This window comes from Salmo salar, chromosome ssa18 (genome assembly GCF_905237065.1).
Source record: "Salmo salar chromosome ssa18, Ssal_v3.1, whole genome shotgun sequence".
NCBI classification, from domain to species: domain Eukaryota; kingdom Metazoa; phylum Chordata; class Actinopteri; order Salmoniformes; family Salmonidae; genus Salmo; species Salmo salar.
The window spans coordinates 50,958,728-51,030,816 of record NC_059459.1 but is presented as its reverse complement, the minus strand read 5'-3'; the positions used below and the strand labels follow the sequence as shown (position 1 = coordinate 51,030,816).

General features: G+C 42.9%; 2 pseudogenes; both read left to right on the top strand.

The window, feature by feature from the left end:
* The first annotated feature begins 19,599 nt into the window (after positions 1-19,599).
* Positions 19,600-24,655, top strand: LOC106577466 (period circadian protein homolog 2-like; annotated as a pseudogene).
* Positions 23,497-55,139, top strand: LOC106577467 (procollagen C-endopeptidase enhancer 2-like; annotated as a pseudogene).
* Positions 55,140-72,089: the final 16,950 nt, after the last annotated feature.

Sequence of the window (72,089 nt, the reverse complement as noted above, 5' to 3'; positions counted from 1 at the left end):
GCAATTTCCTTGTTGCTAAAATTTGAATAGTTCGCTTAATTTCAGTTTATGTAACAAAACAAGCAAGTATAGTGTAGTCTTGAGACTCATTATACTATCTAAACTGTTATGGGATATATTTTCCATAACCAAAAATATTGTATTTTTATCTGTTTGAAACTGGTGAACAAAACCAAAAGTAAAAGATGCAAAAACTACACTTTAGAACAGGAGTCATAGAAGTAGCGCACATAGAAAAGATCTACCACTTCTTAGACTTGCTTTCAATGCGAATGACAGATCTAAAACACACATTTCGGTGAATTTGGTCGGGTCCCCGAAAAAGTTACATATTGCAGTTTTAATTATGGGTCATAATTCATAGACATCTGGAAACACTGGACAGTTACTTTAACGCAGGACACGTGCACTCTCACACACTCCACATTGTACACACACACACACACACACACACACACACACACACACACACACACACACACACACACACACACACACACACACACAAACAAACATAATACCTACAGTAAGCATGCTGTTAGACTCTTTCTTTCAATAATTGATTTATTGTGTCCCTTTTGGAAAATGTGTCTTGCATCTCTTCTCAAACTCAACAGCACAGTATCACCACATATAGTACACTCTTGCACACTCCTCCACTTTTAGGTCTCCCCAGGACAAACCTGAATAATAATTGAATCAAGAGAGTGTAGCCGGCTTGAAATAGTACCGCAGAGATACTCAGTCCAATTACTAGAGCAGGGATTGTTATCTCCGGTCCTGGAGAGAGCCACAGCGTGTGCAGGGTTTTTGTTCCAGTCCAGCACTGAATCCCATAATTCCCACAAATAAACTGATTTGGATTAGTGGAATCTGGTGTGTTAGTGATGGGCTGGAACAAAAGCCTGCATTTCATGTAACTCTCCAGTACCAAGGTTCATGATCATGAATACTAGAGTGTCACCACAAAATGTGACCCTTGATGAGGGCCGTGTCCCGCAAGAGGATAGCAGACAGGAGGAGCCAAGTAGAGGTCACAGTGCTGGCTGTGGGGCGGTAGGAGAGCCAGAGGGGGAAGGAGAGCGAGAGGGGGAGTGAGAGCGAGAGTGTCTGAGAGACAGGAAAGGTGGTGGTGATGATTGTGTCAGTATATAGATATGTGTGTGGATGTGCGTGATTTTTTTTCTCATTGAGATAGACTGCCCAGTTCAAGTGAATGAGTGTGTATCAACCCATCCTCCACTTCTCCCTTCCTGTAGAGTAGCTCATTTGAATGCAGAGTGGCCTCTGTTTTTAATTTGCTCATTCAGATGAATGGAACCGTACATCTGGGGTCGCGCTGACCTGGGAGGGAATATTCATTACGTGATTTAATTGAATCTATCCAGCGCCAGGGAGTGTGAAGTTATATTATGGGACCCTCAGTGAGAATAATAACATAGCCCCCGGGCCAGGCAGGAATACATATTAATTAAGGACAGACGTTCCGCTAGCGGAACGCCTCACCAATATCCAATGGTAGAGCGTGGCGCGAAATACAAATACCTCAAAAATGCTATAACTTCAATTTCTCAAACATATGACTCTCGTTAATCTAACCACATTGTCCGATTTCAAAAAGGCTTTACAGCGAAAGCAAAACATTAGATTTTGTCAGGAGAGTACCCTGCCATAAATAATCACACAGCCATTTTCAAAGCAAACATATATGTCACAAAAACCAAAACCACAGCTAAATGCAGCACTAACCTTTGATGATCTTCATCAGATGACACTCCTAGGACATTATGTTATACAATACATGCATGTTTTGTTCAATCAAGTTCATATTTATATCAAAAACCAGCTTTTTACATTAGCATGTGATGTTCAGAACTAGCATACCCACCGCAAACTTCCGGGGAATTTACTAAATTACTCATGATAAACGTTCACAAAATACATATCAATTATTTTAAGAATTATAGATACAGAACTCCTTTATGCAATCGCGGTGTCCGATTTTAAAATAGCTTTTCGGCGAAAGCACATTTTGCAATATTCTGAGTACATAGCCCGGCCATTGATTTGTTTAACATTTTTTGGTTTCTACATGTTTCCGTATGTGTTATTTCATAGTTTTGATGTCTTCACTATTATTCTACAATGCAGAAAATAGTAAAAATAAAGAAAACCCCTTGAATAAGTAGGTGTATCCAAACTTTTGACTGGCCCTGTAAATAAATAAATAAATAACACAGACCATACCGGCCCCCTTCCCACTACCTTGACCGTGGGGCAGTTTGATGTCAGCCAAGGGGCTAAGAGAGGGGCCTCCAGTTTATCTTCAATTGTCTGACCTTTGAAGGGGTGGGGCAAGGAAAGGATAGATCTCTCTCTCTCTAAAAAGTGTTGCAAATGATATTTCCTCTTCGGGAAGTGTTTTATCAAATGAGAGTTTGAAACATGATACTTGAAGAAGCTGAGTTACACAGATTTAAAAAAAAATAGAGCCCAATAAAAAGTCACCTTGGTGTCTGTCACTTTGCATTGTCTGCCTCATCTTTCTGCTTCTAAAATGAAAAGGGGAGAAATCACACTTGAGTAAAATGAAATTAGAGTTACAATAAATGCCCTAAATAGAGACAACAGACCCTATACGAATACAGACACATGCCTGGGAGTTTGGACTATGACACTATGAGACCCTATTGAATCAAAACCTTTACATGAACTCAGGTGATAGAGTTTAATTGAATAGAACAAGAAGACCCACACACTGTTAAAGCTCCCAATAAACTGCTTTATAGGCAACGTTTCGATCCGAAACGGATCTTCGTCAGGTCAAACACACTGAGTGTTCACATTCCAAAATATACACATTCTAATTCAAATGACCATTGCGGACATGACGCATGGTTTGTGCAAAAAACATGTGTATATCTCTAATAATTAAATAACAATGAGATGGGTACATGTAATGGTTCCAGAAAATTTTATTGTGGAGAGGCAGAGATGCAGTGAGAATCATGACAACATAAATACACCGAAAAATCAACCCATGTTGAAAATATTCGACCTATAAAATCCCAATCCAACCCCTCTTGACAATTCACATCAACACTCCCCTCCATATGTATTTGGATAGGGAAGTGACATTTTTTTAATTGTCTCTATGCTCCAGCATTTTAGATTTGTGAATGTTTCATATTAGGCAACAGACATAATCTGTTTTTTTTGGGGGTATTTTTAAACATATATTTTAGAAATGAAAGTGCTTATGCATCTAGTCCCCCCATTTGGAGAAGTCATACATATTTGGACAAATTCACTTATTGTGTATTGAAGTAGTCAAAAGTTTAGTATATTCCTAGCACGCAATGACTACATCAAGCTTATGACTCTACAAACTTGTTGGATGCTTTTGCGGTTTGTTTTGGTTGTGTTTTGGATTATGTTTTGCCCAATAGGACTTGAAATGGTGAATAATGCCTTGTGCCATTTTGGAGTCACTTTTGTTTTACGTAAGAACATGAGATGTGGCTGAACACTTCTACATTCATTTGGATGCTACCATTATTATGGATAATCATGAATGAATCGTGAATAATGAAAGATTACAGAGGCACAAAATTCTTCCCTCCCCTGTTATCGGTAATGGTGAGAGGTTAGCATTGGGGTTGGGTGGTATCCAGATTATCATATCTTCACACAGTCCTTTATTTACTGAATTACCAGTTTAGTACACAAGCGGGCGCCAAAAAAAGGCCCATTGTGCGTCTATTACCAGAATGCTGACAGAATTTGCACAAGTAATAGCGAATTTCCATGGTAGCGAGCGTAAATGACAGGCAATCTTGCTCAAAAATTACACATAGTGGTTCCTAAGAGATTAAACTTCTTCGGGATCGATGTCCCTTCCACGGGACAGTTGAGCTAACATAGGCTAATGCGATTAGCATGAGGTTTTAAGTAACAAGAACATTTCCCAGGACATAGACATATCTGATTTTGGCAGAAAGATTAAATTATTGTTAATCTAACTGCACTGTCCAATTTACAATAGCTATTACAGTTAAAGAATACCATGCTATTGTTTGAGGAGAGTGAACAATTTTGAACATAAAAAGTTATTAATAAACAAATTAGGCACATTGGGCAGTCGATATAACATTTTTAACCTGTTAGGGCTAGGGGTCAGTATTGACACAGCCGGATAAAAAACGTACCCGATTTAATCTGGTTACTTCTCCTGCCCAGTAACTAGAATATGCATATAATTATTGGCTTTGGATAGAAAACACCCTAAAGTTTCTAAAACTGTTTGAATGGTGTCTGTGAGTATAACAGAACTCATATGGCAGGCCAAAACCTGAGAAGATTCCATGCAGGAAGTGGCCTGTCTGAGAAGTAGTGTTTCATCTTGGCTCTTTTTATTGAAGACTGAGGATCTTTGCAATAACGTGACACTTCCTACGGCTCCCATAGGCTCTCAGAGCCCGGGAAAAAGCTGAACGATATCGAGGCAGGCTCTGGCTGAAACACTTTATCGCTTTTGGCAAGTGGCCGCTCAGAGTACTATGGGCTTAGGCGCGTGCCCGAGTCGACCGAATGCTTTCTTTTCTTTTGTCTGTTTACCTAAACGCAGATTCCCGGTCGGAATATTATCGCTTTTTTATGAGAAAAATGGCATAAAAATTGATTTTAAACAGCGGTTGACATGCTTCGAAGTACGGTAATGGAATATTTAGAATTTTTTTTGTCACGAATTGCGTCATGCTCGCCACCCTTATTTACCCTTTCGGATAGTGTCTTGAACGCACGAACAAAACGCCGCTGTTTGGATATAACGATGGATTATTTTGGACCAAACCAACATTTGTTATTGAAGTAGAAGTCCAGGGAGTGCATTCTGACGAAGACAGCAAAGGTAATAACATTTTTCTTATAGTAAATCTGACTTTGATGAGTGCTAAACTTGGTGGGTGTCTAAATAGCTGGCCCTGTGATGCCGGGCTATCTACTGAGAATATTGCAAAATGTGCTTTCACCGAAAAGCTATTTTAAAATCGGACATATCGAGTGCATAGAGGAGTTCTGTATCTATAATTCTTAAAATAATTGTTATGCTTTTTATGAACGTTTATCGTGAGTAATTTAGTAAATTCACCGGCAGTGTTCGGTGGGAATGCTAGTCACATGCTAGTCACATGCTAATGTAAAAAGGACTGCTACTTCAATAACAAATGTTGGTTTGGTCCAAAATAATCCATCGTTATATCCGAATAGCGGCGTTTTGTTCGTGCGTTCCAGAAACTATCCGAAATGGTAAATCAGGGTCGTGCGCATGGCGCATTTCGTGACAGAAAAATTCTAAATATTCCATTACCGTACTTCGAAGCATGTCAACCGCTGTTTAAAATAAATTTTTATGCAATTTATCTCGTAAAAAAGCGATAATATTCCAACCGGGAATCTCCTTTTCGGCAAACAGAGGAAAAAACACAAAGACGGGGGCGGCCAGTGCACGCGCCTAAGCCCACAGTCCCTTGATCGGCCACTTGAGAAAGGCGATAATGTGTTTCAGCCTGGGGCTGAAATGACGACATTCAGGTTTTTCCCGGGCTCTGAGCGCCCATGGAAGACGTAGGAAGTGTCACGTTAGAGCAGAGATCCTTTGTAAAAGATGGAGATGGCAAAGAAGTTCAAGAAATGGTCAGACAGGCCACTTCCTGTAAAGGAATCTCTCAGGTTTTGACCTGCCATTTGAGTTCTGTTATACTCACAGACACCATTCAAACAGTTTTAGAAACTTTGGAGTGTTTTCTATCCAAAGGCAATAATTATATGCATATTCTAGTTACTGGGCAGGAGTAGTAACCAGATTAAATCGGGTACGTTTTTTATCCAGCCGTGAAAATACTGCCCCCTAGCCATAACAGGTTAACGAGAGTCTTATCTTTAAAATGGTGTAAAATAGTCATATGTTTGAGAAATTGAAGTTATTGCATTTTTGAGGTATTTGTATTTCGCGCCACGGGATTCCACTGGCTGTTGACTAGGGTGGGATGCAAACGTCCCACCTAGCCCAGAGAGGTTAATAAAAACTCCATTTTTTTAACCACTTTGGTTTCTCCTGCGCCTGACTTCCCTGCCACCTACATACATGGATTATGACAGTTAGAATAGTAACCGAAAGGTTGCAAGATCGAATCCCTGAGCTGACAAGGTAAAAATGTGTTGTTTTGCCCCTGAACAAGGCAGTTAACCCACTGTTCCTAGGCCATCATTGAAAATAGGAATTTGTTCTTAACCAACTTGCCTAGTTAAATAAAGGTTAAATAAAAATAGGAGACTGTGTGAATCAGGCCTTCATGGTTGAGTTGCTGCAACCACTACTAAAGGACACCAATAAGAAGAAGAGACATGCTTGGGCCAAGAAACACAAGTAATGGACATTATACTGGTGAAAAGCTGTCCTTTGGTATGATGAGTCCAATTTTGAGACACTGTCAGTGATTTATTTAGAATTCAAGGCACACGTAACCAGTATTGCTACCATAGCATTCTGCAGTGATACACCATCCCATCTGGTTTGTGCTTAGTGGGACTGTCATTTGTTTTTCAACAGGACAATGACCCAACACACCTCCAGGCTGTGTAAGGGCTATATGACCAAGAAGGAGAGTGATGGAGTGCTGCATCAGATGACCTCGCCTCCACAATTACCTGACCTCAACCCATTGAGATGGTTTGGGATGAGTTGGACTGCAGAGTTAATTTGTACATTTTTATTAGGATCCCCATTAGCTAATGCCGTAACGTTAGCCAATGTTGCTGGGGTCCAAAAAGCATGAAGGAAGCAGCCAACAAGTGCTCAGCATATGTGGGAACTCCTTCAAGACGGTTGGAAAAGCATTCCAGGTGAAAATATATTTTGATTTGTTTAACACTTTTTTGGTTACTACATGATTCCATGTGTGTGTTTTTCATATTTTGAATGCCTTCACTATTATTCTACAATGTAGAAAATAGTAAAAATTAAGAAAAACCCTTGAATGAGTATGTGTGTCCAAACTTCTGACTGGTACTGTATTTATGTATATATATGTACAATCTGTGTGTGAGAGAAAGAGCCCTTGTGCAGCGCCCCACACCCTCTCAAACTAGCGCTTGTCACTAATGATGTGGAATCGACCACCAACGTTAATGGTTCATTTCCCACACACTCACCTGACGAGGAAGTTGAGACTACTTTGCGGTGTGTGTGTGAGAGAGAGCCAGGAGCCAATAACCAAATACACATCAGATGCTAAAGTTACAATCTCTATCAAGCCTTCATGTCCACTTCTGAGCTACTGCACTTGACTCAGTGCTTCTCTCATTTAACATTTTACAGTTTAGTAATTTAGCAGACGCTCTTATTCAGAACAACTTACAGTTAGTGCATTAATCTTAAAATAGTTAGGTGGGACAACCACATATCTCAGTCATAGTAAGTACATTTGTCCTCAAAGTACAGTAGCTATCAGAACAGTTGGAGCTAGTAAGGGGAAAAAAAGTAAAGTGCCAGTGTTATTTTTTTTTTACGGTGCTAAACCTGTTCTTTAAACAAGATAACCCCCCCCCGACTCATTCACGCACGTTCTGAACATTTGTCTATCTCAGTTCCTCTGAACTCTGCCTGTTGCTTTCCCCTTGACTCTGTATCTACAGTGTGACCTTTTGGTTGTGATGACATATGGATCCGTGTCTGATTCCACCCTGATGAAACAACCTATTTTAATTCGCCATTGACTCATCTCTTTCAAAATAATACATATGGTTTCTATTATTTTTATTCATCACTGTGCAAAGATACATGTTAATTTCTAAGATTTCTACAGAGGTGGAAAAGGGATTTGTTCCCTTTTCCACCTCTGTAGAAATCTTAGAAATTAACATGTATTTATTTCTGGATCCATGCACTATACAGGACTGTAGATGGATGTAACCCATTTTAGTCCGGGAATTGCCATTGAGATCTTCCACCATTTTAAAGTGGTCAACTGGGTGAGGATTCTTATTGGTTGGGAGTGATCAGCCAATGATCAGAGCATTGTTTTCTTTAAATTGGGTTGCCTATGGTTGGTAAATTGCTTTCAGTGATGTATCCGCCATGTAGTGGCCACAATCATTGAATGCCACAAAATTACGTTTAGGTCTCCAGCACTGCAGAGGGCAGTAAATAACCAGTATTAGCTTTACGTTTTTTTCAAACACAAAATAAGAAAATTGACTACTTTAAAATGGAGATGGGACTGCCCATGATGTCACAGATGCCATAATGGTACATATACGAAGTTCATTCCGCTATCTAACTGTATGACAGAATGTACACTTTTGTGTGTGTGTGGGAGTGTGAGAGAGACATTTTGTATTTACAACAGTTTGTTAGGGCTATTGACTGCCATATCACCAAATGCTTTGTTTTGTATGTTGAATAATGGTTTTAGTCCAAGACTTTGTTACATAACATTACCTCAGAAAAAACGGTGGCCTTTAAAGTGTGTGTGTGTGAGTGCTCGATTTGTTTCTGGCTGAACCCAAATTATTTAAAAAAAATTATCAGTGAGGAAAGTAATGTATTAGGCGTTAGGCGTTAAAATGTAATTTATATAGTAACAATTCATCGTTTGTCTCGGAATTGTCATGAATAATAAACTAATTCAAAGTATGTTGAAACAGACACTGTTTTAAATGCTTACCCATACCAAAGCCAAAACTATACTGCTCAAAAAAAATAAAGGGAACACTTAAACAACACAATGTAACTCCAAGTCAATCACACTTCTGTGAAATCAAACTGTCCACTTAGGAAGCAACACTGATTGACAATAAATTACACATGCTGTTGTGCAAATGGAATAGACAACAGGTGGAAATTATTGGCAATTAGCAAGACACCCCCAATAAAGGAGTGGTTCTGCAGGTGGTGACCACAGACCACTTCTCAGTTCCTATGCTTCCTGGCTGATGTTTTGGTCACTTTTGAATGCTGGCGGTGCTTTCACTCTAGTGGTAGCATGAGACGGCGTCTACAACCCACACAAGTGGCTCAGGTAGTGCAGCTCATCCAGGATGGCACATCAATGCGAGATGTGGCAAGAAGGTTTGCTGTGTCTGTCAGCGTAGTGTCCAGAGCATGGAGGCGCTACCAGGAGACAGGCCAGTACATCAGGAGATGTGGAGGAGGCCATAGGAGGGCAACAACCCAGCAGCAGGACCGTTACCTCCGCCTTTGTGCAAGGAGGAGCAGGAGGAGCACTGCCAGAGCCCTGCAAAATGACCTCCAGCAGGCCACAAATGTGCATGTGTCTGCTCAAACGGTCAGAAACAGACTCCATGAGGGTGGTATGAGGGCCCGACGTCCAGAGGTGGGGGTTGTGCTTGCAGCCCAACACCGTGCAGGACGTTTGGCATTTGCCAGAGAACACCAAGATTGGCAAATTCGCCACTGGCGCCCTGTGCTCTTCACAGATGAAAGCAGGTTCACACTGAGCACGTGACAGACGTGACAGAGTCTGGAGACACCGTGGAGAACGTTCTGCTGCCTGCAAAATCCTCCAGCATGACCGGTTTGGCGGTGGGTCAGTCATGGTGTGGGGTGACATTTCTTTGGGGGGCCGCACAGCCCTCCATGTGCTTGCCAGAGGTAGCCTGACTGCCATTAGGTACCGAGATGAGATCCTCAGACCCCTTGTGAGACCAAATGCTGGTGCGGTTGGCCCTGGGTTCCTCCTAATGCAAGACAATGCTAGACCTCATGTGGCTGGAGTGTGTCAGCAGTTCCTGCAAGAGGAAGGCATTGATGCTATGGACTAGCCCGCCCGTTCCCCAGACATGAATCCAATTGAGCACATCTCGGACATCATATCTCGCTCCATCCACCAACGCCACGTTGCACCACAGACTGTCCAGGAGTTGGCGGATGCTTTAGTCCAGGTCTGTGAGGAGATCCCTCAGGAGACCATCCGCCATCTCATCAGGAGCATGCCCAGGCGTTGTAGGGAGGTCATACAGGCACGTGGAGGCCACACACACTACTGAGCTTCATTTTGACTTGTTTTAAGGACATTACATCAAAGTTGGATCAGCCTGTAGTGTGGTTTTCCACTTTAATTTTGAATGTGACTCCAAATCCAGACCTCCATACGTTGATAAATTGGATTTCCATGATTATTTTTGTGTGATTTTGTTGTCAGCACATTCAACTATGTAAATAAAAAAGTATTTAATAAGATTATTTCATTCATTCAGATCTAGGATGTGTTATTTTAGTGTTCCCTTTATTTTTTTGAGCAGTGTATTTTCTTTTTTGGTGTTACTTTTTAAAAGGATTCCTTTTTACTCTGCCAAAACTAAAGTATAGCTTTACAATCTTCAACGAGTAGGCCTACATTGACCAAACCTGAACAACACATAATGCAGCTCCAGAAGAAATGTAAATCCAAATCTAGCCTCAGACATTTAAAAATGTCTGAACAGTCTAAAATCAATCCCTTTGAACGTCTCCTCTCCTTGCAGATGAAGGAAAGGCGACTGGGAGTGGAAGACTATTGAAAAGTATGTCTGACCTTTTTGTTAAAACTGTAATGCCTTTCATTTACTGTAATAGCTTTAGTATCAATGTTTATAAGAATGTATTTGTATGACCTTTTAATATAATTTCATGTTGAATTTTTATTGCATGGAAAGGGCCTTTTGCCTTAGCTCTTACTTTCAGTCCATTTTGTCAATGTTTGCTTTGGAGACTGTAAAGTATCAAAAAATTTCTTTAATTTAACTAAAATGTTGAAAGTTAGCTTTTTTTCTCACAATTTGTTCACACCAATAAAAAAGACTATATAATTTAATGAGCAGAGCAATGTTTATAAGTAAAGTACTATTTTATGTTTTTTTTTAAAGATATGTTTGTACAATACATTAAATTGATTATACCAACAACTTTGTATCTTTCAATTCTCCTCTTCAATAACATTTATTTTCTCTCCCTCTTTCCTTACCTTTCTCCCTCCATCCCCTCTCTCCCTCATTATTTTCAGTATTCAATAACCTCTGATTTCCCTCACCATATCCTGCCACCCCCCTCCTCTTCCTCACTTTTCTCATAAAGTAATAGTGATTTTTGAATATATATTCTATCCACCTTCGCTGCCAAGGCTCTTGTCTTAATTTCATATTACTGCCAGAGTGATGAGAGGGGAAGGGAAGAGATGTTTTGTTCCAACATGTAATACCTGGAATTATCAACTGCTCTTGACCTTACCAGACGTTATCAAATTCACCACCTACACACACGCACACACACATACAGCCTGCACTGTTTCCATTGAGTTATGTGTGTGTCACACCTGTCATTTTATTTTGCCTTTTGAGAAAGAGATGAGAATCAGATTTAGTTAAATCATTCGAAAGTATAATATGACCATAACAAATATGGCTGACACTCAGTGCTCTGTCTTTTAGGATACTTTTAGGACCTTAGCTAGCAAGCTAGACAAGTAGTCATCATGAATCAAGTCGACAATCTACTGGCAAATCCTTTTCTATCCTTGTCATATGAAGAGAAATTATAGATTAAACATATCGGCCATTGGACATAAACATTACACAACAAGTTGGAAATCGCAAATTCAACAATGAGTTGGTTTGGAAGGAATCAGATGCTAACTGCAAGCGTTGTAAAGCAATCACTAGCCTGCAATTCAGTGGAGTTGGTGTGTGGTCCAAGTCAGGGTTTAAGGGTCTCTTTTCCAAGTTTAAAATTATAAAAATTCACATGCAACACCATGGGCCAGAAAAGTTTGATAACATTGGCCATGATGTCAATCCAGCATGACTTCTGCCGCGTTCAAAACAACTGGAAACTCGAAACTGGGAAATCTCAGACTTCAGTGAATTGGGAAAATGGGAACTGGGAACTGAAAAAACGAGCTCCGACTGGGAAAATATGTTTTCAACAGTCATCCAACTCGGAATTCCAAATCGAGAACTCTTGCTTCTTTCTAGAGCTCCGACCTGAGAATCACTGATGTCATGATTCAACCTTGTTTTTTTCCCATAGTTCCCAGTTGTCTTGAAAGCACCATAAATCCAGAGAATGCCAGACTTTGTTGACAAAGTTTGATGACTAAATTTGCCCACAAGAAGGACCACAGCACAACAAGGTGAGTCCAAAAATGTATTGTATGCTGCTGTGTAAATTATGTAATATGCCAGGGAGATATGTATACTGTAGCTAAGAAAGTAATACTAAGTGTATGTTGTGTAGTAAGCTATTGGTAGACCATGTGTCTCACCCTAAACATTTGGTCTCTTTCTCCCTCATAACTTAGCCTACGGTTCTGACTTGGTGGTGGCCATGTAGCCTTGAATCTGTTTTAGAGAAATGTAATCATCAAATGTTGTAAGAGTTTTCATTGTCTGATTATATGCCCCCTTTATTTATCCTACGGTTCTGACTTGTTGTACAGGGATAATACTGTAAGAAAAGCCCATGTTCTGAATTCTGCCACTGTTCATTTAAAAAGTGCTGAACAAATAGTTATATTGACTACGTCCATCCTAGCTCGATCATTGTCTTAATCTAAATTACAGATTGCCTCTTATCCACTCATCGTTCCCTTATGCCATAGTTTGTACATCTCAATTGTCAGTAGAAATCACATTTGTGATCGGTGTCCCTTCAACGGGATGGTTGAGCAAATGTAGGCTAATCCGATTAGCATGAGTATGTAAGTAACAAGAACATTTCCCAGGACATAGACATATCTGATATTGGCAGAAAGCTTAAATTCTTGTTAATCCAACTGCACTGTCCAATTTACAGTAGCTATTATAGTGAAATAATACCATGCTATTGTTTGAGGAGAGTGCATCATTTTGAACATGAAAAGTTATTAATAAACATATTAGGCACATTTGGGCAGTCTTGGCACAACATTTTTAACAGAAATACAATGGTTCATTGGATCAGTCTAAAACTTTGCACATACACTGCTGCCATCTAGTGGACAAAATCTAAATTTCCCCTGTGCTGGAATAATACATTATGGCCTTTCTCTTGCATTTCAAAGATGATGGTACAAAACAAATACAAAATAACTTTGTTTTTTTTGTATTATCTTTTACCAGATCTATTCTGTTATATTCTCCTACATTCCTTTCATATTTCCACAAAGGTCAAAGTGTTTCCTTTCAAATGGTACGAGGAATATGCATATCTTTGCTTCAGGGCCTGAGCTACAGGCAGTTAGATTTGGGTATGTCATTTTTGGCGAAAGTTTATTAACAGTCGCATGAAAAATTTGGGAATAGACATAAACTTGTGGAATACGCTCCAAAATGCAGTGTGGTTCAATGATAACTGACATTTTGCCAAGGCAGAGATTAGTGGCTGAGACAGAGATGCACTCACGCGGACAGCAGTGTAGCCTATACATCACTTCAGGTTACATGACTTGTGTAGGCCTAATGAATGATAATGTAACGGTTGTCGTCGGATTGAGGCCAAAACGCAGCGAGTATATGTGTACTCATCTTCTTTTATTATGGAAAGATGGAAAAAACTAAACAAACACATACACCAAATAAAACACAACGACGAATAAACAGTCCTGTAAGGCCATAAGCTAAACATGGAACTATCTCCCCCAAACACTAAACCGAACACATACCCATATATAGGACTCTCAATCAGAGGCAACGAGAAAACACCTGCCTCCAATTGAGAGTCCAACCCCAATAAACTAGACATAGAAATACAAAAGACTAGAGACCACATAGAAATACAAACATAGAACATTACCCAAATACCCAGAAATAATAAATCAAACACCCTACTAATTAACCTCTTGGCGTTCCCCTAGGATAGGGGGGGCTAAAGCGATTTTTGAAAAAAATTCGTGCCCATTTTAAACGGCCTCCTACTCAAACTCAGAAGCTAGGATATGCATACAATTAATACTTGTGGATAGAAAACACCCTAAAGTTTCTAAAACTGTTTGAATGGTGTCTGTGAGTATAACAGAACTCATATGGCAGTCAAAACCCCGAGACAGATGGAAACAGGAAGTGGAATTCTGAATTGCGAACTCAACTTCATCACGTTGCCTATTAATCACACCGTGAGCTATGGTTCATTGAGCACTTCCTATTGCTTTCACTAGATGTCCCCAGTCTTCACAAATTGGTTTGAGCCTTCTACTGTTAAAATTGAATGAATGAGACGCTGTGGAACGTGGTCACACGGAGAGGGCCATCACCATTATGACGCCGGCGCCCCTGGTTACCCTCCCCTTTCGAAACGTTTTGAAACACAATGCAATCGTCCCCCTCAAATCTTATTGGCTCTCTTGTTGAAAAACGCCCTGAAGATTTATGTTATACAACGTTTGACATGTTTGAACGAACTTAAATGGGAAAAAATGCATTTTCTCGAATTGGCTGTCCCGTGGCCGACGAAGCATTTGGATCAGCCTTCAGACGCGCTAACAAGAACAAGCTCTTGGAACATAAAGGAGTCATTTTTTCGGACAAAAATACATTTGTTGTGGACCTGGGATTCCTGGAAGTGCTTTCTGATGAAGACAACCAAAGGTAAGGGATTATTGACAATAGTATACAAGACTAGATGTGATATGCGATTGTTCCAAGATGGCTAGCCTATTGCTATTGCTAGCCTATTGTTCTGAGTATCGCATCCCCTTTTATCGCAAAGTGTGATTACCCAGTAAAGTTATTTTTAAATCTGGCATTACAGGTGCTTTCAAGAGATATTCATCTATAAATCTTAGAATGACAATATTACATTTTAAAAATGTTTTCGAATAGTAATTTAGTAAATTGTAGCTCTGTTTCATCAGATGCATTTGAGGGAAAATAGTTAGTCAACGTTACGCACCAATGCTGTTTTATATATAAATATGAACTTTATCGAACAAAATAATGCATGTATTGTGTAACATGATGTCCTAGGTGTGTCATCTGATGAAGATTGTCAAAGGTTAGTGCTGCATTTAGCTGTTTTTTGGTTATTTGTGATGCATGTGGTTGGTCGGAAAATGGCTATGTGGCTACTTTTACGATATACTCCTCTAACATAATCTAATGCTTTGCTTTTGCTGTAAAGCCTTTTTGAAATCGGACAACGTGGTTCGATTCAGGAGAGGTGTATCTATAAAACGATATAATTTGAAGAAAATAAAAAAATAATAAATTATTACATTTTTTATGCTAATGGCGATATGATTTTTCGCTGGATGTCCGTCCCGCATACGGGACGGAGGCCGCACAGGGGATAAACCACCACCCCGAACCACATAAAACAAATACCCTCTGCCACATCCTGACCAAACAACAATAACAAATAACCCTTATACTGGTCAGGACGTGACAGATAAATCTCCACTTTTTGGTGTTTTGTAAGTGATGTCTCTTTGCATTTATCAAATGGCACTGTTAGGATGCCGAAATTATTTTAGAGTGGAGTAGCATAATAGCTGGAATAGTAACTGAAGGCTGGACACATGTAGCCTGTTATAATATTATCTCCTGCAGAATGAAGTGTTCCTCACAATGAAATGATAGAACAAATGTTAATCATCTCGGGGTAAGTAATGAATAAATATTATTTATTTATTTCAGAATCTGGAGAGAATGTGAACCTGTTGTGTAGCCTGACGTGCAATTTCTTTCATTGACAAAAGCTGACAGTATTTCAATGTCAACCACAAATTATGCATCCAAGATGAATTGAAATACTATCAGAAACATTTTGGATCGTTTTAACAGCTTTCCATTTCCTTAAATCCATTCAAAAGTCATTTGGAAATATCCCTGGTCCCTAAACGTCCTCGCTCCATGAGAGAAGCAGAAATTAATCAGAAAACTTTACCGATGTCAACTAGATTGTTGATGATGCATTGATCATTCTATCGATTTATGACATTCTGGTGAGCAAGGCATTATTTAGTATTCTAGAAATAACAGAAGAGAAGCTGTCCTCCGGCCCAGCCCGAGTGGCCCGCCTGTCCTCCGGCCCAGCCCGAGTGACCCGCCTGTCCTCCGGCCCAGCCCGAGTGGCCCGCCTGTCCTCCGGCCCAGCCCGAGTGGCACGCCTGTCCTCCGGCCCAGCCCGAGTGGCCCGCCTGTCCTCCGGCCCAGCCCGAGTGGCCCGCCTGTCCTCCGGCCCAGCCCGAGTGGCCCGCCTGTCCTCCGGCCCAGCCCGAGTGGCCCGCCTGTCCTCCGTCCCAGCCTGAGTGGCCCGCCTGTCCTCCGGCCCAGCCCGAGTGGCCCGCCTGTCCTCCGGCCCAGCCCGAGTGGCCCGCCTGTCCTCCGGCCCAGCCAGAGTGGTACGTCTGCCAGGGTCAGCCCGAGTGGCCCGTCTGCCCGGCGCAGCTATCGGCGCCACCGAAGTGGGTGATGCCGAAGGTGGAGCGAGGTCCACGTCCCGCACCTGAGCCACCTCCAGGATAGGTGGGTTGGGGAGGGAGGGTGTAGCACAGTGCCGTCGTTGACAGCAGCCACCCTCCCTTCCCTCCCTTATTGTTTAGGGGGTATTGTTTATTGGTTTTGTTGGGGTATTGGGGATTTTTTTTGTAATTTTTTTTTAGGTGCATTCTGAGTTCTGCACCTTTGGGGGGGGGGTACTGTCACGTCCTGACCAGCAGAGGGAGTAATTGTATTCGTTTTGGTCAGGGCGTGGCAGAGGTTTTTGTGTTTTGGTATGTGTGTCTACGTTCTGTCTAGCTTTGGTTTTCTATGTATAGTTAATTGAGGTGGGACTCCCAATTGAAGGCAGGTGTGTTGAGTTGCCTTTGATTGGGAGTCCTATATTAGTAGGGTGTGTTTGTCTGTGTGTTTGTGGGTAATTGTTTGTGAGCACTGCGTTTGTTAGCCTGCTACACTGTTGCCGTCGTGAGTAATGTTTATTGTTTTTTTCCCTGTGGATGCTTTTCTCGTGTTTTGATTAAAAAGATGAGTATCCACATTCCCGCTGCGCCTTGGTCTTCTCTCCACTACGACACATGTGACAATAATTCATTGTATCACAATTCCACTGGGTCAGAAGTTTACATACACTGAGTTCACTGTGCCTTTAAACAACTTGCAAAATTCCAGAAAATTATGTCATGGCGTTAGAAGCTTCTGATTATCTAATTGACATCATTTGAGTCAATTGGAGGTGCACCTGTGGATGTATTTCAAGGCCTACCTTCAAACTCAGTGTCTCTTTGCTTGACATCATGGGAGAATCAAAAGAAATCAGCCAAGACCTCAGAAAAAAAATTGTAGACCTCCACAAGTCTGGTTCATTCTTGGGAGCTATTTCCAAATATCTGAAGGTACCATGTTCATCTGTACAAACAATAGTACGCAAGTATAAACACCATGGGACCACGCAGCCATCACACTGCTCAGGAAAGAGACACGTTCTGTCTCCTAGAGACAAACATACTTTGGTGCGAAAAGTTCAAATCAATCCCAGAACAACAGCAAAGGATCCTTTGAAGATGCTGGAGGAAATAGGTACAAAAGTATCTATATCCACAGTAAAACGAGTCCCATATCGACATAACCTGAAAGGCCGCTCAGCAAGGAAGAAGCCACTGCTCCTAAATCGCCATAAAAAAGCCAGACTACGGTTTGCAACTGCACATGGGGACAAAGATCATACTATTTGGAGAAATGTCCTCTGGTCTGATGAAACATAAATAGAACTGTTTGGCCATAATGACCATCGTTATGTTCGGAGGAAGAAAAGGAAGGCTTGCAAGCCGAAAAACACCATCCCAACAGTGAAGCACGGGAGTGCCAGCATTAAAGTGTTGGGGGTGATTTGCTGCAGGGGGGACTGGGTGCACTTCACAAAATAGTCGGCATCATGAGGCAGGAAAATTATGTGGATATATTGAAGCAACATCTCAAGACGTCAGTCAGGAAGTTAAAGCTTGGTCGCAAATTGGTCTTCCAAATGGACAATCACCCCAAGCATACTTCCAAAGTTGTGGCAAAATGGCTTAAGGACAACAAAGTCAAGGTATTGGAGTGGCCGTCACAAAGCCCTGACCTCAATCCTATAGAAAATGTGTGGGCAGAACTGAAAAAGCATGTGCGAGCAAGTAGGCCTACAAACCTAACTCAGTTACACCAGCTCTGTCAGGAGGAATGGGCCAAAATTCACCCAACTTATTGTGGGAAGCTTGTGGAAGGCTACCCGAAACATTTGACCCAAGTTAAAAAATGTAAAGGCAATGCTACCAAAGTGTATGTAAACTTTCGACTCACTGGGAATGTGATGAAAGAAATAAAAGCTGAAATAAATCATTCTATCTACTATTATTCTGACATTTCACATTCTTAAAATAAAGTGGTGATCCTAACTGACGTAAGACAGGGAATATTTACTAGGATTAAATGTCAGGAATTGTGAAAAACTGATTTTAAATCTATTTGGCTAAGGTGTATGTAAACTTCCGACTTCAACTGTATTTAAAACCAAATACTTTTACTCAACTAGTATTTTACTGGGTGACTTTTACTTCATTTTCTATTACTCAAGTATGACAATTGGGTACATTTTTCACCACTGATAGGAGCCTTACACCTGTGAGTAAGCTTGAAAGTGAGTAAATTTACATAATTTAAATGCGCGCCTTTTGATTTGTCGTGAATGATTGCCAAACAATTAAGATCACACTTTTGAACATTCTGTCCAGGTGAGAGATGTTCATCTTGTCTGGATGCTCAAAACCAGTGCTTGGCTTGGGCCTGAACACACTGGTACTGAGTACCTACCGGCACCTGAAATACTAATTCTACTGCTTGAATACTGGTACCTCTTATAGAATATTGGCGTAATTGCGAAGTTCCAGCACCTAAATATAAACAGTATCGGCACTCAAAATGAGTACTGGCACCTATTTCAGTCCACTTCAAGCACTAATCATAGCCTCATAGTTGTATGGTCTTTTGGCTCATGTTAGTCAGTGAAGTGAAGAACATCAAGTTGTTGTCACCATCACATTTATATTTTTAGATTACTCCTATAAACAGAATTACCTCTGCAAGTTGTTTGTTGGCAGTTCCTTTCAATCAGTATACCATGATTCCCTGTTTGGGACTTGGTCACATATGTATCAACCTGGGTTGCCTGCACATTTTGTTCCAAAGTAAATTGGCGACAATTGTCCGAAAATCTAGCCTCAGGTTTGGGGGCCACAGTTGACTTTCCAGTCAAAGGCAAGGTCACTCATCATCACACGAGGCTACGGCTCTGTTATACATGAATAGATGTGTATTCACACAGGCTCACTGCCTATGAACATGAACCACTTGAATGAATATTTTATCTACACATTTTACTTAAAACCCACAGATATAATACATTATGATGCTGTTATAATGCATTGGTGAGCCATTTACACAAACCTCTACAGTTAATCATGTTGAATTGACTGACTGAGATCATTAATAGTGCACAAGCTCTGCCTATTACTGTAAATAGGCGTGTCAGAACAGAGAGACCCTCTGGCTCTGGGCATCACCTTAACTCTCAGGGACCCCAACGTCGGTCCTATGGATTCAACCCCCATATCTACCTACCCCCTCCCCATGCCCATGGGGCCCCCCACCACCTCCTCCTCCTGGCCAGCCTCTGTGGGATCCCAGGCCAGCCTGGCCTCTTTGCTCTACCCCCCAGGGATGCTCCCCATCTACCCTCCTCTCTCCCAGCCCATTGGCATCTCCTCCATGCAGAACCAGATGGTACCTCCCATGATGGCCCTGGTGCTGGCCAACTACATGTTCCCCCAGCTTAACCCTAACATGACCCAGATAGCCACAGCCATGGGCACACCTATGGGCACAGCGATGAACATGATGGGAAGCCCCATGTCCCAGCCAGGAGCCAATGTGGTTACCCCCAGCCCACAGCACTACTTAAACCCCAATGCAGTATTCCCCTTCCCCGGTACCAACGGAATACTGCATGCAGTATTTTGGGCTGGGGGTAACCACATTGGCTCCTGGCTGGGACATGGGGCGTCCCATCATGTTCATCACTTTGCCCATGGCTGTGGCTATCTGGGTCATGTTAGGGTTAACCATGCCTCATGCCTACTATGCCCTCGCTCATGCAAACCGCCATGCCCATCCAGGCCCAACGGCCAGCCTCTGGCTCTAGCACCCCCCAGTCATGTAGTCAAGTACCGGCCGAACGTGAGGGCGCAGAGTCGCCCCTATTCCACTCTCGCTACTCCTCCCCCCTCAACCTGCTGCAGCTGGTGGAGGAGCTGCCCAACAACCAGCTGGAGGTCGCCACGGCGCTGGCTGCTGCCGCGCAACGGGCCACGCCACCCGCACAAGCGAGTCAGGAGAGATCGGCAGATAACTCCAACGAGAATGTGAGTTGAAAATATTTCACTTATAGTACATCTTGCTCCATTATAGTAGCAACTCAATACTTACAGCTAAGGCATTACTCAATTTGAACCTTTCTCTCCCTCCTTCCTCTTTTCAGGTCAACGATTCCAACCAGTATGCTGAGTCCACCTCCAGTGACCTACTGGACTTGCTCCTGCAGGAGGACTCTCGCTCAGGCACCAGCTCAGCCGCTTCTGGCTCCGGGTCCTCTGGATCAGGGTCTTCAGGATCCTTGGGCTCCAACGGCTGCAGCTCCTCAGTGCGTGGAACTAGTAAGTACTCCCTCAATACTGCCTATCTAAAATGGCAAGGGCAATTATAATATACTGTGGTGACGTTGAGGCATTAAAATGTCAACAATCTAATATCACCCAAATCCTTTACATTTTAATCAGATATCGCCTAGGGTGTCAAATATACGGGCATTTGGTTTGAGTTAATCCCCCCCAACATTTTTTGGGGGGGGACTAAACCAAATCGAAACTGTGTAGAAATGATAATGTACCTATATTCATACAGTTTCCTGACTGTGTCCAGCTCACTAATAATCACAGAAATGAAAGCTAGACAGTCAGCAAGCATCGAAAATTCAAGAAACGAAAATGACAATTTTTTATTAAAATTGACAGCTTGGAAATGTAACACATTTTCAGTGCATTGAAGACTGAATGCGTGCCCCAAGGGCAAAATGATACCCCTGACCTAGAGCCAGGTTTTCACTCCAAAGTCAAACAGAATACCTCAATCACATACTGTTGACACTTAACTAGCTAGCATTGAATTAAGGTCTCACCTCATCATCTTCAACGTCTTTCCCCAGGTCGCAGTCAGAGCAGCCGTACCAGCTAGCACTTTGGCAGCATTGACTCGTCAGAGAACGACCACTCCGGCAAGCAGCCAGCAGGTGGCAGTGGAGCAGGGGAAGATGGAGAGGAGCAGTTCATCAAGTGTGTCCTGCAGGACCCCATCTGGCTCCTCATGGCCAACACGGATGACAAGGTGATGATGACCTACCAGCTACCCTCCAAGGACAGGGAGACGGTGCTGCGGGAGGACCACAAGGCCCTGAGGGCCATGCACAAACACCAGCCACGCTTCACTGAGGAACAGAGGAGAGACCTGAGCCAGGTCCACCCCTGGATACGCACTGGTTGCCTGCCCCACGCCTTAAACATCTTAGTGAGTAAACCCTACACAAAACGACCTTATTAAAATAAAATATGTCCTCGTATAACAAAGAATGGAATATACATTTTGAAGGAATATTAATACATCTAGACGTTCCGCTAGCGGAACACCTGCTCCAATATCCAATGATGGGCGTGGCGCGAAATACAAACTCCTCTAAAATACAAAAACTTCAATTTTTCAAACATATGACTATTTCACAGCATTTTAAAGATAAGACTCTCCTTTATCTAACCACACTGTCCGATTTCAAAAAGGCTTTACAACGAAAGCAAAACATTAGATTATGTCAGCAGAGTACCAAGCCAGAAATAATCAGACACCCATTTTTCAAGCTAGCATATAATGTCACAAAAACCCAGAAGACAGCTAAATGCAACACTAACCTTTGATGATCTTCATCAGATGACAACCCTAGGACATTATGTTATACAATACATGCATGTTTTGTTCAATCAAGTTCATATTTATATCAAAAACCAGCTTTTACATTAGCATGTGACGTTCAGAACTAGCATACCCCCCGCAAACTTCCGGGGAATTCGCTAACATTTTACTAAATTACTTACGATAAACGTTCACAAAAAGCATAACAATTATTTTAAGAATTATAGATACAGACCTCCTCTATGCACTTGATATGTCCGATTTTAAAATAGCTTTTTGGTGAAAGCACATTTTGCAATATTCTAAGTACATAGCCCAGGCATCACGGGCTAGCTATTTAGACACCCGGCAAGTTTAGCACTCACCAATATCAGCTTTACTATTATAAAAGTTTGATTACCTTTTGTTGTCTTCGTCAGAATGCACTCCCAGGAATGCTACTTCAATAACAAATGTTGGTTTGGTCCAAAATAATCCATCGTTATATCCGAATAGCGGCGTTTTGTTCGTGCGTCCCAGACACTATCTGAAATGGTAAATCAGGGTCGTGCGCATGGCGCAATTCGTGACAAAAAAAATCTAAATATTCCATTACCGTACTTCGAAGCATGTCACCCGCTGTTTAAAATCCATTTTTATGCCATTTTTCTCATAAAAAAAGCGATAATATTCCGACCGGGAATCTCCTTTTAGCTAAACTGTCGACGCGGGCACGAGCCTGAGTCTCACAGTACTGTAACCAGCCACTACCCAAACGCGCTACTTTTTTTCAGCCAGAGCCTGCAAAGCCACGATTCAGCTTTTGGCCGCCTTCTGAGACCCTATGGCAGCCGTAGGAAGTGTCACGGGACAGCTAAGATCCTCACTCTTCAATAAACAGAGACAAGAAGAACGACACCTTGTCAGACAGGCCACTTCCTGCCTGAAACCTTGTCAGGTTTTTGCCTGCCAAATGAGTTCTATTATACTCACAGACACCATTCAAACAGTTTTAGAAACTTTGGAGTGTTTTCTATCCATATGTAATAAGTATATGCATATTCTAGTTACTGGGTAGGAGTGGTAACCAGATTCAATCGGGTATGTTTTTTATCCAGCCGTGTCAATACTGCCCCCTAGCCATAACAGGTTAACAGTAGGAATATTAACTTTATTATTAGCAAACTTACTTTCAACCACAACATGATTGTGATACTGTAAGTGTTTTGGATGTCGCCTAACTCTCCTTTACCCCCCTTTCTCTCAGGCATGTATGGGGTGCAAGTTTTCCCCCACTATCGTGCTCGCTGCTCCGTTTGACTTGGAGATCCACGACATGGAGCTGTGCAGCATGCTGGAGACTACAGAAAAGGCCTCCACTGATACTCAGGAGAAAGCCACTTTACTCAAGACCGCCATGGACCAGGAGGTGAGGCTCACAGAGAGGAGCAGCAGGAGGATGTGACGAACACCAAAACATAAGGCAACGGCCAGGAAATGACAACAGAGGAGCAGGAAGTGACCTCGCTGACGGAGGAGAAGGCGAGCGCCGCTGCAGAAACTGACACGACCCACTGAAGGGTTGAGATGGATCAAGAATACTAAGTCATTGTGAGTTTTCCTTCCACCTGACAGACAGCATTTTAATAGATGCATATTCCAGGCCCAAATGTCAAATACTAAGCTGAGAGACTCAAGACTTTTGCGGGTAATCGAAGTGCATACTTTTCGTATTAGCTGGAACTACTGCCATTTCCCAATTGGCTGGGTCCAATCAGTCACTTCGCTTTGTGTATTCCTTCACCAGTATGAAGAAGTTGTTGTGACCGAGGCAGTCATGGCAGAAAAGCCATGGCTGCTAGGAGACCCCTGGGTATTTTTCTCTGTTGGAATGTTTTCCCTGATAACCTGGGATTGCTGTACATTTTTAGTTTTCTGCATTGTTTTCCAATAATTATTTTCACAAAAAACAAATGCCTGTTAAATGAGTAGATCAGTGAGACCAAATTTACACGAGCAGGTTTACATTATTTTGTAAGCAGTATGTATATTTTTATATTTTATATCACAAAATTCTGTCCGACATGAAATTTAAATTGTCTGTGTTTGTGACGTGTGTTTGGTAAAAAGCAAACATTTTGAAAATCAAAGTACCATCTCATCTCAAGGGAGTAGACATGGGTGTTTCTGTGGTAACACAATCCAATTCAGTCTCATTCTGGACAACGGGGTGATGGTTGACCTTCTGGGACAGCAAGTGGCAATCGTCCGGGGTGACCGCTGCCGCCGTTCCTGATTGGCTGGGCATTAATGGTCACCCTGCAGCGAAACGGTCCATGAAACTTTGCTGCAGACAACTTTTTTTTCTGGAAAACAGGTCAGGATACTGAACTAGGTCAACTTTCAGCTTCCATAGCAACAAAGATAACATACTTTTGATTTGAGGCATCCATCATAAGGGCCTGAATACTAAAAAACAGATTATCTAGTTATGGATGGTACGGGCCGATGGCAATGCTCTGATTGGTAAAAAGGAGTTTGAACAACATTGGAGGCATTTCAGAACATTAAGTGCAGAGTTTTTAGAGAATCTCTTTCTCTCTCCCTCCCTCTTCTGTATGGAACTATACTAGTAATGTGATATTCAGCTTCATTGTGTCAGTGGTCTACAACAGTTTCCTAATTATTTTTGTGAATTTGTATAAAAAATTATTTAAAAGAAATTATATCCCATGTTTAATGACTTGTCTTTTTCAGTATTGACACATGGAATGTAGCCTTTTAAACACGTCCTGTACACACTGTAACTTTTTAGGTGCAGTATAATAAACTCCCACACAGTTTATACATCTCTGACCGCAAACAAGCTCGTAATGCTGCTCTGACAAGGTAGGGTGTGCGACCATGGAAAGTCAGTCAAAGGGGAACATGAAAGAGAAAGGAGATGATGTCTATTTTCCTCTGAAACATATATATATATATATATATATACTGCTAAAAAAAATAAAGGGAACACTTAAACAACACATCCTAGATCTGAATGAAAGAAATTATCTTATTAAATACTTTTTTCTTTACATAGTTGAATGTGCTGACAACAAAATCACACAAAAATAATCAATGGAAATCCAATTTATCAACCCATGGAGGTCTGGATTTGGAGTCACACTCAAAATTAAAGTGGAAAACCACACTACAGGCTGATCCAACTTTGATGTAATGTCCTTAAAACAAGTCAAAATGAGGCTCAGTAGTGTGTGTGGCCTCCACGTGCCTGTATGACCTCCCTACAACGCCTGGGCATGCTCCTGATGAGGTGGCGGATGGTCTCCTGAGGGATCTCCTCACAGACCTGGACTAAAGCATCCGCCAACTCCTGGACAGTCTGTGGTGCAACGTGGCGTTGGTGGATGGAGCGAGACATGTTGTCCCAGATGTGCTCAATTGGATTCAGGTCTGGGGAACGGGCGGGCCAGTCCATAGCATCAATGCCTTCCTCTTCCAAGAACTGCTGACACACTCCAGCCACATGAGGTCTAGCATTGTCTTGCATTAGGAGGAACCCAGGGCCAACCGCACCAGCATATGGTCTCACAAGGGGTCTGAGGATCTCATCTCGGTACCTAATGGCAGTCAGGCTACCTAATGGCAGTCTGGCGAGCACATGGAGGGCTGTGCGGCCCCCCAAAGAAATGTCACCCCACACCATGACTGACCCACCACCAAACCGGTCATGCTGGAGGATGTTGCAGGCAGCAGAACGTTCTCCACGGCGTCTCCAGACTCTGTCACGTCTGTCACGTGCTCAGTGTGAACTTGCTTTCATCTGTGAAGAGTACAGGGCGCCAGTGGCGAATTTGCCAATCTTGGTGTTCTCTGGCAAATGCCAAACGTCCTGCACGGTGTTGGGCTGTAAGCACAACCCCCACCTGTGGACGTCGGGCCCTCATACCACCCTCATGGAGTCTGTTTCTGACCGTTTGAGCAGACACATGCACATTTGTGGCCTGCTGGAGGTCATTTTGCAGGGCTCTGGCAGTGCTTCTCCTGCTCCTCCTTGCACAAAGGCGGAGGTAACGGTCCTGCTGCTGGGTTGTTGCCCTCCTACGGCCTCCTCCATGTCTCCTGATGTACTGGCCTGTCTCCTGGTAGCGCCTCCATGCTCTGGACACTACGCTGACAGACACAGCAAACCTTCTTGCCACAGCTCGCATTGATGTGTCATCCTGGATGAGCTGCACTACCTGAGCCACTTGTGTGGGTTGTAGACTCCGTCTCATGCTACCACTAGAGTGAAAGCACCGCCAGCATTCAAAAGTGACCAAAACATCAGCCAGGAGGCATAGGAACTGAGAAGTGGTCTGTGGTCCCCACCTGCAGAACCACTTCTTTATTGGGGGTGTCTTGCTAATTGCCTATAATTTCCACCTGTTGTCTATTCCATTTGCACAACAGCATGTGAAATTTATTGTCAATCAGTGTTGCTTCTTAAGTGGACAGTTTGATTTCACAGAAGGGTGATTGACTTGGAGTTACATTGTGTTGTTTAAGTGTTCCCTTTATTTTTTTGAGCAGTGTATATATATATATATATATATATATATATATTTTAAAAAAAATATATACAAATGAAATGAAGTTTAAAGAAAATACAAATGATAGCCAAAATATATATAGTAAAACTTTTGTGGTTAAATTCCCATGTACGGATGTTTTTTTGCATTATATAGCGAATGTGCCCACTCTTCTTGCACGTGCGCCTTAGTCAACCGCTCGCCGATTGCCTACATCAGGGGTTCCCAAACTTTTTCACTTGGGGTGGGCCCTTCTAGCATTGGGGAACATCCTGCGCACAGCCCATTAAGTTTTCTCAATATTCTAAGAACATTAATTTAAATAGAACCATGAGGAAACCTGCTGGAAACTTTATGCTGAAGCATTGGAATTCCCACAGGAGAACGTTGTTTCTTAATATTCTCTGAACTATTTGAGAACATTCTCAATGTCAAACCAGTTGGAGAACGTTCCTAGAACATTACCAAAAATGTAATTTAAATGTAACCACCAGGAAACGTTCTGTTAAAGTAATGAAATACCAATGCGCTGAGAATGTTACAAAGCCAAGTAACTATCCTGCACCATTCCCAGAAAGTTGTGGGAAGATTGTATGCAAAATAACCATAGGACAACCACACTCTCACCAAGCTCTAAGAAACATATGGTTCTCAGAATGTTATGTGCTAGCTGGGCTCCAGAGTCAAAATGTCCTGATTGATTCAAACTGAAGCTGATCTCAGCTGGGCTGGAGAAGCCACACTGAATGATGCTAATCACACTTTTGTGTATTTATCAGTTGCCTGTCGGCTGAATCACTCCTCACAACTGAGAACTGTACCTCTGTGACAATGACCTGCAAGATTCAGGAGTGAAGTTTATCTGTGGTGTGTTGTTGGGTCCACACTGTAAACTGGAAATATTGTGGTGAGTACCTATATTTGCCTAAGACTTATGTTATCGCATGTTACTGTTATCACTGGTCAGAGATGTGAATCAGTCACCGAAAGGTTGGTTCAAATCTAGGGCCTTCAGCTAGGTCACTAGCATCCCCTTTGTCTTTTGATGTTTGTCCATTATATTTGTTTTAATCTTGTGAGACCAAGTTGGAGCCTGTGTGTGTAGAAGAGGACAAGCAGTAGACTGTTCATCAGGATTCCATGTAGATTTTTAGGCCATGATTCAATCCTATCGCGCTTAGTCAGCTTTGCACCATTTAAAGGCCATGTTCCCACATTCCCACATTCACAGTAAATGTCAAGCGCTCTATAATGCAGATCTACCGCTGATCAGTTTGAATCCTGGCCTAAAATATTGTTGTGAGTGAATAGCATGAGTGACCCTGGATGAATTTATTCAAATGTGGTTTGTTTTAGAATAATGCATATTTTCATTTGTGAAGGTTGAGTCAGTGCTGTTTCCATGAGGAAGGATGTAAAGCCTTAGCTCTCAGCTCAGAGGGTTTACTCTGCCCAAAATCTGTCCACATTAAGCAGATCATTCATTATTAAGCAAGTGAGGAATTTTTGTATGAGGGGCAATGAGTCTCAAATTTAGTCAACATAAAAATGTATAGCTTTTGATGAGGCTTATTTAATCTTATAGAAGTTTTGTAATGCTTAGGTTGTTAAGAGTTTACTGATATATGTGTGATACATGTGACATCGTGGCAACTTTGAGAAAAAAACACTTTATATCGGAGTTGACCCTGTTGAAATTCGAGACTGTCTATGCGCATTCATGAGGCTAGCATAGTATCTCACTCTCCATTGAATACACGCAGTTGACATCAACCACCCTCATCAAATATTCAAAAAAGTATTAAAATAATGAGAGTATCCACCAATCCAAAGAAAGGAATAGGCGGGAGATTGACAGCCCCTGTTCCGCTCTGGACAATGAATCCCACTGCTAGGGCGAGGCACAGGCATCAAGTCATTATATCCAGTATCTCTGGTATAGTATATTTAAGTATTCATATTAAATCAAAATCTCTCATCAGGTTGTTAGGCTGTGCTGTCACAGGGAAAGGCTTTGGGTCTCTAGCTTTAGCCCTGTGTTCAAACCCTTTCCACCTGAGAGAACTAGACCTAAGCTGCAATTACCCTGGAGACTCAGCAATGAGACAGATTTCTGCTAGTTTGGAGGATCCACATTGTAAATTGGAGAAACTGAAGTAAGTAGCATTTTGTTCTGTGTGCATATGTGTTTGTGGGTGTGTGTGCAGCGTGCGTATGAAGCCTACAACACACAGTCTTACAACTCTGTCTAACTCTCTGTCTACAGTATGGACAATGCAGGCTCAAATCAGGGCTAAAGAAACATATATTTGTAGGGATTGGGAAGGGATTACAAAATGGCTTGTGATATTTGGCTCACAACTAATACTAAAGTAATACATTACATCTTAAATCAATTTAAGCCTACTAGAAAGAGTGCCCTCAGGCTTGGAGGGAAGCAAAAATCATTCCGCTACCTAAGAATAGTAAAGCCCCCTTAACTGGCTCAAATAGCCGACCAATCAGCCTGTTAACAACCCTGAGTAAACTTTTGGAGAAAATTGTGTTTGACCATATAAAATGCTATTTTACAGTAAACAAATTGACAACAAACTTTCAGCACGCTTATAGGGAAGGACATTCAACAAGCACAGCACTTACACAAATGACTGATGATTGGCTGAGAGAAATTGATGATAAAAAGATTGGGGGGGATGTTTTGTTAGACTTCAGATTTAACTGTCTAACAGAACACAGAGGGTGTTATTTAATGGAAGCCTCCAAAATAATAGTAGATAGTAGTAGAATCAGGAATTCCCCAAGGCAGCTGTCTAGGCCCATTTACATTTTCAGTCTTTACTAATGAATTGCCACTGGCTTTGAGGAAAGCGGATGACTCAACACTATACATGTCAGCTACTACAGCGACTGAAATGATAGCAAAACTTAACAAAGAGTTGCATTTAGTTTCAGAGTGTGTGGCAAGGAATAAGTTAGTCCTAAATATTTCTAAAACTAAAAGCATTGTATTTGGGACAAATCATTCACTAAAACCTCAACTAAATCTTGTAATAAATCATGTGGAAATTGAGCAAGTTGAGGTGACTATACTACTTGGGAGTTACTCTGGATTGTAAACTGTCATGGTCAAAACATATTGATACATCAGTAGCTAAGAAGTATGTTTGTGATAAGGCGCTGCTCTACCTTCTTGGCAGCACTGTCAATAAGGCAGGTCCTACAGGCCCTAGTTTTGTCGCACCTGGACTACTGTTCAGTCGTGTGGTCAGGTGCCACAAAAAAGGACTTAGGAAAATTGCAATCGGTTCAGAACAGGGCTGCACGGCTTGCCCATGGATGTACATAGAGAGCTAATATTAATAATATGCATGTCAATCTCTCCTGGCTCAAAGTGGAGGAGAGATTGACTTCATCACTACTTGTATTTTTGAGAGGTATTGACATGTTGAATTCACTGAGCTGTCTGTTTGACCTACTGGCACACAGCTTGGACACACATGCATACCCCACTAGACATGCCACAAGAGGTCTCTTCACAGTCCCCAAGTCCAGAACAGATTATGGAAGGCGCACAGTACTAAATACAATTTATTTCAAGCCAATCTATTTTCATATCAACAGATCCATTTTTTTTTTTTACTGGAAACAGGTTTTCTACCAGCATATCCCATAATAATCCTCAATGACATTGACTCTCACTCTGTAGAAGGAAATATTGTGTGTGGTTCAAGCAGGTTTGAGTTTGCTTTTCAGGATAGTGTGCTGTGCCTGTAGCCAACAGTGTAGTGAAGCAGCCATTCATCATATGCTATGTATACACACACACACACACACACACACACACACACACACACACACACACACACACACACACACACACACACACACACACACACACACACACACACACACACACACACACACACACACACATTGACATATATTCCATTACTGTAACAGTTTTCCAAAAACACGGAGCAAACACAATGCAAAACACATACACAGGGCTCCTTATTCAAACAGGAGTGCAGCTAATTGGATGTCGTTTTGGCTGATGTATGGTATTTGTTTACTTGTCACATGGCACACACCACAGCCACACCTCCAAATCAAACATGAAATCCCATCTGGGACACTCTCCTTCTCTCTTTCTCCTTCTTCCTGTCCTCATACCCCTTCCTCCAGAATCCCTCTCTCCCCTCTCACTCCCCTTTCTCCATCTCTCCTCTCTCAACCCTCTATTTCTCCACGTCTCTGGTTCCTCCCTCCTTCCTCTCTTCCTCTACTCTCCCTCTCCATGGTCCGTTCCCTCTCTTGGTCTTAGTGGACATCAGAGCAGGATGCAGGGCAGGGTGTGTGTGTGTGGAGTGTGCGTGTCCTCCTGTCGCTGACACTGGGATGGACCCAGGCTGAAAGCCAGACGACCAACTTCACCAGGTGAGTTAGAAAAGGTGTGTGTGCTCACGTGCCTGTTTGTGTTTAAATAATGTGTTTGTTAGTGTCACGTTCTGACCAGTAAAGGGGTCATTTGTTATTGTAGTTTGGTCAGGACGTGGCAGGGGGGTATTTGTTTTATGTGGTTCGGTTGTGTGTTTATGTAGAGGGGTGTTTGTTTAGCGTTTCCGTGGTTTTGGCCTATGTTCTATGTTAGTGTATTTCTATGTCTGATCTAGGGTGTTTAGTTCTGTTTAGCTAATTGGGATTGGGCCTTCAATTGGAGGCAGCTGTTTCTCGTTGCCTCTGATTGAAGGTCCTATATATAGGGGTGTGTTTGTTACTGTTCGTTTGTACGTTTTCTTGTTTTGTTTTGTTTGTTCCACTGGATATCATAAGGTGAATGCACCAATTTGTAAGTCGCTCTGGATAAGAGCGTCTGCTAAATGACGTAAATGTAAATGTACAGTCATGGCCAAAAGTTTTGAGAATGACACAAATATTAATTTTCACAAAGTCTGCTGCCTCAGTTAGTATGATGGCAATTTGCACATACTCCAAAATGTTATGAAGTGATCAGATGAATTGCAATTAATTGCAAAGTCCCTCTTTGCCATGCAAATTAAATGAATCCCCCAAAAAATATTTCCACTGCATTTCAGCCCTGGCACAAAAGGATCAGTTGACATCATGTCAGTAATTCTCTCATTAACACAGGTGTGAGTGTTGACGAGGACAAGGCTGGAGATCACTCTGTCATATTGATTGTGTTCGAATAACAGACTGGAAGCTTCAAAAGGAGGGTGGTGCTTGGAATCATTGTTAATCCTCTGTCAGCCATGGTTACCTGCAAGGAAACACGTGCCATCATCATTGCTATGCACAAGAAGGGCTACACAGGCAAGGATATTGCTGCCAGTAAGATTGCACCTAAATCAACCATTTATCGGATCATCAAGAACTTCAAGGAGAGCAGTTCAATTGTTGTGAAGAAGGCTTCAGGCCGCCCAAGAAAGTCCAGCAAGCGCCAGGACCGTCTCCTAAAGTTGATTCAGCTGTGGGATCGGGGCACCACCAGTACAGAGCTTGCTCAGAAATGGCAGCAGGCAGGTGTGAGTGCATCTGCACGCACAGTGAGGCGAAGACCTTTGGAGGATGGCCTGGTGTCAAGAAGGGCCGCAAAGAAGCCACTTCTCTCCAGGAAAAACATCAGGGACAGACTGATATTCTGCAAAAGGTACAGGGATTGGACTGCTGAGGACTGGGGTAAAGTCATTTTCTCTGATGAATTCCCATTCCAATTGTTCGGGGCATCTGGAAAAAATCTTGTCTGGAGAAGACAAGGTGAGCGCTACCATCAGTCCTGTGTCATGCCAACAGTAAAGCATCCTGAGACCATTCTTCTGTGGGGTTGCTTCTCAGCCAAGGGAGTGGGCCCACTCACAATTTTGCCTAAGAACACAGCCATGAATAAAGAATGGTACCAACACATCCTCCGAGAGCTACTTCTCCCAACCATCCAGGAAAAGTTTGGTGATGAACAATGCCTTTTCCAGCATGACGGAGCACCTTGCCATAAGGCAAAAGTGATAACTAAGTGGCTCGGGGAACAAAACATCGATATTTTGGGTCCATGGCCAGGAAACTCCCCAAACCTTAATCCCATTCAGAACCTGTGGTCAATCCTCTAGAGGCAGGTGGACAAACAAAAACCCACAAATTCTGACAAACCAAGCATTGATTATGCAAGAATGGGCTGCCATCAGTCAGGACGTGACCCCAAAATGAATTGACAGCATGCCAGGGTGGATTGCAGAGGTCTTGAAAAAGAAGGGTCAACACTGCAAATATTGACTCTTTGCATCAACTTCATGTAATTGTCAATAAAAGCCTTTGACACTTATGAAATCCTTGTAATTATACATCAGTATTCCATAGCAACATCTGACAAAAATATCTAAAGACACTGAAGCAGCAAACTTTGTGGAAATTAATATTTGTCATTCTCAAAACTTTTGGCCACGACTCTACAGTGGACCGTTAGTGCGTGTTTGACAAGCAGATACTTGTGAACTGTTTTATTTAGCTTGGCAGGTTAGAAGGGTGGGACCAAACCACTTGAGATGTTTAGGACTTTGGACCATGCAGTGTGATTTTCAGTACCACTTTGAACACAAGCAACCCTATCGGGGCCTGTGTGTGGACTGTGGAACATGGTTGGTGAAGGAAGCAGGTCAGGGAGAGAAACATTTAGTACACTTTATTTGGATAGTCCCACATAGATAATCTACAGATGGTTATACTATCAACAAACTATGTGTTGATAAGCAACTTCCTGCTAAGGGTGGAGGCCACAGAAAAACGTAACTCATCATGAGGGGCCACAGTGGCTCGTGTGTCTGCATACCCACATCCATACACCAAATATGGATAACTGATGATCAATGGGCCCCACTTCGGTCAGTAATTCCACCATGCTTAATTCGACCAAGTTTAGATAGCTGGCCGCTAGACTAATTTACTAATCTAAAATATTTTGCTATTTTAACCTTTGTTTAACTAGGCAAGACAGTTAAGAGCAAATTCTTATTTACAATGACGGCCTACACCAGTTGACGCTCGGCCAATTGCGTGCATCCCTATGGGACTCCCAATCACAGCCGGTTGTGATACAGCCTGGATTCAAACAAGGGTGTCTGTAGTGATGCCTATGGCACTGAAATGCAGTGCCTTAGACCGCTGCGCCACTCGGGAGCCCTGATGCTGCTGATGAACAACCACATTGGTCCGCAGGCCTACAAAAGGGGGCCAGTTGCCCATCCCTGATTTAGAATAAGCGTTCGGGTAAAGGTTTAGTTTAGGGTTAGGATAAGGGTTAAGGTTAGGGTTAGTAGATAGTTTAAATGTTGTTGACATCTACAAACCAAACATTCTACGACAGGACACCGGTGAACTATGAGTTTAGCTATGGGTGTTGTGATAAAAAGTGTTGACTGGAATATTGTGCTGTGTGTATATACAGTACAGTATATTCCAACCCCCTGACACCTTTTCCAACTTTATGTTCCTACAGTTCAAAACCATTAAATGTTTTTTTATATGATTTTTATACAGCCAGAAGCTGAATTAATGAGCCTGTGGGCTGCTGTAAAGTTGTAGAAAGCGTGACACCGCTTTGATCAGTGTGTGTGTGTGTGTGTGTGTGTGTGTGTGTGTGTGTGTGTGTGTGTGTGTGTGTGTGTGTGTGTGTGTGTGTGTGTGTGTGTGTGCGTGTGTGCACATGCACACACATGTTAAAACATGTTAAATAACAGGCTATGTGTAGTACTCACTGTTTTCAGGTTTTCAAAGTGCCAGTGTCTGCCTGTGCCCCCATTCCAAAGTAAAGTGTGTGCCTGGTGACAATTCTCTGGTGTGACATCGCTTGAACACGAGTGTATGCGTGTTTGTATGCTTGAATATGCCACAACGTACATATTATCAGTGCTACTGCCCCAGATTGGGCCTACCATTACAAAAACATGAGAGTTCACTGATGAGAGTTCACTGGTCCTTCCCAGGATCGGAGAACAGAGTCGGACTGTGCGCCTGTGGTTTTGGTATGTTGGTGGAGAGGGGTTCTGCCCCCACTAGTAGTGGTAGCAAAATTCCTGCGACTTCTGAAACAGCTTTCTAAATGTATAAAATATGCCATGATTAGTTAAAATAATTTGAACTCATGTCAATGATTGCAAAAAGAGGCAATACAGTTCATCTCTCTCTCCATCTCTTTCTCTCTCTCATGCACTCTCTAACTCTCTCAGGCTCTCTCAGACTCAGGCTTTGTGGGCAGTGAGGGTTTCCCCAGCCACTACAAACCCAACCGCAAATGCACTTGGTATATCGCTGTGAGTAACCAACAGTGCAGAATATACACTGAGAATACTAAACATTAGGAACACTTTCCTAATATTGAGTTGCACCCCCCGTTACATACGGAAACTGTTGAGTGTGAAAATCTCAGCAGTGTTGCAGTTCTCCAACACGCCTGGCACCTACTACCATACACCGTTCTAAGGCTCTTAAATATTTTTCTCTGAATGGCACACACACAATCCATGTCTCAATTGTCTCAAGGCTTAGAAATCATTCTTTAACCAGTGTCCTCCCATTTATCTACAATGATTGAAGTGGATTTAAGGTGACATCAATAGGGGATCATAGCTCTCACCTGGATTCACCTGGTCAGTCTATGTCATGGAAATAGCAAGTGTTCTTACTGTTTTATATACTCAGTGTACATCGCAACACTCTATGACACTACAACTACAGCTCACTCAATATTATAAATCCAGTTATGATGCAGCTATAATGCCTCTATATGACCTGGTCAGACAATAGTAAGATAATGAGTGATCAAATCATGAGTGTGACTCACTGTAACATCAAGGTGTCCTTTGATATGGTCCTGTCAGAAGGTGAGTGTAGCTAGTGCATGAAGTCAGGCGCAGGAGAGCAAAATGAGTGAGCAACGTACTTTACTCAAAAATAAAGGCACAAGGTAACAAATACACTTGACCAAATACAAACGGTAAATATATTACGCATGGGTGAAAACAGCACCCGTCGAAGTACCAGCCATCATGAACCAAAATGAATTTTGAAACAATCACGCACAAAAAACATGGGTGAAACAGAGGGTTAAATACATGAACATGTAATTGGGGAATAAAAAACAGATGTGTAGAAAACAAAGACAAAACCAATGGAAAATGAAAGGTGGATCAGCGATGGCTAGAACACCGATGACATCGACCGCCGAACGTCGCCTGAACAAGGAGAGGGACCGACCTTTAGTGGAAGGTCCTGATAGGGTCATGATACTGTATGGTACTGTATGGTCATTTAGCAGACAATTTTAGCCAAAGCGACTTACAATCAGCATATTCAACTCTCAACCATATCCACAGGAATACCGGCCAAACACAGAAATACCTCCAACACCAATTTCCAATTGGCTATAACCAAACACTTGACACTCTAAGGCTTAACGTCTGACCTTTTACCCCCCTCATCTACATCCCATAATACCCAGGTCCCCGAAGGCCATGTCGTCATGCTCTCCTTCCGTATGTTTGACCTGGAGGCCGACCCCACCTGTCACTATGACTACCTGGATGTGTACAACGGCCACTCGCACACGGTGCAGAAGCTGGGGAGGTTCTGTGGGACGTTCCGCCCCGGGGCTCTCATCTCTACCTCCAACACCATGATGCTGGAGATGGTCTCTGATAGTAGTACAGGAGGACGGGGGTTTGTGGCTCACTATCAAGGAGGGAAACCACACATGGATGGTGAGGTTACCCTTTATTCCTTTATATTTGTCTTTTCATTTCTTTCTCTTCTCTTTTACTGTGGCTCTACTGTGTATTCAGCCACAATTTACACAAACAGCTGCTCATACACTCACTCTCACACACTCTCAACTCCTCAACCCTCATTCACAACTGTGTACTGTGTCTTTTTTTAGCTTTCATTAGAATTTAATTTGCATGGTCTTTCTCTTTCTCACTACCTCTCTTCAGAGAACCAGTTTTGTGGGGGGAGGCTGACGAAGGCTCAGGGTTCTGTCAAGACCCCCAACTGGCCCAACTCAGATTACCCAGCAGGCATCAGCTGCTCCTGGCACATCTCTGTGGAGCCCAGCAACGTCAAGCTATACCAATCACAACACAGCATCAGCACACACCTGTTTTATCTTTATTTTTTCATTGGATAACTTTATTTGACATTCTGAGACTGTCCTGGAAGCTTGATGCAAGTCCTCAAGTTATGGGTTAAAATTTGCGTGTGTGTGTATACCACCTGACTGCGGTGTTGTGACTGTGTTAATGAAAGGCTTCTTTGAAGGAGTAGGGCATGTACATGTGCAAAGTATTCAGACCCCTTGACTTTTACCACATTTTTTACATTGCAGCATTATTCTAATATAGATTTTTTTTTTTAATCCCTCATCAGTCTACACACAATACCCCATAATGACAAAGCAAAAATGAAATATCACATTTGCATAAGTATTCTGACCTATTACTCAGTACTTTGTTAAAGCACCTTTGGCAGCGATTACAGCCTCAAATATTTTTCGGTATGACGCTACAACTTGGCACACCTGTATCTGGGGAGTTTCCCCCATTCTTCTCTGCAGATCCTGTCAAGGTCTGTCAGGTTGGATGGGAAGTGTCGCTGCACAGCTATTTTCAGGTCTCTCTAGAGATGTTCAATCGGTTTCAAGTCCGGGCTCTGGCTGGGCCATTCAAGGACATTCAAAGACTTGTCCAAAGCCACTCCTGCGTTGTCTTGGCTGTGTGCTTAGTGTCGTTGTCCTGTTGGAAGGTGAACCTTCACCCAAGTCTGAGGTCCTGAGCGCTCTGGAGCAGGTTTTCATCAATGATCTCTAGGTACTTTGCTTTGTTCATCTTTCCCTTGAACCTGACTAGTCTCCCTGCCATTGAAAAACATTTACATTTACATAACATTTTAGTCATTTAGCAGACGCTCTTATCCAGAGCGACTTACAGTAGTGAGTGCATACATTTCATACATTTTTTTCTCCGTAATGGTCCCCCTTGGGAATCGAACCCACAACCCTGGCATTGCAAACACCATGCTCTACCAACTGAGCCACCACGGGACCGTAGTCCCCAACTGAGCGACCGTGTGGCCGTGGTCCCCGGCGTCGTCGCTGTCCTTCCTGATCTTTCTGTGATTCTCTCCAAGGAAGGGACTCGCATCCTCCCCGGATTTCCTCCCAGGTCCAACTCACTTTATCCTCCCGAGCACGCTGCTTGGTCCTTGAATGGTGGGATATTCTGTCACGGTCGTGATAATGGACGGACCAAGGCGCAGCGTGATGAGAGTTCCACATCTTTATTTGCAGTGAAACTTCCAAAAAAAACAATAAACCAAGAAGGAAACGTGACATCAGTGGTGCAACATGCACATGCACAAAACAATATCCCACAAAGTAGGTGGGAACAAATGACAACTTAAGTATGATCCCCAATTAGAGACAACGATAAACAGCTGCCTCTAATTGGGAACCATACTCACCAACAAACATAGAAATACAAAATACTAGATAACCCCCCTTGTCACGCCCTGACCTAAAACACCATAGAGAACCCTGACGGCTCTCTATGGTCAGGGCGTGACAGTATCATCCCTCTAAGGCCCTCAAACCGACCACTTCTGCCACTTCATAAAGGGCTTAGTGTCCTAGTTCAGGCTAAATATCCAAGAACACAAAACAGCAAAACAACAAGATGGGGAAAACCTACAGGAGAGTATCTTAATTCCTTTGTACTGACTCACTTGTCTGTTCAGGGAAATGGGCTGACTTTTAAAAGGACTGCAGCTCAGTCAGAACTCTGCCTTCCTACTCTCTCTTTAAATGGTTGACTTTGCTGCTGGTATGGAGTGGTGGAATTACGCAACACAGCCCCTCCCACCCACCCCTCCCTCTCTCTCTCTCTCCCCTGATATTAATGACACAACTATCTCAGGCAGGAGGCAGTCTCCTGCGCTCACTCTCCTGCAGGCTGCTCTCTCACGCTGCTCTCACTCTCTCTGACTGCGTAGCTGAGAAACACACACTCACTCACACACACACACACACACACACACTCAGTCAAACACACACCATGAGGTTGGTCGTGCTGTGTGTTGTGGCCTTCACCACTCTTCTGCTGGCAGTCCCATGGAGCTCCGCAGCAGACCCAGGAGACGGAGCCCAGAGATGGGATAAGGTCCAGGATAAGCCTGCTACAGGAGGGGTTTCAGGGGGCTGCCCTGTGAGGATGAAGCCTTCTGGCCAGTGTGGAGAAGAGGACGACTGCCCCTACCAGATCACCCTGCCTCCACTGACCATCCAGCTGCCCAAGCAGTTCAGGATGCTGGAGAAGACCATGAAGGAGCTGCAGAGCCTGAAGGAGACGGTGAACCGGCTGAAGAGGGACTGTCTGGAGTGCCGGCAGCAGGCTGACCAGAGCCTGCAGAGGGACAGCGGGGAGGCAGCAGGGGGTCCCGGTACGGGGATGGGACCAGGGTTTCTGGAAATACAGTCTAGCACCAGTAAGGAGGAACGAGGAGACGGGGGAACCAACACAGGACCTGATGGGGATGGCATTGGCACTAGCACCGGTTCTGGCAAAGGCAAAGGCACTGGCTCAAACGGCGGTTCTGTGTTTGAGATGCAGGTGAAGATGAACAAGATGTCCAGCAGCCTGCGTAACGCACGGGGCCAGATCACGGCTCTGCAGGGCCGTCTAGAGGAACTAAGCCTCATCAACATGAGGAACGTGGAGGCCATCGTGGACAGCAAGGTGGAGAACATCACTGGAGTGATCAACAAGCTCAGCAACAACTGTAACCACCAGTGTGCCGTCCAGCCCTCCCCTCAGTGTAAGTGTTATTGAAAATAGCCCCTCTGTTCTCTTATAGAAGCTCCTCTAGTCTCTTGTTATTGCTAACCTATTGTTCTCCTCTAAGCTTCAGTCAGACAGACTTATTATAAAACCAGGCTTTCATGCACTGCATGCAGTATTGTACAGTATGCCAGCCCTCTGTACTGAGCGTGAGTACTCTGCCGTATCAAAAGGAGAATCGCAGGTTTAACTCCAGATCATCACCCTTTATTTATGCATGGTCCTAAACTAACACTGCTACTGTACAAGGGAATTACATTATTTCCTCACACTATATCTTTCAAAACTCATTGGGATAGTCTGATATTTTGAGTGTGAGATATTCTGATATTTTGAGTGTGAGATATTCTGATATTTTCAGTGGTCCTTCTGATGGAAAGAGATATGCATATTTTCATATGGGCTTAATAGGAACCAATTTCAAACGAATCATTTTCCTGTCAGTTTCAATACTGTAGACCACTGTAAGGTACTTCATTCTGGAGATCTGAACTGAAAACCCCATGTCCAATGATCAATGGAATGCAAACTAGTCTTATCAAAGTTCCATTTCCATCTAGAGGTAACTCCAGGGGACATATTTCAGTAGTAACCATAAAACATATTACTATCCATCCAAATGGATATGGAACCATTCCTAAAGCATGTCACAACCATCTCCTCCATTGGCTATTATCTGAAAAACACATGTGAGGTCCTTTTGAAATGGATCGACTCCCGACAGCAGTGTGATTTCTCCAGCCAGTGTACTTGGGACAGTGTTAACGTGCGGTCATTTCAGTGTGAACATTGGGACAGTGTTAACGTGCGGTCATTTCAGTGTGAACATTGGGACAGTGTTAACGTGCGGTCATTTCAGTGTGAACATTGGGACAGTGTTAACGTGCGGTCATTTCAGTGTGAACATTGGGACAGTGTTAACGTGCGGTCATTGCAGTGTGAACATTGGGACAGTGTTAACGTGCGGTCATTTCAGTGTGAACATTGGGACAGTGTTAACGTGCGATCATTTCAGTCTAATAACTCCTTTATTACACTTGCCAACTGGATGATGCAATGTGTTGCCTTCCGACAGTTGGTCATGGTGAGATCAGAACACTATGTAGAAGTACTTGTCTTAGATTAATCTGTCATGTTTTGTATAAGAGCTCTGCAAATTACTCTGGATAGCTTGACAAGATAATGTCAAAAGTGATTAATGTAAAGATTATGGAGAAACAGGCAATATAAAGTGTTTCCAGTAAGAGTCGGGAGCATCAAGTATCAAAGTGCAATAGTACTTGTGTGTTCTGTTGTTGACACAGCCTTCTTTCTACTGGCCATGTTTCTATCTTGATATGGGAAACTCTACTGTCGGCTCAACGACAACAGAACGTCAGCAGTCAGACATCTCCCAATCTCAGCTCTGTAACGGATCATTAAGCCCCAATTCACAGTTAAACTAAACAGTGTGCTTTCTATCTCTGATTGGATTTGAAGGTGTTTGCGGACATACATCGAGGGAGTCTACCTTTGGATCATTTAACTGAATCATGTTCTCTATTCATTTATAAACACTTTTAAGCTTCCTTTAATGTCCCAAGCCTTTTTCTGTAGGAATTAAAGGAACTGTTTGCCTGTAATGTGAGAATGCACAAGCTTTTCATTGGGAGGATGTTACTTCCAGATGAGGGTTTTATGTCTCTGCATACTTCCTTGATAATACAGCTGCTCTTCTGTTGCTGTCAATCCCCTTTATCAGTCTGCATGGCTGTCTGTCCATCTGTCTGACGGACTGTTATATTTGGGTCAGTCACAGCCTGGCCCCCAGATTCTGAGAACCACTATTACTATCACATTTGGGCAGACTTTGAAAGGAGTACTGCCCACAGGGGGGAGATACAGAGACACACACACACTCACATACACGCGTACACACACACACGCACAAACAGCCTGCTCTTCTGTGCTCTGCTCTGCCCTCTTCTGGCTCTGTTCTGTCCTCTTCTGTGCTCTGCTCTGTCCTCTTTTGGCTCTGCTCTGTCCTCTTTTGGCTCTGCTCTGTCCTCTTTTGGCTCTGCTCTGCTCTCTTCTGGCTCTGCTCTGCCCTCTTCTGGCTCTGCTCTGTCCTCTTTTGGCTCTGTTCAGTCCTCTTCTGGCTCTGCTCTGCCCTCTTTTGGCTCTGCTCTGTCCTCTTTTGGCTTTGCTCTGTCCTCTTTTGGCTCTGCTCTGTCCTCTTTTGGCTCTGCTCTGTGCTCTGTCCTCTTTTGGCTCTGCTCTGTCCTCTTTTGGCTCTGCTCTGTCCTCTTCTGGCTCTGCCCTGTCCTCTTCTGGCTCTGCTCGGTCCTCTTCTGTGCTCTGCTCGGTCCTCTTCTGCGCTCCGCTCTGTCCTCTTCTGGCTCCGCTCTGTCCTCTTCTGGCTCTGCTCTGTCCTCTTCTGTGCCCTGCTCGGTCCTCTTCTGCGCTCCGCTCTGTCCTCTTCTGGCTCCGCTCTGTCCTCTTCTGGCTCAGCTCTGTCCTCTTCTGTGCTCCGCTCTGTCCTCTTCTGGCTCTGCTCTGTCCTCTTCTGGCTCTGCTCTGTCCTCTTCTGGCTCTGCTCGGTCCTCTTCTGTGCTCTGCTCGGTCCTCTTTTGGCTCTGCTCTGTGCTCTGTCCTCTTTTGGCTCTGCTCTGTCCTCTTTTGGCTCTGCTCTGTCCTCTTCTGGCTCTGCCCTGTCCTCTTCTGGCTCTGCTCGGTCCTCTTCTGTGCTCTGCTCGGTCCTCTTCTGCGCTCCGCTCTGTCCTCTTCTGGCTCCGCTCTGTCCTCTTCTGGCTCTGCTCTGTCCTCTTCTGTGCCCTGCTCGGTCCTCTTCTGCGCTCCGCTCTGTCCTCTTCTGGCTCCGCTCTGTCCTCTTCTGGCTCAGCTCTGTCCTCTTCTGTGCTCCGCTCTGTCCTCTTCTGGCTCTGCTCTGTCCTCTTCTGGCTCTGCTCTGTCCTCTTCTGGCTCTGCTCGGTCCTCTTCTGTGCTCTGCTCGGTCCTCTTCTGCGCTCCGCTCTGTCCTCTTCTGGCTCTGCTCTGTCCTCTTCTGGCTCTGCTCTGTCCTCTTCTGGCTCTGCTCGGTCCTCTTCTGTGCTCTGCTCGGTCCTCTTCTGCGCTCCGCTCTGTCCTCTTCTGGCTCTGCTCTTTTGGCCGGACCTTCAGCTAGCAAGGTGCCCGAGAGCTGTGACTGCACCGAGGGCTAACATATTGTGTGTTGTCTTTTCGTGTGCAGGACCAATAAACATGATTCAACCATCATAATTCCAGTTGTGGCAGTGTCCTGATTAAAAGTACACAACGCAGAACGAACCACGCTACAAACATCCCCACAGCATGATGCTGCCACCACCATGCTTCACTGTAGGCATGGTGCCAGGTTTCCTCCAGACGTGATGCTTTGCATTCAGGCCAAAGAGTTCAATCTTTATTTCATCAGACCAGAGAATCTTGTTTCTCATGGTCTGAGTCTTTTAGGTGCCTTTTGGAAAACTCCAAGCGGGCTGTTGTGTGCCTTTTACTGAGGAGTGGCTTCCGTCTGGCCACTCTACCATAAAGGCCTGATTGGTGGAGTGCTGCAGAGATGCTTGTCCTTCTGGAAGGTTCTCCCATTGGGTCTTTGTCACCTCCCTGACCAAGTCCCTTCTCCCCCAATTGCTCAGTTTGGCCGGACGGCCAGCTCTAGGAAGAGTCTTGGTGGGTCCAAACTTCTTCCATTTAAGAATGATGGAGGCCACTGTGTTCTTTGGGACCTTCAATGCTGCAGAAATACTGAATACTTTCCGAATGTTCTGTATATTGTATAACTAGAACATATTGTGACCTTTGAATTATAAGGTTCTATCTCCCAAAATATGATTTTGAAATAATTGGCTTCCAAGTTCCGAACCCTCATTGGTTTGAATGGTGTGAGCAACTTGTATCTTGTGTAACTTAACAACATGTAGCAACAGTTAATGTAAAAACAATGGTTAATGTAATAACACTAACAATTGTTACAGGGTATTTATAATACTATTAAGGTAGAGAACATTGTACTCTACTGTATGTTTGGTGCTGTGTTTCTGTCATCTTATGAATGACATGACATTATGAGTTATGTCTTCCTAGGTGATCAAGGTCAAGTTTGAGAAGTTGGATATTGAGGCTGACAGTTACTGTCGCTATGACTACGTGGCATTCTTCAATGGAGGCGAGAGGGACGACTCGCGTCGCATTGGGAAGTACTGTGGTGACAGGGTACCAGGGTCAGAAAATGTTCCTACTATGTTATTGAAATGTTTATCGAAAGTTGTTAACTTATATTTTGAAAACTGAGATGGCTGCCAAATTTCCACTACCTGAGCATATATTTTTTAAATCCAAAATTACCCCTTCCCTTTCACTCTCTCGCCCCTCTCCTTCCCTTCGCTATTCACGCTTCCCTCTTCCTCTCCTCTCTCTTCCCCCTCATTTCTCTTTCCCGCCATCTGCTCCATCTCCTCCCTCCTCCTCTTCCCTCTCTCCCTCCTCTCCCTCCTCTCCTCCATTCCCTTCTCTCCTACAGGACCATAGTGACTAATGGAAATTAGCTCCTGGTTCAGTTTGTGTCGGACCTCAGTGTGACATCTAATGGCTTCATGGCCCACTACTCTAGCATTCCCCGAGGGTCCCGGGCACCCTCCGCGGAGGGAGACACCATCCACGGGCCTCGGGTCGCCTCCACAACCCAGAACTCTATTTTCAAGCTGGCCAAACCAGCCCGGCCTACCCCTAAACCCAAGTCAGCCATCCGGGCCAAGCCCAGCCTAAAACCAGTCACCAGACCTAGTGTAAGAATACCAGTGAAACCTACACCACGTAAGCCCACATCCAAGCCTGGAGTCAGACCCATACTTAAATCTAAACCTGCTAAGCCTATTCCTAAATCTGGGGCTAGGCCTACACCTAAACATGGTACCAAGGCTAAGCCAACCCCTAAACCTAGCATCAAAGCGAAATCCAAGCCCACACCAAAACCAAGGGCCAAACCAGTGAAACCAACAAAGAAACTCTTCTCTAAAAGCCTGGAGCCAAGCCTACACCTAAATCAGGGACTAAGCCTAAAGCGACAGCTAAGTCTGGACAAGGCCGGACCAAGACGGTGACTAAGAAACCTGCAGTGAGCAAGAAACGTGAGTGTGTTACCGACATTGTGCTGCTGGCCACTGTGATTGTTGCTGCTACTTTTCATACGTTTTGTTTTGAAATAACAGTGTATGTGTGTGTGTGCGCGCATGTGTGTGTATTTTGCAGCCCTACCGATGAACCCGCTGTGTAACCAGGCTTGTAAGAGGACAGGAACACTACAATCCAACTTATGCCCTAATGATTTCGGTGAGTCACACTCATATACCCTCTTCTTGCTCCTTAAATTTTCTTCTCCTCTCAGTCTTCCCTACTGATCTCTCTCTCTCTCTCTCTCTCTCTCTCTCTCTCTCTCTCTCTCTCTCTCTCTCTCTCTCTCTCTCTCTCTCTCTCTCTCTCTCGTTCGTTCGTTCGTTCATTGGCATGGGAGACAGTTAGGAAGAAGCCACAGCACTAAGAACAATTATTATAAATAGCTTAAAACAATGTGCTGTGGGAAAATGACCATCTCTCTCATATATATTGATATACAGTACCAGTCATGTAGTAACCAAAAACATATATTTTACATTTGGATTCCTCAAAGTTCCTCAAACCCTTTGCCTTGATGACAGCTTTGCACAATCTTGGCATTCTCTCAACAAGCTTCATGAGGTAGTCACCTGGAATGCATTTCAATTAACAGGTGTGCCTTGTTCAAAGTTCATTTGTGAAATATTTTTCCTTCTTAATGCTTTTGAGCCAATCAGTTGTGCTGTAATAAGGTGGGGTGGCATAGAGAAGATAGCCCTATTTGGTAAAAAACCAAGTCCATATTATGGCAAGAACAGCTCAAATAAGCAAAGAGAAATGACAGTCTATCATCACTTTAAGACATGAAGGTCAGTCAATGCAGAACATTTCAAAAACTTTGAAATGATAAGTGCAGTCGTAAAAACCATCAAGTGCTATGATGACACTGGCTCTCATGAGGACCGCCACAGGAAAGGAAGACCCAGAGTTACCTCTGCTGAAGAGGAAAAGTTCATTAGAGATAACTGCACCTCAGATTGCAGCCCAAATAAATGCTTCACATAGTTCAGGTAACAGACAGATCTGAACATCAACTGCTCAGAAGAGATTGCATGAATTAGGCCTTCATGGTCGAAGAGGCCTTCATGGCCTTCATGGCAAAGAAACCACTACTAAAGGATACCAATAAGAAGAAGAGACTTGCTTGGGCCAAGAAACACGAACAATGGACATTAGACCAGTGGAAATCTGTCCTTGTGTCAGAGGAGTCCAAATTTGAGATTTTCTAGTATTGCCATATCTTTGTGAGACGCAGAGTAGGTGAAACTGATTATCTCTGCATGTGTGGTTCCCAGCTGGGAGGAGGTGTGATGGTGTGGGGGTGCTTTGCTGGTGACACTGTCAGTGATTTATTTCAATTTCAAGGCACACTTAACCAGCATGGCGACCACAGCATTCTGCAGTGATACGCCATCCCATCTGGTTTGCGCTTAGTGGGACTATCATTTGTTTTTAAACAGGACAATGACCCAAAGCACACCTCCAGGCTGCGTAAGGGCTAATTGACCAAGAAGGAGAGTGATGGAGTGTTGCATCAGATGACCTGGCCTCCACAATCACCCGACCTCAACCCAATTGAGATGGTTTGGGATGAGTTGGACCTCAGAGTGAAGGAAAAGCAGCCAACAAGTGCTCCGCATATGTGGGAACTCCTTCAAGACTATAGGAAAAGCATCCCTCATGATTCTGTTTGAGAGAATGCCAAGAGTGTGCAAATCTGTCATCAAGGCAAAGGGTTGCTACTTTAAAGAATCTAGAATACAACATTTATTTTGATTTGTTTAACACTTTTTTGGTTACTACATAATTCTATATGTGTTATTTCATAGTTTTGATGTCTTCACTATTATTCTACAATGTAGAAAATAGTAAAATATAAAGAAAAACACTTGAATGAATAGGTGTGTCCAAACTTTTGACTGGTACTGTATCTATAAATAAATCACTACACTGAGTGTACAACACATTAGGAACACCTTCCTAATATTGAGTTGCAACCCTTTTTGCCCTCAGAACAGCCTCAATTCTTCAGGGCATGGACTTTTCAAAGTGTTGAAAGCGTTCCACAGGGATGCTGGCCCATGCTGGCCCATGTTGACTCCAATGCTTCCATATTTGTGTGAAGTTGTCTGGATGTCCTTTGGTTGGTGTACCATTCTTGATACACATGGGAAACTGTTGAGCATGAAAAACCTAGCAGCGTTGGAGTTTTTGACACACTCAACCGGTGCACCTGGCACCTACTACCATAATCCGTTCAAAGGCACTTAAATATTTTGTCTTGCCATTCACCCTCTGAATGGCACGCATAAACAATCCATGTCTCAATTGTCTCAAGGCTTAAAACTCCTTCTTTCACCTGTCTCCTACCCTTCATCCACACTAATTGAAGTGGATTTAAGGTGACATCAACAAGGGATCATAGCTTTCACCTGGATTCCCCTGGTCAGTCTGTGTCATGGAAAGAGCAGGTGTTCTGTATACTCAGTGTATTTACGCCATTCTCAGACTGTCACTCAATATTGCGACTCACACTAGCCATGGGAAAATGTTTGTCATAAGCCTTTATTTGACAATTATATATTATCTCTGCCTACACAAATGGACATCCCCACATCACTTAATTCCAGAGAAGGGAGTGGGATAATTGAGTCAGAATGTACAAACCATAGAACTAGAATCATGGTACAAACCCTTCCACTCATTATTTTTTCCACCCCTCCCTGTCGCCTTTTTCCCTCATCCTCAACCTACATCTCACTATTTCACCCTCTCTCCCCCTACCAGTGATCACGGGGAAGGTGACATCCTTGGTCCCAGGCCCCAGGGGCAGTGTGACTGTGGACGTGTCTCTCATCAAGGCCGAAAGGAGTGGCCGCCTGGTCATCACCCAATCAGGACCAGCCACGTCCATCAAACTCACCTCCACCTGCAAGAAGTGCCCTGGCCTACGCAAAGGTATGCAAAATCTCACATACACACTGGACACCTAAACACACATACACAAAGGAGCATTTTTTTATTTTTTATTTTTTATTTCACCTTTATTTAACCAGGTAGGCAAGTTGAGAACAAGTTCTCATTTACAACTGCGACCTGGCCAAGATAAAGCAAAGCAGTGTGACACAGACAACAACACAGAGTTACACATGGAGTAAATAACAAACAAGCCAATAACACAATAAACAAGTCAATGATACAGTAGAAAAAATAAAGTCTATATACAGTGTGTGCAAAAGGCATGAGGAGGTAGGCAATAGACAGGCCATAGGAGCAAATAATAACAATTTAGCAGATTAACACTGGAGTGATAAATGAGCATATGATGGTATGCATGTAGAGATACAGGTGTGCAAAAGAGCAGAAAAGTAAATAAAATAAAAACAGTAAGGGGATGAGGTTGGTAGATAGGGTGGGCAATATACAGATGGACTATGTGCAGCTGCAGCGATCGGTTAGCTGCTCAGATAGCTGATGTTTAAAGTTGGTGAGGGAAATAAAAGTCTCCAACTTCAGCGATTTTTGCAATTTGTTCCAGTCACTGGCAGCAGTGAACTGGAATGAAAGGCGGCCAAAGGAGGTGTTGGCTTTGGGGATGATCAGTGAGATATACCAGCTGGAACGTGTGCTACGGGTGAGTGTTGTTATCGTGACCAGTGAACTGAGATAAGGTGGAGCTTTACCAAGCATAGACTTATAGATGACCTGGAGCCAGTGGGTCTGGCGACGAATATGTAGCGAGGGCCAGCCGACTAGAGCATACAGGTCGCAGTGGTGGGTGGTATAAGGTGATTTGGTAACAAAACGGATGGCACTGTGATAGACTGCATCCAGTTTGCTGAGTAGAGTATTGGAAGCTATTTTGTAGATGACATCGCCAAAGTCGAGGATCGGTAGGATAGTCAGTTTTACGAGGGTAAGTTTGGCGGCGTGAGTGAAGGAGGCTTTGTTGCGAAATAGAAAGCCGATTCTAGATTTGATTTCGGATTGGAGATGTTTAATATGAGTCTGGAAGGAGAGTTTACAATCTAACCAGACACCTTGGTATTTGTAGTGGTCCACATATTCTAGGTCAGAACCGTCCAGGGTGGTGATGCTAGTCGGGCGGGTGGGTGCGGGCAGCGAACGGTTGAAAAGCATGCATTTGGTTTTACTAGTGTTTAAGAGCAGTTGGAGGCCATGGAAGGTGTGTTGTATGGCATTCAAGCTCGTTTGGAGGTTAGTTAACACAGTCTCCAAGGAAGGGCCAGAAGTACACAGAATGGTGTCGTCTGCGTAGAGGTGCATCAGGGAATCGCCCGCAGCAAGAGCGATATCATTGATATATACAGAGAAAAGAGTCGGCCTGAGAATTGAACCCTGTGGTACCCCCATAGAGACTGCCAGAGTTCTGGACAACAGGCCCTCCGATTTGACACACTGAACTCTGTCTGCAAAGTAGTTGGGGAACCAGGCGAGGCAGTCGTTAGAAAAACCAAGGCTATTGAGTCTGCTGATAAGAATACGGTGATTGACAGAGTTGAAAGCCTTGGCCAGGTCGATGAAGATGGCTGCACAGTACTGTCTTTTATCGATGGCGGTTATGATATCATTTAGTACCTTGAGCGTGGCTGAGGTGCACCCGTGACCGGTTCGGAAACCGGATTGCACAGCGGAGAAGGTACGGTGGGATTCGAAATGGTCAGTGATCTGTTTATTAACTTGGCTTTCGAAATACTTTGGATAGGCAGGGCAGGATGGAAATAGGTCTGTAACAGTTTGGGTCTAGGGTGTCACCCCCTTTGAAGAGGGGGATGACCGCGGCAGCTTTCCAATCTTTAGGGATCTCGGGCGATATGAAAGAGAGGTTGAACAGACTGGTAATAGGGGTTGCAACAATGGCAGCGGATAGTTTTAGAAAGAGAGGGTCCAGATTGTCTAACCCAGCTGATTTGTACGGGTCCAGGTTTTGCAGCTCTTTCAGAACGTCTGCTATCTGGATTTGGGTGAAGGAGAAGCTGGGGAGGCTTGGGCGAGTAGCTGCGGGGGGGGGGGTCAGAGCTGTTGGCCGGGGTTGGAGTAGCCAGGAGGAAGGCATGGCCAGCCGTTGAGAAATGCTTATTGAAATTTTTGATTATCATGGATTTATTGGTGGTGACCGTGTTACCTAGCCTCAGTGCAGTGGGCAGCTGGGAGGAGGTGCTCTTGTTCTCCATGGATTTTACAGTGTCCCAAAACTTTAGGAGTTAGAGCTGCAGGATGCAAATTTCTGCTTGAAAAAGCTAGCCTTTGCTTTCCTGACTGACTGCGTGTATTGGTTCCTGACTTCCATGAACAGTTGCATATCACGAGGACTATTCGATGCTAATGCAGTCCACCACAGGATGTTTTTGTGCTGGTCAAGGGCAGTCAGGTCTGGAGTGAACCAAGTGCTATATCTGTTCTTAGTTCTGCATTTTTTGAATGGGGCATGCTTATCTAAGATGGTGAGGAAATTACTTTTAAAGAATGACCAGGCATCCTCGACTGATGGGATGAGGTCAATATCCTTCCAGGATACCCGGGCCAGGTCGATTAGAAAGGCTTGCTCACAGAAGTGTTTTAGGGAGCATTTGACAGTGATGAGGGGTGGTCGTTTGACCGCGGACCCATAGCGGATACAGGCAATGAGGCAGTGATCACTGAGATCCTGATTGAAAACAGCGGAGGTATATTTGGAGGGCAGGTTGGTCAGGATAATGTCTATGAGGGTGGCCATGTTTACGGATTTGGGGTTGTACCTGGTGGGTTCCTTTGTGATTTGTGTGAGATTGAGGGCATCTAGCTTAAATTGTAGGACAGCCGGGGTGTTAAGCATATCCCAGTTTAGGTCACCTAACAGAACGAACTCTGAGGCTAGATGGGGGGCGATCAATTCACAAATGGTGTCCAGGGCACAGCTGGGAGCGGAGGGGGGTCGATAGCAGGTGGCAACAGTGAGAGACTTATTTCTGGAGAGATTAATTTTTAAAATTAGAAGTTCGAACTGTTTGGATACAGACCTGGAAAGTGTGACAGAACTTTGCAGGCTATCTCTGAAGTAGATTGCAAATCCTCCCCCTTTGGCAGTTCTATCTTGACGAAAAATGTTGTAGTTGAGTATGGAAATCTCCGAATTTTTGGTGGCCTTCCTAAGCTAGGATTCAGACACGGCAAGGACATCAGGGTTGGCGGAGTGTGCTAAAGCAGTGAGTAAAACAGACTTAAGGAGGAGGCTTCTGATGTTGACATGAATGAAACCAAGGCTTTTTCGATCACAGAAGTCAACGAATGAGGGTGCCTGGGGACATGCAGGGCCTGGGTTTACCTCCACATCACCCGAGGAACAGAGGAGGAGTAGGATGAGGGTACGGCTAAAGGCTATCAAAACTGGTCGCCTAGAGCGTTGGGGACAAAGAATAAAAGGAGCAGATTTCTGGGCGTGGTAGAATAGATTCAGGGTATAATGTGCAGACAGGGGTATGGTGGGGTGCGGGTACAGCGAAGGTAAGCCCAGGCACTGAGTGATGATAAGAGAGGTTGTATCTCTGGACATGCTGGTTATAATGGGTGAGGTCATCGCATGTGTGGGAGGTGCGACAAAGGAGGTAACAGAGGTATGATGAGTAGAACTCGGGGCTCCATTGTAAACTAAAACAATGATAACTAACCTAAGCAACAGTATACAAGGCATATTGACATTTGAGAGAGACATACAGCGAGGCATAAAGTAATCACAGTGTTGATTGGGAGAGCTAGCTAGACAACAACAGGTGAGACAACAGCTGATCAGCTAAAACATCAACAACAGGTAAAATGGCGATGACTGGGCAGAGAGGGTCGGTTGACTACACACACAGCCTGAGCTCGTGGCTGGGGCCGACAGATAAACAAATAATAAACAGAATGGAGTACCGTGATAAATGGCCAGTTCTGCAGGCATCAGCTATGTAGCCAAGTGATCATAGGGTCCAGGGGGCAGCGGTAGATGGAACAGGAAGGCCGCGTAGTAGCGACTACTCCGCGGGCGGCGGGCGACACGGTGCTTAAAGTTAGTAGCCCGGGGCTAGTAGAAGCGTCTGCTCCGACGTCTGACGGAGGCCGGTTGGAGGCACAGCGGATGGAGTATTCGTCGGCAGACCAGTTGTGGTGGTGCGGTGGGGCACCATGTCGACAAAGGATCCAAGCCAGATGGCGAAAGAGGTATTGTAGATGTAGTAATTTAGTTTGCTAGCCGGGGATGCGCCTGGCTCACGGCTAACTGGTGCTAGCTTCAGGGCATGGGGCGTTAGCCACTATAGCCACTCGGTAGCAGCGGTGATCCGGTGCCAAGGTCCAGAGCTTACGGCAAGGATCCGGTGGAGTAGTGGGTTCTAGCCGTGTTTGGGTGGAGTTGGGGTGAACAACTGAGTAGGCCGGGAGGTGGGCCTCAGGGATAGCTTCGGTACTGGGTAACTCGGTGGGTGCTAGCTGGCTGTGAAGATCAGGAGTAATGGTCCAGGGATTACGGCAGGAATCCGGCGTTGTAGTGGAGAGACAGTCCGATACTGGTAGGCTGGCGAGTATTATCCAAGCTAAAAAAAGGGCTGGTATCTATGAAGGTAAAGGCCGCTAACAGTGGCTAACAATGACTGAATAGCTTGTAGTTAAATTAGCTGGTTAGCGTCTGATGGCTAGGTGGCTCTTCCTATAAGGTCTAAAAATTTAAAATAATAGCGGTTCTGTATCACATTGGGTGAGGCAGGTTACCGGAAGGTATAATTGAGTTAAAATGGAAAAGAGATTGAAAATAAAAATTTAAATATATACAAAAAAGGACAAAAAATACAAAAGTACATGAGAGGACGAACAAAACACGTCTTGGTTTGCCATCTTGGTTTGCACAAGCACACACACCAATTCACACAACTGATTATTTTAATCCACTGCACAAGATACTTATATAACCTCTCTAGGGCCAGTGGGACAAAATCGTCCCACCTACTCAACAGCCAGTGGAATCCCGTGGCTCGATATTCAAATACCTTAGAAATGCTATTACTTCAATTTCTCAAACATATGACTATTTTACACCATTTTACAGACAAGACTCTCGTTAATCTAACCACACTGTCCGATTTCAAAAAGGCTTTACCACGAAAGAAAAACATTAGATTATGTCAGCAGAGTACCCAGCCAGAAATAATCAGACACCCATTTTTCAAGCTAGCATATAATGTCACATAAACCCAAACCACAGCTAAATGCAGCACTAACCTTTGATGATCTTCATCAGATGACACTCCTAGGACATTATGTTATACAATACATGCATGTTTTGTTCAATCAAGTTCATATTTATATCAAAAACCAGCTTTTTACATTAGCATGTGACGTTCAGAACTAGCATACCCCCCGCAAACTTCCGGTGAATTTACTAAATTACTCACGATAAACGTTCACAAAAAACATAACAATTATTTTAAGAATTATAGATACAGAACTCCTTTATGCAATCGCTATGTCCGATTTTAAAATAGCTTTTCGGCAAAAGCACATTTTGCAATATTCTGAGTAGATAGTCCAGCCATCACGGGCTAGCTATTTTGACACCCACCAAGTTTGGCCCTCACCAAACTCAGATTTACTATAAGAAAAATTGGATTACCTTTGCTGTTCTTCGTCAGAATGCACTCCCAGGACTTCTACTTCAATAACAAATGTTGGTTTGGTTCAAAATAATCCATAGTTATATCCAAATAGCGGCGTTTTGTTCGTGCGTTCAAGACACTATCCGAAGGGTGACGAAGGGTGACGCGTTTCGTGACAAAAAAATTCTAAATATTTCATTATCGTACTTCAAGGCATGTCAACCGCTGTATAAAATCAAGTTTTATGCGATTTTTCTCGTAAAAAAGCGATAATATTCTGACCGGGAAACCTTGTTTTTGTTCAAAGACGAAAAAATAAAAACATGGTGTCGGCTCGTGCACGCGCCCCCAGTCTCATTGTTCTCTGATCGACCACTATCCAAATGCGCTACTGTTTTTCAGCCATGGCCTGCAAAGTCATCATTCAACGTTTTGCCGCCTTCTGAGAGCCTATGGGAGCCGTAGGAAGTGTCACGTTACAGCAGAGATCCTCAGTTTTCAATAAAGAGAGTGTAGAAGGCCAAGAAAGGGTCAGACAGGGCACTTCCTGTAAGGAATCTTCTCAGGTTTTTGCCTGCCATATGAGTTCTGTTATACTCACAGACACCATTCAAACAGTTTTAGAAACTTTAGGGTGTTTTCTATCCAAATCAAACAATTGTATGCATATTCTAGTTTCTGGGCAGTAGTAATAACCAGATTAAATCGGGTACGTTTTTTATCCGGTCGTGCAAATACTGCCCCCTACCCTAGAGAGGAAAACCGTCTGGCCTATGTGGTTGATGGACTAATTGACTGACAAATAGGTTCATTCATCCATTCATGTATTAATTCATTCTTTCAGGAGCGAACTACGTGTTGATGGGCAAGGTGGACACGGAGGGACATGGCCTTCTCTAACCCTCTAGCTTCGCTCTCCTGTACAAGGCAGTCCACACCAAAGCACTGGCCACTCTCACACTCCAACCATGCTGATCTCACAGCCCAGTCCACCAATCCCTGAGAAGGAAATATGCCATTCCTCCAACTTAACAACAACTGCACAACAGCAGCCAAATATGCTAAATATGAAACGTAAACTCATTCTAAAAAAGCAAATAAAAAGGAGTCGTTACAAAATACTTTTGTGAAAACTACCAAAGATGGCTGCCAAAAAGGCAGGGGCACAGGGCTAACCATTAGATACAGTTTTAAACATGTTTTTATATTGTTGTATTATTTTATATTTTTTATACACTCAAATATACTTCTTTGTATTTGTATGTAAATTATGATATTTCTGTGATTAAAAATAATATATATCACTAAGGTTCATGTCTTTTGTGTGTCACATGAAATGTAGTTTTCTAAAGACACGACTAAAACGTGGCCCATGTTTCAGCAACGGTACTTCCTCAATCAATTTGATAGATGGACCTTCTCTGCCAAATATTGCGTCTCACGCTAGAACAGCCATGGGAAAATGTTTGTCAAAAGCCTTTATTTGACATTTATATATTATGGTGCCGAAGGAGATGGCCGCCGATTTGCGATCCCGTAATCAATTGTGCTATTGGGTATGTTGTTTTTGCGTTATTTGTAACTTATTTTGTACATAATGTTTCTGCCACCGTGTCTTATGACCGAAAAGAGCTTCTTGATATCAGGGCAGCGATTACTCACCCCATACAGGAGGAATTCTTCTTCTTTAACAAGTCGGACGGGAAGGATTTACTCCAGACACCCGACAAGGTCCTCATCCCTGTCATTCGCAGGAGGAAAAGACTGAGGTATCGTGGATGATGTTTCGGGTGCCTTGTAAGGATCCGTCGCCGAGAGGGTAATCTACCTTTACCATCGGTCATATTAGCCAATGTACAATCAATCGATAATAAAATAGACGAACTACGAGCACATACCAATGGGACATTAAAAACTGTAATATCTAATGTTTCACCGAGTTGTGACTGAACGACGACATGATTAACATACAGTTGGCGGGTTTTAACCTCTCTAGGGTAGGGGGCAGTATTTGCACGGCCGGATAAAAAACGTACCCGATTTAATCTGGTTATTACTACTGCCCAGAAACTAGACTATGCATATAATTGTTTGATTTGGATAGAAAACACCCTAACGTTTCTAAAACTGTTTGAAAGGTGTCTGTGAGTATAACAGAACTCATATGGCAGGCAAAAACCTGGGAAGATTCCTTACAGGAAGTGCCCTCTCTGACCATTTCTTGGCCTTCTACACTCTCTTTATTGAAAACTGAGGATCTCTGCTGTAACGTGACACTTCCTATGGCTCCCATAGGCTCTCAGAAGGCGGCAGAACGTTGAATGATGACTTTGCAGGCCATGGCTGAAAAACAGTAGCGCATTTGGATAGTGGTCGATCTGAGAACAATGAGACTGGGGGCGCGTGCACGAGACGACTCCATGTTTTTATTTTTTCGTCTTTGAACGAAAACAGGGTTTCCCGGTCGGAATATTATCGCTTTTTTACGAGAAAATTCACATAAAAATTGATTTCAAACAGCGGTTGACATGCTTCGAAGTACGGTAATGGAATATTTAAAAAAATTTGGTCACGAAACGCGTCGGGCGCGTCACCCTTCGGATAGTGTCTTGAACGCACGAACAAAACAGAGGATATTTGAACATAACTATGGATTATTTTGAACCAAACCAACATTTGTTATTGAAGTAGAAGTCCTGGGAGTGCATTCTGACAAAGAACAGCAAAGGTAATCCAATTTTTCTTATAGTAAATCTGAGTTGTGAGTGCCAAACTTGGTGGGTGTCAAAATAGGTAGCCCGTGATGGCGAGCTATCTACTCAGAATATTGCAAAATGTGCTTTTGCCGAAAAGCTATTTTAAAATCGGACATAGCGATTGCATAAAGGAGTTCTGTATCTATAATTCTTAAAATAATTGTTATGTTTTTTGTGAACGTTTATCATGAGTAATTTAGTAAATTCACCGGAAGTTTGCGGTGGGTATGCTAGTTCTGAACGTCACATGCTAATGTAAAAAGCTGTTTTTTGATATAAAAATGAACTTGATTGAACAAAACATGCATGTATTGTATAACATAATGTCCTAGGAGTGTCATCTGATGAAGATCATCAAAGGTTAGTGCTGCATTTAGCTGTGGTTTGGGTTTATGTGACATTATATGCTAGCTTGAAAAATGGGTGTCTGATTATTTCTGGCTGGGTACTCTGCTGACATAATCTAATGTTTTGCTTTCGTTTTAAAGCCTTTTTGAAATCGGACAGTGTGGTAAGATTAACGAGAGTCTTGTCTTTAAAATGGTGTAAAATAGTCATATGTTTGAGAAATTGAAGTAATAGCATTTCTAAGGTATTTGAATATCGCGCCACGGGATTCCACTGGCTGTTGAGTAGGTGGGACGATTTCGTCCCACATACCCTAGAGAGGTTAAGCTTTTTCAGCAGGATAGAACAGCGGCCTCTGGTAAGACAAGGGGGGCGGCCTATGCATATTTGTAAACAACCGCTGGTGCATGAAATCTAAGGAAGTCTCGAGGTTTTGCTTGTCTGAGGTAAAGTATCTCATGATAAGCTGTAGACCACACTATTTACTAAGAGAGTTTACATCTATATTTTTCATAGATGTCTATATACCACCACAGATCGATGCTGGCACTAAGACCACACTCAATGAGCTGTATACGGCCATAAGCAAACAGGAAAACGCTCATCCAGAAGCGGCTCTCCTAGTGGCCTCGGACTTCAATGCAGGGAAACAAATCAGTTTTACCTGATTTCTATTAGCAGGTTAAATGTGCAACCAGAGGGAAAAGAAAATCTAGACAACATTTACTCCACACACAGAGAAGGCGTACAAAGCTCTCCCTTACCCTCCATTTTGCAAATCTGACCATAATTATGTCCTACTGATTCCTGCTTACAAGCAAAAACTAAAGCAGGAAGCACCAGTGACAAGGTCATTAAGAAAGTGGTCAGCTGAAGCTGATGCTAAGCTACAGGACTGTTTTGCTAGCACAGACTGGAATATGTTCTGGGATTCTTCCAATGGCGTTCTTCCAATGGACACCACATCAGTCACTGGCTTCATCAATAAGTGCATCGATGACGTCGTCCCCACAGTGACCGTATGTAACAGTATAGTTTCCGTCCTTCTCCTTGCCCCTACTTGGGCTCGAACCAGGGACCCTCTGCACACATCAACAACTGCCTCTCACGAAGCATCGTTACCCATCGTTTCACAAAAGCCATGGCCCATGCAGAGCAAGGGAAACAACTACTTCAAGGTCTCAGAGCGAGTGGCGTCACCGAATGAAATGCTATTAGCGCACACCCCGCTAACTAGCTAGCCGTTTCACATCGGTTACACGTACGTACATACCCCAACCAGAAGCCATGGATTACAGGCAACATCCGCACTGAGCTAAAGGGTAGAGCTGCCGCTTTCAAGGAGCGGGACTCTAACCTGAAAGCTTATAAGAAATCCTGCTATACCCTCCAACGAACCATCAAACAGGCAAGCATCAATACAGGACTAAGATTGAATCGCACTACACTGGCTCCGATTCTTGTCGGATGTGGCAGGGCTTGCAAACTATTACAGACTAAGGACAGCCATGTGCTGCCCAGTGACACAAACCTACCAGATGAGCTAAATAACTTCTATGCTCGCTTCGAGGCAAGCAACACTGAAACATGCATGAGAGCACCAGCTGTTCCAGAAGACTGTGTCATCACGCTCTCTGTAACCGATGTGATTAAGACCTTTAAACAGGTCAACATTCCTAAGGCCGCAGGGCCAGATGGATTACCACGACGTGTACTCTGAGCATGCGCTGACCAACTGGCAAGTGTCTTCACTGACATTTTCAACCTGTCCCTGACTGAGTCTGTAATACCAACATGTTTCAAGCAGACCACCATAGTCCCTGTGCCCAAGAACATTAAGGTAACCTCCCTAAATGACTACCAACATGTAGCACTCACGTCTGTAGCCATTAAGTGGTTTGAAAGGCTGGTCATGGCTCACATAAACACCATTATCCAAGAAACCCTAGACCCACTCCAATTTGCATACCGCCCAAACAGATCCACAGATGATGCAATCTCTATTACACTCAACACTGCCCTTTCCCACCTGGGCGAAAGGAACACCTATGTGAGAATGCTATTCATTGACTACAGCTCAGCGTTCAACACCATAATGCCCTCAAAGCTCATCACTAAGCTAAGGACCCTGGGACTAAACACTTCCCTTTGCAACTGGATCCTGGTCTTCCTGATGGGCCGCCCCAAGGTGGTAAGGGTAAGGAACAACACATGCGCCACGCTGCTCCTCAACACTGGGGGCCCTCAGGGGCGCGTGCTCAGTCCCCTCCTGTACTCCCTGTTCACTCATGACTGCATGGCCAGGCACAACTCCATCACCATCATCAAGTTTGCTGATGACACAACAGTGGGGAGGAAGTCAGAGACCTGGTCGTGTGGTGCCAGGACAACAATCTCTCCCTCAATGTGATCAAGACAAAGGAGATGATTGTGGACTACAGGAAAAGGAGGACCGAGCATGCCCCTATTCTCATCAACAGGGCTGTACTGGAACAGGTTGAGAGCTTCAAGTTCCTTGGTGTCCACATCACCAACAAATTATCATTGTCCAAACACACTAAGACAGTCGTGAAAAGGGCACGACAAAACCTATTCCCACTCAGGAGGCTGAAATGATTTGGCATGGGTCCTCAGATCCTCAAAAAGTTATACAGCTGCACCATCGAGAGCATCCTGACTGGTTGCATCACTGCCTGGTATGGCAACTGCTCGGCCTCCGACCACAAGGCACTACAGAGGGTAATGCGTACGGCCCAGTACATCACTGGGGCCAAGCTTCCTGCCATCCAGGACCTCTACACCAGGCGGTGTCAGAGGAAGGCCCTAAAAATTGTCAAAGACTCCAGCTACCCTAGTCATAGACTGTTCTCTCTGCTACCGCACGGCAAGCGGTACCGGAGCGCCAAGTCGAGGTCCAAAAGACTTCTTAACAGCTTCTACCCCCAAGCCATAAGACTCCTAAACAGTTGATCAAGGGGCTACCCAGACCTCTCTTTTACGCTGCTGCTACTCTTAGTTTATAATCTATGCATGGTCACTTTAACTCCAGCTACATGTCCATATTACCTTAAATAACCACTGCCCTCGCATATTGACTCTGTACCGATACCCCGTATATAGCCTCGCTTGTTATTTTGCTGCTGCTGTTTAATTATTTGTTACTTTCATTTTCTATTTTTCCTTATCTATTGTTTACTTAACAATTTTTTTTTCTTAATGCATTGTTGGTTAAGGGCTTGTAAGTAAGCATTTCACTGTAAGGTCTACACCTGTTGTATTCTGCTCATGTGACAAATACAATTTGATTTGATTTGATTTGAAATACAAGTCAATGGCTACACCCGGTCGTTGTTTGTGGTTCGGCATGGCATGATATCACATCAAAAACTCAATGGACACACTATGACAATGATTTATCAGAACAATCATATACGTACAATGAAGGGTTACATAATGGCCTTGACACAATTAACCTGTGGTCACAATCAAGACAAGTTCTGTAATATTGGGGACACATGGCTCAGAGACTATTCAGGTTGTGTCGCCATCGGGTAGTTTATTGGAAAATGTACTCTCTCTCCTCCCTATCTATTTCTCTCTCTCCTGCTTTCAGACACCCTTTTTATCTCTTCCTCTCTCTCTCTCCTTCCAAACTACCATTCTCACTCTGTCACGGTGACACACTGGATAAATAAGAGAAGGTGACAGTGTTGGGGGGGAGGTGGAATGAACACAGAGAGTTTGGGCTGCTGCCAAAATGAAAAGAAAGATGGGATGGATGGATGGGCAATAGGACACCTTTCTCTTTTTCCCTCTCATTCATTTTTAATCACTCTCTCCTCAGTTGCACCTGTCTCTATTTCTGTATCTCCTCCTCCTCACTTTTGTCTGTCCATCTCATATTTCAGTGATCTGTTGAAGGCTGGCAGGGAGTTAAAGAGGGCAGACAAAGAGAGGGAGAGAAATGGAGGGAGAGAGAAAGAGAGGAATGGAAAGAGTCTGTGTGGGGGTGAAAAACTTGTGGTGTGTGTGTGTGTGTGTGTGTGTGTGTGTGTGTGTGTGTGTGTGTGCGTGCGTGTTTGCGTGCTTGTGTGTGTTACATAACCATGTAATGGCCAGCTGCTCCTGCTGCACCTCACAGCACTGACACAGCAGAAAACACAGACAGACAGACACAGAGAGAACGATACAGACACACACACACACACACACACACACACACACACACAGAGATGGAAGACAGCACAGCTTGGCACACTATACCTGCAAATCTGTGATCCAAACTCATTTGCAAACAGTTGAATAAATATAATCTGACTCAGAGGGAGTCAGCCGGACAATGCATCTTGGCTTATTCAAAGAAGAAGCATTATGCTATTGTAGTGGACAGTAATTTGTTACATGTGTATATAAAGTAGGCTATATATGATATTATAAACACCTCACACGCGACTCGTAATGCTGCTCTTGAATTATTTGTTACTTTATTTATTATTTTTCTTTAAACTGTAAGGTCTACTCTTGTTGTATTCGGCGCATGTGACAAATAAAATTTGATTTAAAATATACAAGCAAGCATTAAGCAATGAGTTGACGTTGACTAGCAAGAATTGGTCTGAGAATTGTCTATATCAAAGACAGATATTTAATTAGCATTGTACAATGAATGGATTCACATACAGGCATAAAGCTTAAATTACAAAGCATTAACTGTCACATGCGTCGAAAGGGACAGACCAAGGCGCAGCCTGTTGAGTGCTCATCTTCTTTTATTTTAAAAGAGAACACTTAAACAAAATAAACAAACGACAGTTGCGTAAGGTATTACGACTATACGAAAAACAACCAGCCACAAAACCCAAAGGAAAACAGGCTACCTAAGTATGGCTTCCAATCAGAGACAACAAAAGACACCTGCCTCTGATTGGAAACCATACTCGGCCAAACCTGGAAAACGAAACATAGAAAATGAAAACTAGAACACATACCCCTGGAAACAAACAAACCCCAAAACACACAAAACAACCCCCCTGCCACGCCCTGACCATTCTACTATGGCAAATGACCCTTTTCACTGGTCAGAACGTGACATTAACAAGCATTACAAGGCATTATTCTAGTCCCATGTGGGGTCCCGTGTGGCTCAGTTGGTAGAGCATGGTGTTTGCAACGCCATGGTTGTGGGTTCGATTCCCACGGGGGGCCAGTATGGAGAAAAAAAATGTATGAAATGTATGCATTCACTACTGTAAGTTGCTCTGGATAAGAGCGTCTGCTAAATGTAAATGTTATTCCATACACTACCGGTCAAACGTTTTAGAACACCTACTCATTCAAGGGTATTTATTTTTTTGTACTATTTTCTACATTGTAGAATAATACTGAAGATATCAAAACTATTAAATAACACATACAGAATCATGTAGTAACCAAAAAAGTGTTAACCAAATCAAAATATATTTTTGATTTGAGATTCTTCAAAGTAGCCACCCTTTGCCTTGATGACAGCTTTGCACACACTTGGAATTCACTCAACCATCTATTTGAGGTAGTCACCTGAAATTCATTTAAATTAGCAGGTGTGCCTTCTTAAAAGTTATTTTGTGGAATTTCTTTCCATCTTAATGCGTTAGAGCCAATCAGTTGTGTTGTGACAAGATAGGAGGATATACAGAAGATAGCCTTATTTGATAAAAGACCAAGTCCATATCATGGCAAGAACAGCTCGAATAAGTAAAGAGAAACAACAGTCCATGAAGGTCAGTCAATACGGGAAATGTCAAGAACTTTGAAAGTTTCTTCAAGTGCAGTCGCAAAAACCATCAAGCGCTATGATGAAACTGGTTCTCATGAGGACCACCAGAGGAATGGAAGATGTACAGTTACCTCTGCTGCAGAGGATAAGTTAATTAGAGTTACCAGCCTCAGAAATTGCAGCCCACATAAATGCTTCACAGAATTCAAGTAACAGACACAGCTCAACATCAACTGTTCAGAGGAGACTGTGTGAATCAGGCCTTCATGGTCAAATTGCTGCAAAGAAATGTGGCTCAGTTGGTAGAGCATGGTGTTTGCAACACCAGGGTTGTGGGTTCGATTCACATGGGGGACCAGTTTGGAAAACAAAATGTATGAAATGTATACATTCACTACTGTAAGTCGCTCTGGATAAGAGCGTCTGCTAAATGACTAAAATGTAAATGTACTAAAAGACACCAATAAGAAGAAGAGACATGCTTGGGTCTAGAAACATGATCAATGGACATTAGACCGATGTAAAGTTGTCCTTTGGTCTGGAGTCCAAATAGGAGATTTTTGGTTCAAACCGCCATGTCTTTGTTAGACGCGGTGTGGGTGAACGGATGATCTCCACATGTGTATTTCCTACATTAAAGTATGGAAGAGGAGGTGTTATGGTGTGGGGGTGCTTTGCTGGTGACAATGTCTGTGATTTATTTCAAATTCAAGGCACATTTAACCAGCATGGCTACCACAGCATTCTGCAGTGATACGCCATCCCATCTGGTTTGCAATTAGTGGGACTATCATTTGTTGGACCCTTAACACACCTCCAGGCTTTGTAAGGGCTATTTGACCAAGAAGGAGAGTGATGGAGTGCTGCATCAGATGACCTGGAATCCGCAATCACCCGACCTCAACCCAATTAAGATGGTTTGGGATGAGTTGGACCTATTGTAAAAGCATTCCAGGTGAAACTGGTTTAGAGAAGGCCAAGAGTGTGCAAAGCTGTCATCAAGGCAAAGGGTGGCTACTTTGAAGAATCTAAAATCTAAAATATATTTTGATTTGTTTACCATTTTTTGGTTACTACATGATTTCATATGTGTTATTTCATAGTTTTGATATCTTCACTATTATTCTACAATGTAGAAAAAAGTTAAAATAAAGAAAAACCCTGGAATAAGTAGGTGTGTCCAAACTTTTGACTGGTACTGTATATATATGGCTCTGAATGCTCTGATATAAAGATGCGGATCAGATCAGGCTCTTAAACAGTGGCACATGACATGGTTTACCTTTCTTTTCTCAATAATCCTTAAAACGAAGACAGAACTAAATACAGAGAACATTAGAATCCATAACAAATTACTACAAGGAAAATAGAGGAGACCAGAGATATGGGGGAGACATGAGAATGTCTGGAGCATAGCAGATCAATGTTTATTCTAGCTTATCCATGTCTGTCTAAATTAGAAGAATGTCTCTCTTACATTCCCAGGGAATTAACATTCAGTAGGAGTATCTAAAATGAGGATAAATTATACAAATAGTTGCATGATTGGTTGAGAGACAAAGAAACAATCAGCCTTAATTTAACCTTTATTGAACTAGGCAAGTCAGTTAAGAACAAATTCTTTTTTACAATGACGGCGTACTCTGGCCAAACCCAGGCGACGTTGGGCCAATTGTGTGCCGCCCTATGGGACTCCCAATCACGGCCGGATGTGATACAGCCTGGATTTGACCCACTCGGGAGCCTTCAGCGACTCATAGGTCAACAACTTCCTTGAAGTAACCTGATTGGTTGAGTGCAAATCTAACCATGATGTTTCTTCCTGGTGGTCTAGTCTCATCCAATCGTCCACATTGTCAAAGTTCAACCTTCGCTCAGATCTGCTGAGTTTATACAATTTATCCATCCACACACTATAGCTTCAGATGTATATGTCCTCGAAACAATATAGGAAAGTTCTATCAATTATTGTTTCAGGCCCTTGTTACTTTCTATATTTTATTTATATTAAATAGTTTCAGTGCAATCAGTGTACAGAACTTGAATCGATTATATGTAGTTGGTCAAGGATATTGACAGCAATAAAATGTGGTCTAGTATATTAAATCAACAATTCATCATCAGACATACACTACCGTTCAAAAGTTTGGGGCCACTTAGAAATGTCCTTGTTTTTGAAAGAACACCAGTCTTAATGTCAACAGTGAAGAGGCGACTCCGGGATGCTGCCCTTCTTGGCAGAGTTGCAAAGAAAAAGCCATATCTCAGACTGGCCAATAAAAAGAAAAGATTAAGATGGGCAAAAGAACACAGACACTGGACAGAAGAACTCTACCTAGAAGGCCAGCATCCCGGAGTTGCCTCTTTACTGTTGACGTTCAGACTGGTGTTGTGCGGGTACTATTTAATGAAGCTGCCAGTTGAGGACTTGTGAGGCATCTGTTTCTCAAACTAGACACTCTAATGTACTTGTCCTCTTGTTCAGTTGTGCACCGAGGCCTCCCATTCCTCTTTCTATTCTGGTTAGAGACATTTGGCTCTGTTCTGTGAAGGGAGTAGTACATAGCGTTGTACCAGATCTTCAGTTTCTTGGAAATTTCTCGCATGGAATAGCCTTCATTTCTCAGAACAAGTATATAGTGATGACTTTCAGAAGTTTCTGGCCATTTTGAACCTGTAATCGAACCCACAAATGTTGATGCTCCACATACTCAACTACTCTAAAGAAAGCCAGTTTTATTGCTTCTTTAATCAGGAGAACAGTTTTCAGCTGTGCTAACATAATTGCATAAGGGTTTTCTAATGATCAATTAGCCTTTTAAAATGATAAACTTGGATTAGCTAACACAACGTGCCATTGGAACACAGGAGTGATGGTTGCTTATAATTGGCCTCTGTACGCCTATGTAGATATTCCATAAAAAAAATCAGCCGTTTCCAGCTACAATAGTCATTTACAACATTAACAATGTCTACACTGTATTTCTGATCAATTTGATGTTATTTTAATGGACCAAAAAATTGTTTTTCTTTCAAAAACAAAGACATTTCTAAGTGACCCCAAACTTTTGAACGGTAGTGTATGTTAGAAATATGGTGTACATAAAAGTCCTTTGAAGATGTAAAAAACCTGATAACGTGGCTGCATATGAAGTCCGCCCCACAAAGTTCATTACTGTAATGTTTTGGTCTATCCCTGTTGTATCGTCAAGGCTAGGCTAGGTTACCCCACTTCATGTTGAGAGGGTTCGTGAGAAAGGGGGAGGAAATAAAACTGTGTTTTGCATGACAGAGAGAGAGAGAGAGAGAGAGAGCTATGAGGAGGTACACTACATAATCAAAAGTATGAGAACACCTGCTCGTCGAACATCTCATTCCAAAATCATGGGCATTAATATGGAGTTGGTCCCCACTTTGCTGGTGTAACACCCTCCACTCTTCTGGGATGTCTTTCCAGTAGATGTTGGAACATTGCTGCGGGGACTTGCTTCCATTCATCCACGAGCATTTGTAAGGTCGAGCACTGATGTTGGGCGATTAGCCCTGGCTCGTAGTCAACGTTCCAATTCATCCCAAAGGTGTTCAATGATGTTGAGCTCAGGGCTCTGTGAAGGCCAGTCAAGTTCTTCCACACCGATCTCAACAAATAATTTCTGTATGGACCTCGCTTTGTGCAAGGGGGCATTGTCATGCTGAAACAGGAAAGGTGCATTCCCTAAACTGTTGCCACAAAGTTGAATGCACAGAATCGTCTAGAATGTCATTGTATACTGTAGCGTTAAGATTTCCCTTCACTGAAACTAAGGGGCGTAGCCTGAACCATGAATAACATCCCCAGACCATTATTCCTCCTCCACCAAACTTTACAGTTGGCACTATGCATTGGGGCAGGTAGCGTTCTCCTGGCATCCGCCAAGCCTAGATTCGTCTGTCGGACTGCCAGCTGGTGAAGCGTGATTTATCACTCCAGAGAATGTATTTCCACTGCTCCAGAGTTCAACGGCGGCAAGCTTTACACCACTCCAGCCGACGCTTGGCATTGCGCATGGTGATCTTGTGTGCGGCTGCTCGGCCATGGAAACCCATTTCCAGAGTCAGTTTGGAACTTGGTAGTGAGTGTTGCAACCGGGGACAGACAATTTTTCAGCACTCAACTGTCCCGTTCTGTGAGCATTAGTGGCCTACCGCTTCATGGCTGAGCTGTTGTTGCTCCTGGATGTTTCCACTTCACAATAACAGCACTTACAGTTGACCAGGGCAGCTCTAGCAGGGCAGAAATTTGACAAACTAACTTGTTGGAAAGGAGGAATCCTATGATGGTACCACGTTGAAAGTCATTGAGCTCTTCAGTAAGGCCATTCTACTGCCAATGTTTGTTTAGACGTTTCCACTTTACAATAACAGCACTTACAGTAGACCAGGGCAGCTCTAGCAGGGCATACATGTGGGAGAAAGGTAGACTTGCTGAGGGAAAGAAAGATAGAAATACATTAGCTAGCGAAAGAGGAGACTGACAGCAGGCCCTGAGTGGAAATAACTGATGGCTATACATCCCCAAGCAGGAACCACGTAAAGGCCAAGCAAGCTGTATGTATAGCCATGACTAAATATATGCCAAGCGTAAGCATGCAATGCAGGCATTATTTTCATATCCATATGAGGAGAGTCTAGCCATCAATATGTTAGAGCTAAAAGCAGATGAGGGCGTTGTCCATTGGGTTGAAAGAAAATGGTGGCAGAACGCATAGGGGGTTTTATTTCATTTACATAAAGGATGGACCTATGTATTGTATATGCATAAAAGCAGAGCCGGGGCCTAAGGAAGGCAGTTGTTGTTCGTGGACCGGCTTGGCTTTACTACTCTGTATTAAAGTCTATATTGAATTTACAAGTTCTTGTAAGAAGTGTTATTCTTAAGACAATTTTCCAAGACATACATTTGATGAACTGACTTGTTGTCATTGCCATAAAAAAGGCCCTCAAGTCACTCTTGGCTGGCTTTTATTACTTGGCAGATACGTTTTTATTGATTTAGCTATTGATCACAGCATGGTCCTGTTGAAAAATAATCCACACATGAATGGAGCCGAAAATAAATGTGTTCATGTACTCTGTCATTCGTTTTTTTCAGAGCAAAGACATTCTATTATTCCCCAGTTCTTTTCAAGTGCCTCTGAAGTCGGCAGGCTGACTTTTCTTTCTCATTCTGTGAGCTGGTGTTAAGAACGTGCAGTGCGTAAAGTCCACTGGTATAGCTTGTAAATTTTGTAGCTCAGGTGACTGAACTATCTTAATATCTTGGTGGATTTCTCCTTCACCCTTTTACTTTCCTGTTTGTCCTTGACAGCCCTTGATAAAGGCAGACAGTCCGAGAGAGAACACCGAGGTAAAATCCGTTTCAGGTTGGATATTCGACAGATATTCGCATGAAGTTTTCCTTACGTCCACCAACAGCAGTTAGGGACCATCAACATAGGGACCGTCAACATAGTGACAAATCTAATTTTTATCATTTCAATAGCTCTTTAACATATACTCCTAAAACGTTCAAAACTGGTTGTAGATAACCCGATGGCATAGACACACATTGCACACACTTTTTGTTGTCGATTCATCCCACTATTTGAAATTATTTATTTACATTTTTGAATTTCAATAGCTCTTTGGTCATGTGACCTACTGACTTCAAACAAGGTTCAGAATGTCCACTGCCTACCCATCTATATTGCAACCGTTTAGTTTGTTCATTTTCATCTCACTCGATTTTACATGAAGTTTTTCAAACTTAAAAATGTCAATAGCTCCTTGGTCATGTGACCTACTGACTTCAAACAAGCTTCAGAATGTCCGCTGACTACCCATCTATATTGCACACCTTTTAGTTTGTCCATTTTCATCTCACATTAATATACATTAATTTTTCAAACTTTAAAATCTCAATAGCTCCTTGGTCATCATTAATGTCAACCATAAAAGAAAAGGGCAAAGTACGAGAGTCATGTTATTAATTGCCCAAAGCAGGGATGGAGAGTGAGCTAGTAAGGTAGGCTGCAGTGGGTTTGCTGGTCAATACATTTACTGAACATGTAACCACAGTAATGGTGGCCAGAAAATCAATGAATAAAAATGTAATATTGACCAATTAAACAGAAATTGTAGACCTTTAATCTTTTCCAACATGTCAACAGACACTTTACTTCAAATAAATGCAAAACATTTCACAGTGTTAACTTTCTCTTTATACATGGATGATGAACATTTCATAGCCTCTTCAATTTGGATGGGGTATAGCATACATTTTCAACAACAAAGACAACACTTCCAGTTTATGTTCTTTACTCTGTTGAACTCTTCTCTTCATTCCTAGGCACAGCACATGGAACCACCGTTGACATGCAAAACATTCAATCTAAAACAAAACAAAGCGTAACACGTTATAAATAATAAAATAGCAATGCAGTATGAAGAATTAGCCATCCATTGTGTTATATCATAAATTGTCTTACATGCCGTCACTGTTGTCAAAAGATTATAAACATGTTAAATAAAGTTACTAACCCAGTCAGTCTTTGGTCCACATCCAGGTTCTTTTTCAGTCGCACACATGAAGCAGTTATTGGCTTTGTTGAAATCATAGGCATGAACTGAACGTATGGCTGTCCCACACAACTACAGTACATACAAATAAAGAATTTACATTTACCTTGAATTCAATGTCATTACATACCAGACATTTTTAGTATATCCTCAGCCATTTAGTATATCCTCAACCCCACCAGTGGCATCAAGATGAAGAGTCACTGGACTGCGCTTTATCAGATGTTCAACTAGGATCTTCAAACCCTCTTCTGTGTACAAGTGAATGGCAAACGGCTCGACTTAGAGGTGCTGCATGTATCCAAATGTAGTAGCTGAAGTTGTGGCACACTCCTTCAAAACCTTTTGTGCAAGCATGGGCTCTAGCATCATGTCATCGTGTAGCCTTGTGCTCTTTCTAATTTCAGCCCCAATCACTTTGAGAATATCTTTTGAAAGGCTTCTTGTAATGTTGCCTGCCAAAATCTCTTCTGTACGTGTGTTTTTTAACTGTCTGTAGTGGTAGTTGCTGACAGCTTTTTGTGCTGCCTTTGCTACTGCACCTCTGCGATTATATCTTACATGCCTACATCTTCTCTCACTTCATTGGTGTGTTACCTCACCAAATCTGAATACCATGATGTTATTTGCTATATTTGCTAGGCCTTTTTTGTTGTTTCAACATGTATTTCGCTTTACACGACTGAAAGGTGTAGGTGGCCGAGACACAGAAGTAAGGTGAGGCTTTTTTCGGCTGTGACTAGCTTTGATATGCTGGTATTTGAATGCCAAGGTGCTGATGGATTGACCTTATTAAATTCAGAATATAGCACATCTGTCCATGGCTGTTGTAGATTCGAGGTACCTGGTAAGGGCTTTATTTTCTTCCAACCTGTCCATCTTAATAGAAATGGAAAATGACTTTGCCCCTGGTCTGGTCATTCTTTTAGCATCATTCTCTTGTTCTGTCCCTCTGTCTCCGGAGTACTCTTCGTCACTTTGTGCTTGTATGTCATCTTTCCTGTCCTCTAGAGTCTCTACCTCATCTTCTGTCTCTCTGTCTCTGGAGTACTTTTTGTCACTTTGTGCCTTTATGTCATCTTTCCTGTCCTCTAGAGTCTCTGCCTCATCTTCTGTCTCTCTGATTCTGGAGTACTCTTTGTCACTTTGTAATGGTATGTCATCTTTCTTGTCCTCTAGAGCCTCTGCCTCACATTCTGTCCCTCTGTCTCTGGAGTAATGATCTAGTTGGTGTTGACTGAATTTCTGGCCATCATCAATATTTCCCTTTCCATTGTCATCTTTTTTGCCCGTTTCATGACATGCTCTGTTTGTAATGTGTTGTTAACTCAATCATTTTGTTTTTGTTGTATGTTTTCTGTAATGACATTAAAAGTTAGTTAATCACTATGTCGATACCTTTATGTCACTTAGAAATACAAAAAGCTATCAAAATGTAAGTTGATCACTGCACAGGAAAATAACTGTAGTTTCAACGTGTAGTTGTGGTGTGAATGTTATACATTTTGGTGTTACACAAAAGACATAGGAATTTATTTTCCAGTTAGAAATAGTAGGCCATGCATCAAATAATTATTTTCATCAGAAAAAGGAACCCTCAAATGCACTATTGGATTTTGTAAGTTGTCTGCAGGTGGCTTAATGTGAATGCACTCAAATATCAAGTCATGTAAACTGCGTGCTAATACTCACAGTAGAAGGATTTGTCTTAATATACAGTATATGAAAGTGATGCTATGAAAATAATTATTTCACATTATCAAGCTCACTCTGACTGACAAATCACTGCCTATTACTGTGATTAATAAGAGCATATGAAACATTATTTTTCATGAGGCCTACCTGTGCGCCTTCCTTTAAGCACCTCTGTTCGAACAACTCTGTCCTTGATCCATACCATAATAACATGACTCTCGTACTTTGCCCTTTTCCTTTATGGTTGATATTAACTATGAAAGGAGATATTATATGTCTCTCTCCTACTGTTAAATACTGTGTAAAAATAAAAAAACAGGGACAATAATTACTTAGAACTACCAATTATTATAGATAAATATAAAGAAAAGGGTAAACACAACACTGGACTGAACCCCATAATTGTCAAACTAATATTCATGTACAACAATATAGAAGATACATGACTAGAGGTTATGCAATATGGGTGTATATCCACTGCACACTTCTTAGGTGTGTAATTGACATGACCAAGGAACTATTGAAAAGCTATTGAAATGTAAAACTATGAAAAATGTACATTACATCGAGTGATTTTACAGTACACAAACAAGAGTGTGCAATATATAAGGCTAGTCCGTGGACATTCTAAAGTTTGTTTGAATCCAGAAGTCAGTAGGTCACATGACCACGGATCTAATGAAATTGTAAAGTTAGAAAAATTCATGTAAAAACCTGTGAGATGAAAATGGACCAACTAAAGGGTGTGCAATATAGAAGGGTAGTCAGTGGACATTCTGCACCTTGTTTGAAGTTAGGTCACATGACAAAGGCGCTATAGAAATATTCTATTTTGAAAAATGAATGTAAAATCAAGTGAGATGAAAATGGACAAACTAAAGGGTGTGCAATGTGTAGGCACACTTAGTGTCATGGCTGTCTGAAGAATGGGACCAATGCGCAGCGTGTGAATCGTTCCACATTTTATTATAACTGTGAAACTATGCAAGACATACAAATAAACTCAAAAACAAAACGAAGAGGTGCAACATACACTTACTCAAAATACAATCTCCCACAAACCCAAGTGAGAAAAACAACTACTTAAGTATAATCTCCAATTAGAGACAACGATGACCAGCTGCCTCTAATTGGAGATCATCCCAACAAAAAAAAACATAGAAATAGAGAAACAAGAACATGACAACATAGAAAATCTAAACTAGACACAACCCATCATGCCCTGACCTACTCTACCATAGAAAATAAAAGCTTCTATGGTCAGGGCATGACACTTAGTGGACATTCTGAACCTTGTTTGACGTCAGTAGGTCACATGACCAAGGAGCTATTGACATTTTAAAGTTTGTAAAATTCATGTAAAATCATGTGAGATGAAAATGGATGAACTAAAGGATGTGCAATATAGATGGGTAGGCAGTGGACATTCTGAAACGTGTTTGAAGTCAATAGGTCACATGACCAAGGAGCTATTGAAATTTTGAAGTTTGAAAAATTTATGTAAAAATGTGTGAGATGAAAATGAACAAACCAAAGGGTGTGCAATATAGAAGGGTAGTCAGTGGACATTCTGAACGTTGTTTGAGTCAAGTAGGTCACATGACCAAGGAGCTGTTGGAATTCAAATGTAAAAAAAGTTTGTACTTCGTTTACGCTCCCTAACTAATTCA